Source organism: Nyctibius grandis, chromosome 3 (assembly GCF_013368605.1).
Source record: "Nyctibius grandis isolate bNycGra1 chromosome 3, bNycGra1.pri, whole genome shotgun sequence".
Lineage (NCBI taxonomy): Eukaryota > Metazoa > Chordata > Aves > Nyctibiiformes > Nyctibiidae > Nyctibius > Nyctibius grandis.
Window position 1 is genome coordinate 115,190,657 of NC_090660.1, and position 70,812 is coordinate 115,261,468.

The 70,812-nt window shown below is 45.3% G+C and overlaps 3 protein-coding genes across 8 annotated transcripts; 1 reads left to right on the top strand and 2 right to left on the bottom strand.

Annotated features, from left to right (window-relative positions):
- Positions 1-908: 908 nt before the first annotated feature.
- FAM83H (family with sequence similarity 83 member H) lies at positions 909-25,111 on the top strand. The gene is made up of 5 exons (XM_068396683.1): positions 909-1,120; positions 18,673-19,133; positions 20,157-20,321; positions 20,667-20,791; positions 22,465-25,111. The coding sequence occupies exons 2-5, from the start codon at positions 18,687-18,689 to the stop codon at positions 25,109-25,111; spliced, it is 3,384 nt and encodes a 1,127-aa protein (XP_068252784.1). The 5' UTR covers positions 909-1,120; positions 18,673-18,686.
- MAPK15 (mitogen-activated protein kinase 15) lies at positions 9,095-51,155 on the bottom strand. Of its 6 annotated transcripts, none has more exons than XM_068396687.1 (16): positions 51,087-51,155; positions 48,220-48,318; positions 47,745-47,774; positions 45,012-45,102; positions 44,335-44,465; positions 44,017-44,180; positions 42,946-43,085; positions 40,650-40,707; positions 39,049-39,186; positions 38,694-38,799; positions 35,185-35,485; positions 34,577-34,728; positions 29,669-29,896; positions 27,862-28,112; positions 15,897-16,068; positions 9,095-11,294 (listed from the first exon to the last, which is right to left on the bottom strand). In XM_068396687.1, the coding sequence occupies exons 1-13, from the start codon at positions 51,153-51,155 to the stop codon at positions 29,690-29,692; spliced, it is 1,686 nt and encodes a 561-aa protein (XP_068252788.1). In that variant the 3' UTR covers positions 9,095-11,294; positions 15,897-16,068; positions 27,862-28,112; positions 29,669-29,689. The 6 variants fall into 6 exon arrangements, with proteins under 6 accessions (XP_068252788.1, XP_068252787.1, XP_068252786.1 ...); XM_068396686.1 differs by lacking the exon at positions 9,095-11,294 and adding an exon at positions 11,965-12,086; XM_068396685.1 differs by lacking the exons at positions 9,095-11,294; positions 15,897-16,068 and adding exons at positions 17,282-17,344; positions 26,402-26,698.
- A 3,761-nt stretch (positions 51,156-54,916) lies between these two features.
- Positions 54,917-55,849, bottom strand: CCDC166 (coiled-coil domain containing 166). The gene has a single exon (XM_068397230.1). It carries the CDS (start codon positions 55,847-55,849, stop codon positions 54,917-54,919), a length of 933 nt encoding a protein of 310 aa, XP_068253331.1.
- Positions 55,850-70,812: the final 14,963 nt, after the last annotated feature.

Below are 70,812 nucleotides of genomic sequence, written 5' to 3' on the forward strand. Positions count from 1 at the left end.
GTCTGGGATTCTATGATCCACCGCACGTTAATGGTACCTGCGCGTGTCGGGCCTTGCTGTGGCGCTGACCCTCGGCCACCGAGCGCCCTCGCCCTCCCGCTGCAGGCCCCCGTCGCAGGAGCTCTTCGAGCGCCCACGGAGGCGGCCCGCTGCGCCGCACCGCTGCCCTCCCCGCCTCCAGGACACGGTGCCCGTGTCGTGCCGCCCCCGCCCCGCCCGCCGCGGTGCCCGGGCCCGCCAGAACCGGGCCGCCGGGCCTGAGTCACCGCCGCCTCCCGCGGAGCCGCCTCCCGCCGCGCCCTCCCCGCCGCCGGGGCACCGCCCGGCACACGGCAGCCGCGGCGGTTGCCAGGCTGAATAAGATAGAACATGAAAGGCGAAACAGCAGGAGCTGCCACGCCCGGGGCTGCGGGGAATCTCGCTTAACCCTTCTCCGCCTGCGCCCGCACGGGCCCAGGGGAGGCCGCGGTGCCGGCCGGGCTGCCAGTGACAGTTACCGAGGGCAGGGCACCGGTGCGGCCTCAGACACCCCCTGCCCGGCCCCGCAGGAGGCGCGGGGGCACAGGCGCCCGTGGCAGGCTCGCCAGCACGCTGCTGTGGAAGAGGAGGGCACAGGGCCCTGACCCCTCCCGCCGCAGGGGTGCCATTGCCCGGGAGCTGCTGCTGCAGCCCACCGCTGTCCCCCCGAAACGGACCCCAGAGCGCGAGAAGTCCCCGATGAGCCCAAACCACCCACCCCGGCGCGGCTGCTGGACTAAGGTGTGCCAGGCCAAGGCTGGGGCCGGCGGCCGGGGTCCGTGCCCGCTGCCAGCGCTGGGCCTGCTCCCAGGCCTGCTCCGCAGCCAGGCCCGAGCTGGTCTGACAGGCTCAGGGCAGACGGGAAGGGAGAGGCCGCCTGCGGCTCAGGAATGTGCAGCCCTTATCTCTGGCTCCCCTGCAATCCTGGGGAGGGAATAACTCTCCGGAGTTTGCCTTTCTCTCGCTCTTACTCACCCTCTGCCCTGGGTGGAGCTTGATTCTCTCTGGCTCGGAGGTGCCCGTGAATCAGGCTGCAGGCTCGTCCAGGGGAGCGGAGAGCCGGAGAGCGCGACCCACCACCTGCCCTGGCTCACCTGGGAAGGTAGGAGAAGCGCAGGCACCTCCTGGGGTACCTGAATGGCTGCGTGAGGTGGCGGGCAAGGCCTGGGGAGATCCTGTCCTGCTCCTCTGCGCAGGGCTGGGCGCTCGGGATCTGGGGCAGGGACTTCTGCAGGCAGGAGATGGCTGCTTCAATGCAGAAAGGCTCAGTAGCAGGAGCTCCCGGCCACGCCATGACTGCCTCTGTGGGAGAGAGGAGAGTTCCAGGAGGAGACGGGAGAGGCAAGGGGGAAACGAGAAGGTCCCAGCACAGGCAGGTGTTGTGGCTGGTGAGGGAAGAGACCTGTAAGTCCTCGCGTAGCCTGGTCAAAACTGCTTAGTGAATGCTTCACCGAACTTGTGTCCCATCTCCTTTGAGCAAGCCCCAAGGAGTGGGTATTTCTGAACTTACCCCTGTCTTTGGGAAGAGATCTTGCAGCCTGACTCAGCTTCCCACGGTAGAGCCCGAGCGGGCCTTCTCCTTGGGTAGGAAACGCTGTAGGGATGCGTGGTCAAGAGATTGGGACAAAGAGGACTTCACTGGTGGTAGCGCTGGAAAGGCCGAGGTCTGCAGCAGGCTGAGAGCCAAGAAACAGCTCCTGAGGCCCGCTGCGCCTTTACTTGCTCTGACCTCGCTCCACACACATGGGTGTGTAGCTGTCTGCCGACATGGCCTGCAAGCAGCGACACAGACCTTCATGCGCGTACATGCAAAAGCACAGGCAGATGCGTGTGGGCACATGCGTGCACAGGCAGACGTGCAGATACTCACTGATTTTTTTCCACAGATGTGAGCCTGTCTGACATACCTCAGGCTTTGTGTGTGAGCAGAGAGGAAGGGGAAGGTCTTGTGTTCCCGTCACTCTAAATTGACTAAGGCCAATAGAGGTCAATTATGGCTTTTGTCTGGCCTGAGGTTCTCTATCTTCTAAAACAGTTAGAGGGGAAGGAGGCACTTGTAAAGGGACAGAAGTGCCTATAGCATCCTTCTGCTGCTGAAAACATCTAATTCATGAAAGCTGCAATAAACTCAGCTGTGGCAGAGGCCAGACATAGATGAGTAACAACTCTAGACAGCAAAGTAGCCCCAAAACAGAGCAGTCACAATTACAGCAGTGCAGAACACTGGCAGCCTGGGATCCCTTTGCACAGCCTACAATAGCACGTGTTTTCATTGGATGAAGAGGCAAGCAGACAGGAAAAACACAGCATGCCTTCACCCCATTACAGGGCCACAGAAGGGCTGCAGTTTGGGGAGAGAAAGTTTTTCATTTTAGCCTACCTACCATTTATCTGACAGGCTTTAGAGTTCTATTTGAGGGACTGTCTTCACTTAGCCCACACCTGGGGCTAAACAATAGCAGTTTTTCTCTCACCCAATGTCCCTTCCCCAGCCAAGGAAGAAAATTGTAAAAAAGAGGGAGACTCATGGGTTAAAATTAAACAGATTTAATAAAATAAAGAAACCAATATAAATGCTAACACAAAACACACAAAAGTACCTTTAGCTACAGGACTGCAGCAGGTTGTCCAGGAATACCAATTGTCAGCAATGGAGAAAATGTGAAGAGAAGAGAGCAAAACCAGTCCCACCTCTCCTCAGCCAGCCCTCCCTTTTATAGTGAACTTGATGTTAATGCTATAGAACACACCTGTGGGCCAGCCTGGGTCAGCTGCTCTGGATTTAGCTGCTAATGGCCCTGATCACCATGGCCGGCCACAAACTGAAACAAAATCCCAATGAAACCAGGACAGGGACTTAGAGAGAGCTGTATTTGCTGTCACCTGGCAGTGGAAATAGCAGTATTCTGAGGGAAAAGAATGGAACACTTTTGGACTGCTTATCAGGCCCCATTTGGCTGGATTTTTGCAGCCCTAATGAGGAAGAGGAGTTTCATGAGTGCACTTCTAACATCAGGATGTGAGGGAAAGTAAAAGCCAAGGGCAGCACGCAGTTCTCCTTCTCCAAATTATACCTTACCCTACTGGACCTTTTTGTGTGACTTCCTTATACCTGCTACCTAGTAAATAAAGATCCAAGGAAAGGGATTGATTGAAAAAGAGTAAGGTTGGCGTGAGTGATGCCATCATAGACGTGGTGCTGAGGGACATGGTTTAGTGGTGGCCTTGGCAGTGCTGGGTTAACGGTTGGACTTGATGATCTTAACAGCCCTTTCCAATCTAAGTGATTCTGTGATTCTATCTGTTCAGGTAACCTGCTCTCTGTAAGAGGCCCCTTTTGCACGCAGGATCTCATTTCATTTTTCAGTAGCTGTGAACATCAGGTTTGGCCCTAGTGACTATCTACAGGTTGGATTTACACATGCCACTCCATACCCTTTATTGCACAGGACAGTTAAGATTGACATGCTGTCTCAATAGCCACTTCACAAGGAAAATTACGACATGTAATTTTTCTGCTGCTTTTCCATTCCTCTGGCCTGTAGGAAGATCCCCTGGACATTCTGAATGTCTGCTAATTTCTTGATTCTCCAGGAAAGAATATTTTGTGGGATCCCTTGCACTGGCTAATAAGCAAGTGGAGTCCAGGAGGTGTTCTGAGGTGCTGACCAGGCTCGCAGGTCTGCTCTGCCACATGCCTGTAGCATTCAGTACATTTACTACCCACTTTAGACTCAGAGTTTATTATGCCAGTTCGTAGGGTCAGATGACAAATGTGTGTAATATGGAAGATAAAGTGTTAATCTTTCGAAGCTCAGCGAACTAATTGATTAAGTTAATTGAAGCAATTTCTCATCTGATGCCCATGACTTCAGATGAAGTGAAGCTCCTAGACTACAGCAGGCAGATGTACCATTTTTTAAAAATGATGACTAAGATCTGCGTAAGACCATCTAGCGTAAAGAATGGGATCACATTCACTCAGATGCTTTGACACAGAGTGATCAGTAGAGGCTGCTCAGATGACCAAAAGAAAAGGCCTGGGGGCTGTATACATGACATTGCAACAGGAATAACAAATTCTGTATTTTCATCTTCCAAACAGAAATCTTAACAGTAACCCAGGCTTTGAGCCTACAGCCTAAAACTGAGAGAACATTGAGAGTGAGAACACAGAGAGACTTCAGCAGAAAATACAGACAGGAAAATCGAAAGAGGAAGAATAATTGCTGTGAGGACTTAGCAGACACAGCCTTAGCTGAGGCTGAGTTGAGGCTGAGAAAGGGTCTAGTTCAGACTATTGCCCACGTTCCACCGTGCTGTTCTGGGGAACATACCTGAGCCTTGCTTGGTGAGGAGAGCAGTTCATAGGAAGGTATACAGCATCCTTTGCCATAGCTCTTGGAAAACTTCCATGGCAACGTGCTATGGCTAAACCAGGAAATGCTGGGGTACACTTGAAAACTAAAAGTGCTACAGGGACATCGCTGTGAGACTGGCAACTGAGAGGCCTTAAACTGAGAGGTCCTTTCCAGTAGAAGTCCAGTCCTTAGTACAGGAGGTTAGCACAGGTAGGAGCAGCTTCCAGAAAGGATGAGCTTATCTGTCACTGTTAGTGTAGGTTATTCAGTCTGCTGCAGCAGGATTAGAAGGCACTAGCTGTCCCTCCATCACACAATGCAGAATTAAAAAACCCCACACCTTAAACCATATTCCAGGAGACCGATCCCTCCCCAATTTACCCCATACAACGTTTTCTTGAGAGCAAACCAACACTTTCTATGTCTTACTGTCACAATGTCTGCTCAAGCAGTTTTACCTTAGGCGTGACTGTCCTCTCCTAAAACGGACCCTTCCAGAATATTAGCAACCTGTTTTCGTATAATCTTTTGTATTTTATCAGACCAAATAACTTTTTAAAATAATTGATTTCTAAATTTTGGCGGTTCTAGACATGTTGGAAACCTGACAATTTTTCACAGCCCAGCATAAGAGATGTAAGTGATGTGACTGAACATGGTGCATGGGCCCGCTGTGGCCCACGCACTCCTGCCTGCTGGACCACCGTTTGGAAATCGCTGCTTTACATTTTAGTCTCGCATGTACCATTTGCTGCTGCTTTGACTCTCAAAATCGCTTCGATTAATTTCTTGACCAGGGTTTGGAAGTCCTTCAGACGTTAATAGCACGGAGGGGTTTTTGCGGCTGGCTGTGGAGTCCAGCAGGCTAAAATAAATTCTTCTGTCTGTGTTGCCTTTGTCTTCTTGCTGGTATCCAGGGCAATGAAAAGACGAGGTGTTGAAGCCCAGCAAATTGTGCCTGTACCTTCACATAAGCGTGGGGTCTCAGGCAGAGATCATCTCTCCAGCCCTCTCCAGCCCGAGTGACACAGCCGCGCTTCCCCCAGGCAGTTCCTGGGCTGGTGCCACAGACCTGGGAAGGCCTCTGCTTTTGGGAGTGTCTTGAAGCAGAGGAGCAGGTCCAGCCAGGGAAGGATCATCCAAGAGAGGCAGTCTGGGAACTTGCTGTGCAGGCAAAACGCGTAACAACAAGCACTGGAGTCAGCATTGGGAAGGAAGATAGAGCCAGCCTGAGGTGCTGAGACATCAGCAGGGGCTGACATCAGGAGCAGCAGGTGAGACAGAAAGGAAACACTGAGCCAGTTTCCTTTTGCTTAGACTGAGTAAATACAGTCCATTGCTCTTGATTCACACCTTTTATTTTTTTTTTTTAATCTGTAGGGCTTTGTGGTGGTGGCTCACCCAGCATAGCTGAAACTAGAATTTCTGCTACTCTTTTAGAAAAAAAAGACAGTTAAAGTCCATTGAAATGGAACATAATATGGACAGGCAGCAAATGATGCACAAGTCAACAGGTCTAGACTTTTTCCAGTTTCTGCTCTTAGTGTTAATCCAGAGGTGAAGGGAGAATTTTTACATCTAGCTTCATCTGTCAGTTACTTTTCCCTGCTCTGCCTACATTAAACGTTTCCTTCTGGTTGAAGATCGTTCTGTGCAGAGATAGTTGCAGACTGTGACCACATCACTGCTTACTCTTTCCAGTATTAAGAAGGTCTGACAGCTTTTGCGGATCACAAAAGCCAAATGCTTGTGATAAGTATCAAAGCCAGTGAAGTCACTCCCTGTTACACCAGTGTGAACAGAAGCAGGCCTCAGGCCAAGCCAAAGGGACGTTGCCATTGGAGACTCCCTCCTCAACAACAGCTCTTGGTAATTGCACCCGGATAGCTGCATGCTCCTTTCTCTCCTCCTGTTTCTCCCCTGCTAATGTTTTTTTGGCTGAGGAGGGGAGTGGTTGCATTAGTTCTCCCTATGCAGAGGTGCACTGGCACAGGAGCAACCAACCCAGTGTCTTTGGGAAAGCCCAAGCAGACGGGTGGAGGAGACCTTTGCTGCTGAGAGATTGAATCCTGCCTCTCATCAGCCCATGATATCAGCCTTCATCTCCCACTTGTTTTCAACAAGCTCCTTCCTGCTCTCCTTTATCCACTGCCCCTAAGCATGGGAGGAGTTACTCATAAACAGCTACAAAGCCTACCTTCTTTTTCTCCTTCAGCTTCCTCCTGAAAAAAACCCAACTGTCCCATATTAGCATGCTAAAAAGTAAGTTCTAAAGAGCTACTGTGCTGAATACTTGTTTCTTTCTGTAGCCTTCTTTGTACCTGTCTTGTGTTCATCATTGTCCTGTCTCCTATGCTGAGAGGAAGGATTTCTTGGGAAGGAACTAAAATTCACTCATTATCTAATATGATAAGGTTCTGATGATGACTGGTGTTCTTGATACTTCTAAATTTATGAACATGATGTTATGAAGTGATTGCTTAGGAGAGCAGAGAACTGCATGAAATGCCAAATAATGGTAACAGCCTTCTAGAATGCCTGGAGAGAAGACACTGTGGAACAAGGCTTTTCTTCCTGACTCCATGAAATACCAATTCTGAGGGACTGCAAAATCAGAGGAACAGTAAATGCAAAGTACTGCAGGGCTTGTATGGAGAAGATGGGAGCCAGTGTGGTGACTTGTTAAATGATAAATGAAAGCTAGTCTGGAATCCCTGTAAAAATAAATTTGCAACTGTTTCATCTTGGTCCATGTGCTCCTCATGGTGGAGCACATGGACCAAGCACATGGTTCCTTAGCAGGCTTTTTCTCTCTCTCTGATGCCAGTTACTTTGCCTGTCTTCTCAGCACGGTGATGGTACTCCCATGCTTCTCCTTATGTTAAGAAACTCCATCAAAAATTTGTTTTTCAAATGTCCCTATGAAGCTATCTGTAGTACAGTGCCTACAGACCACTTAATTCCACAACTGACTGTAAGTACAATGCTAAATTTGCACATCTCCCAGTTGTTCCTTTGTACCTCTTGGCTCGTTTTTCTCTTTCATCTGTTTATCATCTCTAATGGGGCCACAATTATGAGACCATCTTAAGTAAGAACCAATTGAATAATTGCTGGTACTTCACCTAGTACAATGGGATTCTGACTCTCCATCAGAGTCTCTGAGTGTAACTGTATATTCAGCCAAACCAGCGGGGCTGTTTGCCTGTAGCCTCTTGAGATTCAGGAAAATCAGTGGGTTGTCACTGGGGCAGTTCAGCAACAGCACGACTGAAAGAAAAAACCACAAAACATAATAATGCTATTCTGTAAATCAGCAGGACGTCCATTGCTCCTTGGGGGTCAAAAAGCAAATGGCATCTTAGGAAAGGAACGGAATGTAAACACTGTATATAAAGCCCTATTTCACTTTGATCTTGCAGCTCCAGTCCCACCATCTCAAAGAAGAATACAGTAGAGTGAAACAAATTCAGGGAAGAGAATAGGCTAGAGGATCATCAGAGGCACAGAACGGTTTCTGTATAAGAAATAGTTGAATAATGGGCTCTCTGTCTAGAAAGGTGATGAGTGACGGGAGAGTTGACAGATGTATAAAGTCAGAGTGGCACGACAAGGGTCAATAGATGTTGATTTTCCTATCCACAGCAAAAAAACAAAGTACAAGCAGCCCATTCCAAACAGGAGGAGGCAATCCCAAGCACAAATAGAGGCTGGGTGGAGAATGGATTGAGAGCAGCCCTGAGGAAAAGGACTTGGGGGTGATGGGTGACGAGAAGCCCAACATGAGCCGGCAGCGTGCGCTGGCAGCCCAGAAAGCCACCCGTGTCCTGGGCTGCATCCCCAGCAGCGTGGCCAGCAGGGCGAGGGAGGGGATTCTGCCCCTCTCTCACAAGGTATCACAGTTCACTTCTGCTGAAGAAGTAATTGCCTTTCGTTGATGACAAGGAACACGTACGGCGGGTGCTGTGGGTCATTCTGTTTGTGCAAACTGAGTTTACTTTGCAGTAATTTGATCACCAGTCCATACCCTAATGGCCAGTCGTTAGCTGGATAAATATGGTAAAATCATTTCAAGGAGTGAAAGTGCATAGACCATTCATAAGATCTCTCACAAAGTTTACTGAAAGTGGCAATAAACACTGAAATTATTAAATATAGAGATAATTGCAGGGAAGTTTGGAAAAAAACTAACCAAGTGAGCTGAAAGGCCAGGATAATGCAAATGAAACCATGTGCTGCCAGTGCAAGGTAATTTATACAAAGGAAAAAACCTGATCTAATTGTGTGCCCTCTGGGATTCAGGTAAATACACAGTTTTGGTTGGTGAAGGTGCAAGTATACTTATTATAATAATCCTCGACTTCTCCAACTCATCTAAATAAATGCTTTCTGAAATGTGGTTAAAATCCTACATTATGCTAAATTAACAGGTCTTGCATTAGGTAGTTAATGGAATAGTAATTTATTAGTATCAATCATTAAAGAGAAGGGATTAGTAACGTTCATTTTTATCAGGCTTACCAGCAATTGAGTCTTTCTCCAGGGCTGCTCAGGAGTTCAAGAAAATGCTTACGTAAGCAGTAAATAGTCTAGTAAAGTTCAAGGATAACGTAAAGTTTGCGGAAACAGTAAATATCATATTTACTAAATAACAGCAAATAACACTAAAAATCACACCACTACGATGTGATGAAATGTATTTTAATACAGTCAGATATAAAACAATATACAGAAATCCAGAACGAAGGTTGCAACTACAGAACTGGAGATTCAGTGATGTGAAGATGAATTAAATTACCAGAGAAAGTTCAGAGAATTCTTAAGGAGAAGCCACAAACATTGTCCAGGGACAGGGGACAAGCCCTACCAACAGAAAGTCTGTTCCAGTTATGGTGGAGAAAGATGAGAAGTGATTTACACTGCACTTGAACAGACAAAAGATCTGGTATAAGGTGATTTTTCATTGTGCAAATAGAGGAATAGAGGCATTATAATAAAGTTAAAATCTGAAGTTAAAGATTACTTTGGGAAATAAGATGCATATTCACTGCAGTAAAGGCAAATGAACACTGAAGTACCTTGCTAAGGACACGTTGACTCACAGCTATTTGGTATTTTTTAAAAAATAATCTTTCTAATATATATATTTAAATATAGTTGCTGGGAGGAATGCTATGGCCTGTGTGTACAAGTGACTACAGTGTTCAGGCTGAAAGATTGGCTCTTTTTTGCCCTTTGTATCTGCACTTTTCTACTCTCCTCCGCTCTGCTTCTCCCTACTCATACCAGCCAGGCCTTTTGTAGAGCAGGACTGTGTGCTGCGTGCTCCTCGTGGCTACTGCGCCTCCGTCTGTACGTTACAATAGCAATGATGATCAAGTCTTACGTTGTAGGACTCCTCCGAAGGAGTCAGGGAGTAGTGTTCCTCATTGCACAACCGGATAAATGTATTTGGGGCTTTCCATCGTCCTTGGACCCAGCTGACCACAGGCACAGGCAGAGCGGGACAGGGACATGCTGAGTTGCAACACGCAAGCCAGATATTCACTGACTTGCAATATTCAATGCTAAGCTAATGGCTTGCAGTATTACATCAGGTGGTTTAGTAGTCCCCCTTCATATACTCTTTTAAAAAGCAGCTGAGATACACACTAGACAACAGACAGTTCAAAATTAAAACAGGCACTTTAAATTATTAAAAAGTTTTGTTTCAAAAAATAGTCATCATTGGATAGGCTCGTTTTTAACATATTTGCACAAGTTCAGTGTTACATTTTCTCTTTAATATTTTGATCAATGAATTAAAAACACTTGTGATAAAGCTTTTAGGTACTTGGTCATTGGGAAAGTCAATAAAAATGAAGATAGGGTGGGTGTACAGAGCACCGTGGATCCCTTGATAAACTGATGCATCACAATGAGTTACTACACGTGCTAACTAAGGATCCATTTCATGCTTACAAAAAGGAGACTGTATCCCAACAACCACTGCAAAAACGAATGAAGATGAATCTCATCCCATAGTCCTTTGATTTTATTCACTTATTCTCCATCAACTACAAACGGGAACACAAGATAATTGGCTTGCATGTAGGCATGTTATACACCTGCATTTGGTTAATGAATCTGACCCTTGAGGAGCAATCCTGGTTCCTAAACTTAGGTGTTTAGTGTCATTTTAGGTGTCTTAGGGTATCTAAAACAGCAGATGTGGCACAAGCCCTGGAGAGACTCACACCCTTCTTGCCCAGCAGCCGCAGGCCAGGCAAGATACCTTAGGGCATCCCAAGTGCCATTAAACACCTGTGTGTAGACACCTGAATTGCTCCCCTGGGTATAGTTTGTTTGCACTTTATTTATATTTGATTTGCCCAAGGCTTAAGGGCTAGGTGCTGGGAAGAAGATAGACTTTTCCCCCTTGCTACCTAACTTGGCTTCTGGAATTTTTCTTTCATCTTCCCCTGAAACAACAGGGACTGGACAGCAGGACAAGTAGTGGCATATGCCAGTACGCTTAGTGGTCTTAAAGAACTTCTCAGGTCCCGTATTGGTGTGTTCTGCTCATAAAATCAAGTTTAAAACAATTGCTGGATTTTTTTTCCCAGGTCATATTGGCAGGATATAATAGGAGTCCTTTACTTTCTTGGACAGTGTAGGGGCAGTACTCTTCCTGGGATGCTTTTCCTGATGAAGCTGCAGCTGCTGAAGGCGTGAAGGACATTGGTGGTGTGCTTGAGCTTTCCTGTTCCCTTCTGGTAGTACATTGTAGGTTTTATCGTCTTTGGGGTCTTACTTTTTTCAGTACTTGTCATGTAAATGGAAGGAGGGATGTTCAGTGGTTCCTTTTTGGACTGATCATATGTCACGTAGCTGTTCACAATTGCTGATGCTGGATTTATGTCATCTTTTATCCTCCTGTAACCATAGACAATTCAGTTCCTGAACTACATCTGGACTACAGAATATCTTAATACCCTTTATAAAGACCCTCAAGGGCAATGTGGAGGTTCCACACATTATTCTTTTTAGCATCTTCATTTTTCAAGAGATTCCCCATAGCTTGTGTCATAAAAAATTGTAAACTGTGACTAGCAATTAAAATAAAATTAAATTCCTAATTAAAGAAAATAAGCATATAAATAAGCAAAATTCTCTATTAACCAGTAGTTACAAGCTTCCATATACATTTGGTTTGTGGCTTAGTTTCTTTGACAGTCATAGTGGTTCAGATTTCCAAAAACACGACATCTGTTTCTGAGGTGAATGAAGCTGCAGGAAGTAGATCTGCAAGTGAAGTTCAAGCAAAGAGGCAGCCTCTTCTTGGAGTTCCTCCTTTGTTTTAGATGCCACCATAATCTAGGAAAACACACCCATCATGCAAGAATGCAGATAAACAATGTGTGCCCTCATCTTCTGTCACCCTGGACTGAGGAAATCTGACAAGGTGGTCAGTGAATTCCTGTTAGAGGAACCATGGCATAAAAGCAAAGAATTGCTGTCTAATGAGAGCCTTTGACAGTCAGAGCTAAGGGCCTACACGGGCTGTGCATTTCACAGAGCTCTCACCCAAATTTTGCTGCTTCTGCCAAATATTTCCTTCATTTTGCTCTTCCAGGGCTCCTGCGTGACAACTGCCAAAGGTTTAAGAGAGAATGAGAAAGGACTTGGACTCAGCTGCCCTTCCTGGCATTACACACCCTGAATGCCCTACAAAATAAACAGAACACACAGCTGTAGAGCCAAACAATAACACGGCGACACTGCACACTTAGTAATATATCTCATCTTCTCTAAGGCTGTGAATTGGTGCTCCACAACATCCATCACTGCATTGTCGTAACTGACACGTTTTGGATGGATCAAAACTAGTTAACATAGACGTAAAGACACAATAGTTTAAAAACCCAATTATATCTTAGAAACCTCACTATGGCAAACAAATATTAGCCGTAAATGGTGTGTTACAATTTTCCGCTGATTTATAGGGGAATTACTTATCAAATAGTGGATTATTTGGCCTAGAACTAGAGACACAGCCTTGCAGTTGGCAGCTTAACGACATCAAATTGGAACCGGCATCTCGGAGTTCTGCCAGTTGCAGATAGCTATTCCCAGGAATTGTAACTTAGCAAAAAATCCAAAAAGCTCAGGTGACTCTGCTTCCTCATCGTGAACGAGCATTCCTAGCAGAGTTTCTGCCCAGGAGCTACCTAGATCACTTTTTAAAAGTTTTACTTATTCATTGACCTGTATCGATCATTTTGTGCATCTCTTGTCATGCAAAGCATGGAATATAGTCATGGTAGATAGCAGGAAATGAGAAGCTAGAGGGAGATTATTGGGATGATGCCAATGCTAAGTGTTGCTGAGTTACTTCTTCACAGAAATTCTCCATACTTTTTAGGGCTTACAAATGGTGTAATGCAAATACACCATATCAATGAGAGAGAGATAAAAACCAGCCTTCTTCATGCAAGCTAATTCATCAACCTGGTATAGTTCTTGTTGCAGATCAGGGAATTAAAGCATGCCAACCAATTATAGCATCACAGAATGGTTTGTGTTGGAAGGGACCTTCAAAGATCATCTAGTTCCAACCCCCCTGCCATGGGCAGGGACATCTTCCACTAGACCAGGTTGCTCAAAGCCCCATCCAACCTGGCCTTGAACCCTTCCAAGGATGGGGCATCCACAGCTTCTCTGGGCAGCCTGTTCCAGTGTCTCACTACCCTTATCGTAAAGAATTTCTTCCTTATGTCCAATCTAAACCCACCTTCTTTCAGTTTAAAACTGTTGCCCCCTGTCCTGTCACTACAGGCCTTGGTAAAAAGTCTCCGTCTTTCTTACAGGCCCCCTTTGAATAGAATAGAATAGAATAGAATAGAATAGAATAGAATAGAATAGAATAGAATAGAATAGAATAGAATAGAATAGTTCAGTTGGAAGGGACCTGTAATGATCATCTAGTCCAACTGCCTGACCACTTCAGGGATGACTGAAAGTTAAAGCATGTTCTTAAGGGTGTTGTCCAAATGCCTCTGAAACACTGACAGCCATGGGGCATCGATCACCTCGCCAGGAAGCCTGTTCCAGTGTTTGACCACACTCTCTGTAAAGAAATGCTTCCTACTATCAAGTCTGAACCTCCCCTCACACAGCTTTAAACCATTCTGACATGTCCTATCACCGGATACCAGGGAGAAGAGCTCAGCATCTCCCTCTCCACGTCCCCTCCTCAGGAAGCTGCAGAGAGACACGAGGTCACCCCTCAGCCGCCTCTTCTCTGAACTAGACCAACCCAGGGTCCTCAGCCGCTCCTCAGAGGACATGCCTTCCAGCCCTGTCACCAGCTTTGTTGCCCTTCTCTGGACACATTCAAGTACTTTAACATCCCTGTTAAATGGTGGGGCCCAGAAGGCACACAGTGTTCAAGGTGAGGCCGCACCAACGCTGAATACAGCGGGATCATCACCGCTTTTGACCGGCTGGTCACTCTGTGTTTGATGCCCCCCAGGATGCGGTTTGCCCTCGGGGCTGCCAGGGCCCACGGCGGGCTCCTCTTGAGCCTGCTGCCAGCCAGCACCCCAGATCCCTTTGTGCAGGGCTGCTCTCCAGCCACTGCTCTCCCAGTTTATACTTGTGCCCAGCATTACTGTCGCAGGTGGAGAACCTGGCATTTGTTCTTGTTAAATGTCATGCCGTTGATGATTGCCCAATGCTCCAGTCTATCCAGATCCCTCTGCAAGGCCTCATGTCCCTTGAGAGAGTCAACAGCACCTCCCAGTTTAGTACCACCAGCAAACTGGCTAATGGTACATTCAACTCCTGCATCCAAATTGTTGAACAGAACTGGCCCTAGAATTGAACCCTGAGGAACAGCACGGGTGACTGGTTGCCAGCCAGATGTAACCCCATTCACTACAACCCTTTGAGCCCTGCTGTCCAGCCAGTTCTTCACCCAGATCACCACGTGCCTGCTTATCTCACAGTTGGACAACTTGTCCAGAGGATGCTGTGAGGGACAGTATCAAAAGCCTTACTAAAATCCAGAAAAACTACATCCACCACCTTCCCTTCATCCACTAGGTGGGTGACCTTATTGTGGAAGGATGTCAAATTAATTAAAATATTAAGTGTTGAAAGGCCTCCCTGAGCCTTCTCTTCTCCAGGCTGAACACCCCCAACTCTCTCAGCCTTTATTCAGAGCAGAGGTGCTCCAGCCCTCAGACCACTTTCATGTCCCTCCTCTGGACCTGCCCTAACAGCTCCATGTCTGTCTTGCACTGGGGGCCCCAGAGCTGGACGCAGCACTGCAGGGGGGGTCTCCCGAGAGCGGAGCAGAGGGGCAGAATCCCCTCCCTCGCCCTGCTGGCCACGCTGCTGGGGATGCAGCCCAGGACACGGGTGGCTTTCTGGCTGCCAGCGCACGTTGCCGGCTCATGGTGAGCTTCTCGTCACCCATCACCCCCAAGTCCTTCTCCTCAGGGCTGCTCTCAACCCATTCTCCACCCAGCCTGTGTTTGTGCTTGGGATTGCCCCGACCCAGGTGCAGGACCTTGCACTTGGCCTTGTTGTACTTCATGGGGTTCACACTGGCTCACTCCTGAAGCTGGTCAGGGTCCCTCTGGATATCACCCCTTCCCTCAAGCAAATCAACTGCATCTCTCAGGGCGGTGTGATCTGCAAACTTGCTGCTGGTGCACTCAATCCCACTCTCCATGTCAGTGATGAAGATACTAGATTCTGCAGCATGAAGTAAAGTAAACACACAAAGCACATCACCTCACCTCACCCATTATTTAATTTATTTCTAGCTGTATAAATGCTAATAGCTACTAACCAGAAAGCGCTCTAGATGAGTAGCTTTAAGGAAAACTGCCATGTGGAATAAAACTGAACATAGTAGCACACCTCTCTGCTTCCATAAACAAACCCCTGCCCATATCGTGTCCTTCTGGACTAGGAAATCAGCTGCCTCTGTGTTTGAAGTCACGGAGATGTTGATCTGCTCAAGCTTTTTCTACTTACATGCAGAAACTTCAACCTCTTCAACTCTCACTTGGGTCCAGAGGCTGTGGTAATTTTTCCTTGCAGATGCAGACACAACCAGTCACTCTCAAAACTGTTTTTATTACCCAGACTCTAAATCTCTATCAGTGGACCGTCAGCTTCCCATCTTGCACAACCATAAGGTGCAGACCCTTGTTCCACTTCTGACATACCAGCAGATGCATCACAAGCGCAAACAGGACCGTACCTTTTTGAATACATCCCAGATAATTCCCAAGAACTGTCAAGCGCTTTCACTGTCTGGAATCCTATTCAGTAAGTTAGTTTTCTTGTAAGAGTTACAGAATATTTAAGATATTTTTAAAATTAAAGTCCCGCTTAGTTATCATGTAAGCTGTTTCAAACCAGAATTGATCTACTTCTGTCAAGGATTCTACAAAGATACGTACTCGCGTGCATACACAGCAGTGCAGAGTGCGTTGGTGGTTCAGATTGCTGCTCGTTTACCTGTACCATCCATGAGGAGTGTCCCGAGGGAATTCGCCTCGTTGCGTGCACACACTTTCTGTGTAGCGCCGGTGCTGTTCCTGTGGCGCTGCCTGGGGACGCCGAGATTCTGGGCCCACGCTGTGGGGTTCACCTCTGCGCGCAGAGCAGGCTGCCCGCTCAGTTACAACTCCTGAAAAACAGGGTGTCACACAGTCAGGCAAAAGTGTGAGATCTTCAGATTCTTCCCGAACTTCATTTCTAAAATGAAAATGATGATCTGTTCAGGGGAATCAAAGTACCTGACAGCTGTACTTTAAAAGTGAGTAAACTCTAGAATTTCCTCACTCTTAGGCTCAGGGTAATCTAGTGTCTTGGGGGAAAAGGATACTTTTTCGAGAGTTTTCCTGCGTTTCACTGGGAACAGTGTAATGGTCAAACACACTTATTGTAGCTACTCTTAAATTTATTGTGCCCACCTGTTGGGGACTTGCCCTTGTATCCTTGCAGGTCATGAGTTACTTTGGCCTGCGGTGGCAGAAACAGAATTTCTGGTTTTTATTTCACAGTTCTCAGATTTGTGCATCTATCTGGGAAGGAATTAAACCCACCTGAAGGAAGCGAGGAGGGTTTAATGGCTAGAACCTTGCCTGGGCACACGCAGGGGCGGCACACTCAGCAGGCTGCGGGTTCTGTCCAGGCGGGATCTGATGGTGCTTCCTCAGCATTAACTGCTGAGAAGGAGCTGGCTGAAGTAAGACGTAGCATCTCCCTCCTTGGTTCTCTCCTTGTGAGCCAAAGAGGGTGACGGTGCAGATTTTCCAGCCGCATTAGTCAGCCAGAGGCCTGCGCACGCCCCGGTGCTCGGTGCAGTCCAGTTCAGGTGTTTGCTGCGGCCCCGGGGAGCGGCGTTCGCAGGTGAAGGTGACGTGGGAGCCCGGGCCCGGCCCTGGTTCCCTGTGGCCAGCACTGGCCTGTGATCCTCCGGAGGGTGGAGGCCCCGCAGCACGGCCTCAGGGGGAGAGAGTCTGCGCTGGGCTGCTGCCCGCCTGCCACCCTGCCCGCCCCGGGCGTGGGGAGCTGCCACCACTGCTGACTCCGCTGCTGGCACAGCCAGGCCCAGGGGAGCTGCCACCGCCGCTGTCACCGCTGCTGGCACAGCCAGGCCCAGGGGAGCTGACACCGCCGCTGTCACCGCTGCTGGCACAGCCAGGCCCAGGGGAGCTGCCACCGCCGCTGTCACCGCTGTGTGTCCCCGCCGGGGGGGCCGCGTGTGTCCCCGCCTGAGGGCCCGTGTGTGTGCCCGCGGCCCGGACAAGCGCAGATCTCTCCGTGTCACAGGGAGAGCGCGGGTCCCCTTCCCAACAGCCCCGAGGGAGCAGTGACCCTCCGGGACCATCTGTCCCCCTCACCTCTGATCGCTCTATGGCGTCCCTCCGGCTCCGGGTTTTTCTCCCTGTGGCCAGTGGCTTAGAGAAAACCACGAGGATCATTTTGCTTTTGCACCAGATTTATTTCTTCGCTGGTACCATCTTTCCTGCTTATCCATGAATATATTGACTACCACAAATCCTTAGGGAACTGAAGTGACTCCTCGTACTGTAAAAACTACCCCGCTCAGCCTTCCCCCCCGTTTCCTGACCTGCCTTTCCAGCCACAAACTGTGGGATGGTGGAAGAGTGTTCTGACCAAGTATTGCTGCCTGCCCGCTTGTACGTGCTTCCCCTAACCATCCTGAAACGTCCCGTGGGAAGGAGTTCTGCAGAGTCAGTACAGCTGAGAAAAAGTGTTTCATAGAATCACAGAATCCCAGACTGGTTTGGGTTGGAAGGGACCTTAAAGCCCATCTAGTTCCAACCCCGCTACCACGGGCAGGGACACCTTCCACCAGACCAGGTTGCTCCCAGCCCCATCCAACCTGCCCTTGAACCCTGCCAGGGAGGGGGCAGCCACAGCTGCTCTGGGCAACCTGGGCCAGGCTCTCACCACCCTCACACCAAAGAATTGCTTCCTCAGATCTCATCTCAATCTCCCCTCTTTCAGTTTAAAACCATTCCTCCTCGTCCTGTCACTACAGGCCCTTGTAAAAACCTTTCAATATGAGCCCCTTCAGCTCAGATTTTTCCCAACATCAAGAGATTGAAGAAGCAATCATGTCCCTTGTTTTTTATTTCTTCAGGGATCTCATGAAGACTTGTCTGACTTCTGACCATGTTACAACCCTTATACTTGCCTGCATTCCACTCAGACCCTGCTTCTATTCATATGCTGAAGTGATCATATTCAATTTATAAGGATTCGGAGGGTGCATTTGTATACATGCATATGCTTTTAGGTTTAGTGCCATATTACACACAGTAAATAATTTTAGTAGCATTTGGAAATTAGTTTTAATGGAGTCCAGATAATAACCAGCAGCATTGTTCTGGGGGTGGGGGGGGGGTAGCTTTAAAACAAAAGACAAATTTAAGCTTAGCAATCGGCAGCCTAAAAAGAAGGTTGGGCATTCTGTTAGAGGCATCATCCTTGTTCATCACAGTGCTGCCCAGTTTGATTTGTTCCTTATTTTGCCCAAAAACATTCAACTGTGTTAAAGTAATGCTGAAGTGATTACCACCTTTGCCCAATTTAAGGCTCCCCATCCATTTGGAATGAACTTTCCCCAACATTACTCTGTGTGCTTTGAATCTCTTCCCTTTTGATTTTGCCATCAGGAACCCCCAGCTCTCACCGTTTATGAGGATGGATGTGTCACTGGAGTTAACTGCTCTCACTGTTGGTTGTTCTTTTCTTACAGCTCTCCCTCCCCTCATGGCTCGTCGATCTCAAAGCTCCTCACAGGGGGACAATCCCCTTGACCCTAACTATCTTCCCCCCCATTACAAGGAGTATTACCGCTTAGCGCTGGATGTGCTTACTGAAGAGGGCAAAGAAAGTTACCAACGCTTCCTGGCAGAGGAAGCAGCCCCCGATTTTCTTTGCAACTCGGAGGTGGATCACATCATACAGAATCTCCAGAAACCCCAGTACGCCAATCAAGAAGGTAGCACAGACACCGCAGGTGACAATGACATGGACGGATCCTCTGGGACTTACTGGCCCATGAACTCAGACCTTGCTGTTCCTGAGCTTGACCTGGGCTGGCCAATGGTCTTTGGGTTCAGGGGAACAGAGGTGACAACCCTCGTGCAACCACCACCCCCGGACAATCCCAGCATTAAGGAGGAGGCTCGCAGAATGATTCGAGCAGCTCAACAGGTGAGACAGTGAAGAGCCCAGCTAGAGCAGAGATGAAGTTATATGTGTGCGAAAGATGAATCAGAATGCATCAGGTCCTCTGCTAATTCCCTTAACTTTGCTCCCAGGACCTGACAGAGGGGAAGGATGATTCTAAAACTACCATTTACTGCATCAAAGCTAGCCCCTGCTCTCTGGTCTCCTGGAAAAGGAAGGCCATGCTGAAATATACCCAGAGTTCACAGAATCACAGAATGGCTGAGGTTGAAAGGAACCTCTGGAGATGGTCTAGTCCAGCCCCCCTGCTCAAAGCAGGGTCGATTCGAGAGTGTTACTTAGGACACGTCCTTGAGTATCTCCAAGGATGGAGACCTGGGCAACCTGTTCCAGTGTTCAGTCACCCTTACAGTAAAAGAGGTTTTTCTTACGTTTAACTGTAATTTCCTATATTTCAATTTGTGTCTTGTGTCTTGTCCTTTCACTGGGTACCACTGAGAAGAGTTTGGCTCCACCTTCCTTACACCCTTCCATCAGGTATTTATATTCACTGATAAAATAAGAGTTGGGAAGGACAGGGAGACAGAGCTTTGAAGCTGCTTCACATATTATCAGCATATAGATGCAGCTATCTATCTGACTGAACATTGGCCAGGAAGTTACCTAAAAATGGCAGGGGTGTGTTGGAGGGGGTGAGCAGGTAGTGGCCAAGCAGCTCAATACAACCTTCCAGTGTGGTCACATCACCAAAAAAATACCTGCTATCACTGGATTAATGAGTGCGGAATGCTCAGTGGCAGTGAGGTTTTTCCCTCACCTCTCACCCTCCTGTACAGAATATGCCCCTTAGACAGCAATTCTGTTTCCAGTTCTGGGGCCCACAATGTTTAAAGGAACCTTTAAATGGGAAAGTTCCTGTTCAAAAAGGAAGTTGAAATGGAGACAGTGCAGCAGTGCAGTTCTGGAGTGTGAGGTGCTGGGGAACGTGATCAGTCAGGGCACAAACAGGCACAGGCTGCTGATGGCTTTCCTCCATTCTCTTCCTAGGTGGTAGCCATAGTGATGGACATTTTCACTGATGTGGACCTGCTGTTTGAGGTGCTGGATGCTGCTGCTCGCAGAGTGCCTGTGTACATCTTGCTGGATGAAATGAACGCCCAACTTTTCCTCGACACAGCTGCTAAATGCAGAGTCAATCTTAACTATGTGGAGGTGAGCAAGCCAAACACCTGCCCTGCCCCTAATTCGTATCCTGAAGGGGATAAGTCCTGGGACACAGAGGGCTGTTACAGCAGTAAAAAACCTGAGGAAAGGGGAAAATGGGCCAGAGCCTAGAGAAAGATGAGTATGAAGAAAGCTAGGAGAGCTGGCACGACACCACAGGGCGGAAGGCTGAGGAGACACTAATAAATGGGTCTGTCCATTGTGTATGCAGACAGCATCGCTAGAGCTGAAGTATAAACATGGTGGCGGGATGGAAGTTAAAAGAGCAAGAGGAGGGGCAGGGGGAGGGAAGTAACAGCTTCCAACTGAGTCAGTGCCTTGTCTGATCTGCAGTTCCTAAGGGTGAGGACGGTTTCTGGCCCAACCTACTACTGCCGCACAGGGATGTCCTTCAAAGGCCACGTGAAAGAGAAATTCCTCCTGGTGGACTGCATGGTGGTGCTGAGCGGCAACTACAGGTGAGCAGCTCTGCAGTGTTACACATCCCGGTTTCAGTGAGGAGGAGGCTGGTTAATTGGTAAAGCCGTGCTTCAGCACTCCCCAGTGAACATCAGTGGTAAAAGCTTTTCTCACTGAAGGATACTGAGCAGCAATTTTCAGGAAAAATACACCATTTTGCAGCTGAGGTAGATACAACGATTAAACAAGCCCTCAGGCCTGCACAGAATCACAGAATGGTTGAGGTTGGAAGGGATCTCTGGTGGTCATCTGGTCCAGCCCCCCCTGCTCGAGCAGGGCCACCTAAAGCCAGTTGCCCAGGGCCGTGTCCAGGGGGTTTTTGAATACCTCTAAGGGGGGAGACTCCACACAGTCCCTGGGCAACCTATTCCAGTGCTCAGTCATCTGCACAGTGACAAAGTGTTTCCTTATGTTCAAACGGAACCTCCGGTGTTTCAGTTTGTGCCCATTGCCTCTGGTCCTGCCGCTGGGCAACGCTGACCAACCCTAGCCCTCTCCTAAACTTCCTCCACTTGGTCAACAGCTTGCTTCTACTGGGAAGCCTAAAACTGGGAAACCATGAACCAGTATATGCTAGGGGCCGCCCAGCTGGAAAGCAGCTTGGCAGAAAAGGATCTGGGGGTCCTGGTGGACACCAAGCTCAACAAAAGCCAGCAATGTGCCCTTGCAGCAAAGGCGGCAAGTGGTCTCCTGGCTTGCATTAGGCAAAGCGTTGCCAGCAGGCTGAGGAAGGTGATCCTTCCCCTTTATTCAGCAGCAGTAAGGCCACAGCTGGAGCACTGCGTTCAGTACAAGACATGGACATATTGGAGAGAGTCCAATGAAGGGCCACAAGGACGATGAAGGGACCAGAGCACCTCATATGTGAGGAAAAGGGCTCAGGGGAGACCTTATTCCTCTCTACAACTACCTGAAAGGAGGTTGCAGTGAGGTGGGGGATCAGTCTCTTCTCCCAGGTAACAAGTGATAGGACCATCAGGCTTAACAGGTGGTGGTCAGTGACGGGTGTCACCAGTCTGACTGGTGGACAGACACCACCACCATGTAAAGGCCATGTGGAAACCCTTGCTAACCTCAAGGAAAAAAACCTCATTTTCTGCTGTCTCCTTGTCCATGCAGCCAGCCTTCTCGTTGTAGAAGGCAATCAGACTGGGTCAGGCATGGTTTGTCCTTGGTAAACCCCTGCTGTCTGATCCCAGTTGACTTTCTGTTAATCCCATGCCTGGAAATGGCTTCCAGGAAGATTTGCTCCACAGTTTTCCCTCAGACTGAGGTAAGGCTGACTTGCTGTAGTTCCCTAGTTGATCCTTTTGCTCTTTTTAAAGATGGGCACAACATTTTAGTCATAAAAACCAATTACAACCCAAAGTAATTGCAGGAACATCTATCTCATATAAAGATTATCATCAGCTCGCTCTCTTGCTGTTGTTACTACTGACTGGCTTTTTTTAGAACAGAAGTCATTCATTGCCTTGCAAAATCCTCTGCAAATGTGTGGTGCCAAATCAATTCATAACTATGAGGCTTGTGAACAATAGTGTGTGATGAATGGCTGCCTGAGCAGTAAATAATATCAGAATTTTCTTCAGGCAAGCACATGTTTTAGTGTAAAGTGGTACAACTGAGTCACTCGATGCTAATACACTGTCATTACTTCTGTTTCTCTTTGTAGTTTCATGTGGTCTTTTGAGAAGATTCACAGAAGCATTGCACACATCTTCCAGGGGGAGCTGGTGGCCAGCTTCGACGAAGAATTCCGAATTTTGTTTGCACAGTCAGAGCCTCTTGTTCCTCCAGCCAATGTCTTGGCAAAGGCAGAGAACACATTTGCCATGACTCCCTTTGGCAACACCATGCCTTTCTTTCAAAAAAAAGCGCCCCTCATGTTCCAGAGGGATGACACCCTTTTTCCCTCCTTTATGGACAGAGTTGACCCCGACAGGTACTTCCTGTCAAACTTCAGGCGGGACGACATGTTGCGCCATACTGTGGAGGGGTCGGCTATGAGAATGTATAAAAAGGTGGAAATGGAGAATTCTCAGATGGATCCTGTCAGGGGTTTTCTCCGTTCTAAGCAGCTGGAGTTGGATGCTTTTAAGAGACACAGTTTTGCAGAAGGAACATTTGAAAATTTTGCTGCTTCTAAACAGTATGCCAGGCAGATGTTCATGAACAATATGGATGAATTTAAAATCCAGTCTAGTCATTTTCAGAAGGATCAGTTCTACCAGTACCAGTTTGAACATCCCCATCTTTCTGGCAGACCTCAGGGACTCTTTGAGAGAATCAGAGGTGGCAGACCAGGATTCAATGAACTGGAAGACTATGGAGAGGGACCCAGATACCCTGAACTTGAATCCAGTTTTCCACAGGAGGGTTTCCCCTTGAGGCTGGATTACGTACCTTCAAATTCTTCCAGGGAAGTGAGACATGGCTCCGATCAGCTGAATCCTGCAGGCAATGGCCCAGTGGGAATGATGTTAAGAAGGCAGAATATAGGACAGAAATTTATTTGCCAGACTTCTCCTACACAGAAACAAAGCCTGGAACAACGCCTGTTCTTACAAGACAAAGATGAGGACCAAGATGAAGACAAGAACACACAGGAAAATAGAACAGGTTTACGTAACTGGAGGATTTCTTCATACCTTAGTGCATACCAGTCTGAACCAGAAGAAGGTCTTCCAATGCCTATGGAATCAGAGGCATATAATGATGTTCTCGGGGATACCCTCACAAAGCACCCCACTGACCTCATCCCAGCGTTCAAATCCCCTCTGTCTTTTAATAGCAAGTCACTGGGAATTGAAAGTGCCAAAGAATTTGCAGATTCTGACAGAGTAGGTGAAGAAACCCCTCTAATGAAACAAGATGCCTTTAGGTCCAGGATAAATCCCTTGATCCAGAGGAGCTCAAGACTCAGGTCCTCTCTGATTTTCAGTGCTGCCAAGTTAGATCAGCCTAACACCACAATAGAAAAGGTTCAGATGATCCAAAAAGAACAGGTGTCCAGTGAGTTGACAAAAGACAATGAAACTATAAAGACGGCCACCTCCTCTAAAGTGGCAGAACTTTTAGAGAAGTACAAAGCTGTGGGCAAAGACACAGAGCGAGCTACAGTCACTCATACCAAAGCTGTTTCCAGTTATCTACAGGAAGAATCACAGAACACAGAGAAGAAATGTACCAAATCAGTGCAATATAAGATTCTGGAGAGTAGGGTACTAGACTCCAAAGACTCCTGCAGTACTTACAAAGTGCATGGAGAGGTTGACAGAGCATTTGGAATGGCCTCATCAACCCCCCAGCTTGCTGACACATTGAGTAAAGATCCCCTAGCACATATTAGCACTAAGGTGGACAAATTATCATCTCGGTTTTACCCTATAGAGAATAAACCTGCTCTTCCAGAGAAGGAGAGTCTTATATTTGTAGGAGACACTCAGAAATTGACTCTTCCAGAGAAGAAGGACAGAGTGTCCTTCAAAGAAGACACTCAAAAATTAGTCAATACAGAACTGAAGAAACCACAGATTAGGACAAGTACCACATCAGTTCTTGAAAACTTACCTAGAAGTCAAGGATCTGACAGCTCTCTCAATAAATCTGAGGAAGACTGTTCAAAACAAGAACAAAATCCGATGGAATTTTTAAGAAAAGGGTCACTACGGCTGAAGCAGCTTTTGAACCCAAAAAGTGAAAAGAAATTGGAGGAGGAACCCACTTCTGAGAGTGGAAAATCTGACAAGCAGGCTGTGGTTCTCAAACGATCGTCCATAGGGGACTCTCAGGAAATGACGGAGGAAGAAAAAACTCATAAATTTGCAACACCACTTCCTCCCAAAAGCAGCCAGCCAACACAGGGGAGATTCCCTTCATCCACAGCTAACATCCTGTACAGCAGCAACCTCCGTGATGATACCAAGGTGATTTTGGAGCAAATCTCTGCAAACAGTCAGAAGAACAGAGCTGAACTTGCCAGGCAACTACCATCCACTAGTAATCCTGATCTTTCCAAGTCAACTACAAGCTTGGAAAGGAAAGGTGAGAAGGAGAAAAGCTCTAGCATCCACAGGTCAGAGAGTTTTGGGAGCCAGAAACGGAATCTGCAGCGGCAACCATCAGAGGATAGAGATACCCTTCTGAAAAAAATGGAGAACATGCGGAAGGAGAAGCGAGTCTACAGCAGATTTGAGGTCTTCTGCAAAAAGGATGAACATACAAGTCAAAGTGAAGAGGAATACGACACAGACGCCAAAGACAAGAAGATGGGAAAATTCATGCCCAAAATCCTGGGGACCTTCAAGACCAAAAAATGATCATAGAAATACTATTTAATTCCATATAATCACTGACTGTCAAAGGGGAATGAGGAAGTAACTTGTTTATGACGGCTATAAGCACCATAGGCAATACTCTTCGTGGTTAGTGAGTGGAAATGTGTTCAGCATTAGACTCCTATGCACAATTTGCCCAATAAAATCATATGGTATCAGGCAACCTTATTTCAAATAAAATTATTAAATTGCCAAGATGCTTAAACCAAAGAAACAAAGTAAGAGCCTCTTTCTGTTATGCTCAGGGAATATTTTCAGCAGACAAAACAATTCCACTTTCAAAAGGAAAGAATAAAAAATAGAAAATTCAATACTGGAGCTCAGTCCAGGGAAGAAAAATACAGACACACACACACCCATGTGCATTAACTGGAAAAAGTGTTTAAAAACCAATTGTTTCTCAGGTACAGTTATATTTTCTTAGTATCTAATAACAAATCAAATACGGGAGGCACCTTTTTGAAGGTTTACAGGAGAAAAAATATTGTAAACAACTTTTTGCCCTTATCTATGGTTATGGTCTTGCCTAGCAGTCCATGCTCAGCTTTCCTATTTGCCATTCTCTAAGCCTATTGGTTCTGTTTTGTTATTGGTTTGTTTCCTTATGTATAATGGAAGTATTGCTTTAGGGGGTGAGCTGAAAGAAGCAGCTGAAAGGCCATAAAAAAAGGCAACTGACATACTATTAAGAGGGAAAGATCTGTTTCTAGGACTCCTTTTCAGCAGAGTCAGGAGTTTAAGCATCTAAAATGCTGTCTTGGCCAAGCAGTAACTTCCCTGACAATGTAACTCCAATTCATTAAGTGACTGTGGGGAGGAGGGGACGTTCATTTGTTAGCACGCCTTCCATGTGAAGACGAGGAAAGAAGGGCCTCACAACAACAGAAGGAATAAGGCTGCTGGAATTTTCAAGCTCAGAAGTGTTTTATCTCATGTAACTTTCTTGTAGTAGTTTGGTACCAAGCTTAACCACGCAGCTTTAGAACAGTCCAGATTAGCCCGTAGGTTCATGCTGTTGTGTTACAGTGTCTTGCACAACGGAAGGTAGAGACAGAGGCTATCAAGAAAACGCTGTACGCAATGATTAGTTTCTTAGCTGTTTGTTTTTTTCCAGCTTAGACTGTCTCTGCTTGGCATCCAGCAGGATTGTCAAATCGGGTGGGATTTTTTCCCGATCTTTGTGCCAGAGTCTAAAGAGATGACAGGGAAGAATGCTCTCACATGGCTTCTGAATTTCCCATTCCCATTAGCCTGGGTTTCATGATTACCCACCTGTGACACAAGCTGCAAGCTCCGCAAACCAGTTCAGGTACGTGGCTGACAGACGGAGACAAGAGGCTGCATCAGTTCCTGAAGGTAACTTTAGCAGGGTCTTTAAAGCTTTAGCTTGTTTTTAGGATGCCAGCTCCCATGGTAGCAGGCTTTATATAATTTACATATCTGTAACAATCAATGATTATTTTACTGATTGTTGAAAACCTTGGGAAATGAATGCACAGAAAGGTAGATTGTCTGATCTGAAAAAAAAATTAAGCTGATTTCCATATTACTGCAGATGGTGGTAAAAATCTGCAAGAATCAAGAGGAATTATCATTTCAACAGGAGGAAGTAAACCTATAAATAAAGTTGAGAGGAAAAAAGAAAAAAAAAAGGAGGGAAGAAGCAGCCAAAATTGGGAAAGAAGCTGAAATGGATTTCTTACACTTACTCTGTGTTGTATAAATGTGTACCATTTCAGATACAACCCATGATCTGTTACATACGTACAAATTCATAAATGAACGCTGTGTGTATACTTATTTTGTCTGCTCTTAGTAATGAATCAGATCCAGTTATTGGTGGGTCCCAGAATGAACTGTAATGATCAATAAAGTTGTTCTCTGCCAGATGATACAGATATTTTACTCTAGAGAGGGAGACAGGCTATACAGATATATCCTAATATATACATGCTAGCCCTGTTTTGTGTAATTCTTACATCACACCTCTCCAGTCTTTCCAAAACCTACCTGCTCCAGCATCGTTCTGTAACAGACCAGTTAGAAATTTAATTATTTCTGTAGTCACAGATTACATTAACATTTTAGAATTTTGCTGTATTTGTTTAGATTTTTAGAATTTTATCCTGCTCAGCACGATGCATTCAGTGTAGAACTATGTTCCTGACCAGAACTAGAATGACTTACCTCTTTTAGGGATATGTTGATGACCTCGTGTTGTAGGTGTATACAAATATTGCACAATAACTAATTCACTTCGTAATAACAAAAGCCATTTTAAGAATAAAAAGTTAGTGTTACAGCCCCTGACCTCTCAGTCTGAGATGGGTTCACAGGGGACCTTAGCCATTGTGTGCTGTCAGATTGGTAGGTGCCAGGCTTCCAGTGGAAGTCACAACCCTGAACTAAGCAGCAGGCTCCCTTTTCCCTGTGTGAGAACTGGCATCTTGGACTCACAAGAGCCGACACGCTGCACAGAGCACTGCCTGCACAGCATGCTCACCCCGTCACTGCCTTTTCCTGTACCTACCTGTACCTGAGATACACAGGAAATGCCTGTTTTATGAATATACCAGAATAAACCGGGACTTCCCTGAGAGCTGCATTCCCAGCTCCCTACTATTACCAGACTTAAGTGACCACACCTGGCACCAGAAGTGAATGTAAGTAGCGCTTGGTGTTTAGGTACTAAAACACAAAATGGATATTCAGTCAACAGCAGTGATACTCACATGTTGGACTTTAGTGCCTGAATCCCCTCTGTAACTGTAGTCCCAACGTTCTGGAACAACAATCATTTATCATAGGTGAAGTAAAATTTCGGGGACAGAGACTTCTTATAAGAGCTTCAAGTTAATAAGAAGAATTTATCAAAAATCAGCATTAAAACAGGAATATAGTTTTAAAGTTTGCTGTGGTCCCACTGTCTCCTGATAACCACTTCCTGATGTTTCAGCAGTAGTATCTCTTGGAACATTGCTTTCTGAAAGCAAGAAAAAAAAATTACCATATTATTCATTGAACAACATACCCCTGTATCTTCCCCTTGCACACACAGCAAACATTGATTGAAAGACAAAGATTTTCTGTAGTGCAATATAAAGTATTTATTATTACGACATTTACAATATTACATGGTAGGTAAGCTATTAAATAGCATATTAAGTAGCAGAACCCACCTATATTTAAAATGCTTTTCTACTTGATTTTAATGAAAATAAGCCACCATTGATTATGTTCATTTACCCCAGAAGAGTCATAGAAATTAGTGGAAAACAAAATGAAGGGCTTTAACATTATCTGTGAAGAGTTAAGTCATCTTGGTCTTCAGAGGACAGTTAGTTACCTGTTCTGCTCAAAAACAATCCACACTGAGCCAGTGCACCTGAAACTGCTAAAGAATCATAGAACGGGTTGGAAGGGACCTTCAAAGATCACAGCTAGTGCAACCCCCTGGCCTTGGGCAAGGACATCTTCCACTAGACCAGGTTGCTCCAAGCCCCATCCAGCCTGGCCTTGAACCCTGCCAGGGAGGGGGCAGCCACAGCTGCTCTGGGCAACCTGGGCCAGGCTCTCACCACCCTCACAGCAAAGAATTTCTTCTGTATGTCCAATCTAAACCCCCCCTCTTTCAGTTTAAAATCATTGCCCTTTGTCCTGTCACTACAGGCCTTTATAAAAAGTCTTTCTCCATCTTTCTTATAGGCCCCCTTTAAGTACTGAAAGGCCCTGCAATAAGGTCTCCCTGGAGCCTTCTCTTCTCCAGGCTGAACACCCCCAGCTCTCTCAGCCTTTATTCAGAGCAGAGGGGCTCCAGCCCTCAGACCACTTTCATGTCCCTCCTCTGGACCTGCCCTAAACAGCTCCATGTCTTTCTTGCACTGGGGACCCCAGAGCTGGACGCAGCACTGCGGGGGGGGTCTCCCGAGAGCGGAGCAGAGGGGCAGAATCCCCTCCCTCGCCCTGCTGGCCACGCTGCTGGGGATGCAGCCCAGGACACGGGTGGCTTTCTGGGCTGCCAGCGCACGTTGCCGGCTCATGGTGAGCTTCTCGTCACCCATCACCCCCAAGTCCTTCTCCTCAGGGCTGCTCTCCATCCATTCCTCCCTGACTCTGTACTGATACTGGGGGTTGCCCCAACCCACGGGCAGGACCTTGCACTTGGCCTTGTTGAACTTCATGGGGTTTGCATACGCCCTGAATATGTCTGAATATGTCTAAATATATTCGAGTATCAGAATATTGCAGTTTTCTGTAATTTTTTGCAATAATTCAAAGGAGGAATATGGCCTGACAGTATTCATTGTTCTCACGGTATGGGAGCAAATAGTGCTGTGCCCTTGTCTGGTAAGACTGGAAAGCAAAGGGATTAGATTCTCTTCCCTGTTGGGTTTGTCCAGAGGGAAGTAGTACATTGTTCCATGCAACGAATAAAGCGTTTCCCTTCAGCTGGGGTAACTGTCAAATGCCTGTTACATTTTGCTCTCACTTGCTGTTACTGCCTCAGTTAGGGGCCTGGTGAGACGAACTGTACTTCACCTGGTTAGAACACTTCCATATTCACTGCCCATGTCGTTGGGAGGACTTTGATATTGGAAGACTCTTCAGTGCAGATTTACATATGGTTCCATAGGCCTGGGAGTAACTGCCCATGGATGCTTTTGGGTCACCAGCAGCTCCCATATTTGCAGTAATCTGGAACATCTTTTTACTGGACTTCGGAAGCGGACGAACATCTTTGCTGTGAAACTGAGTATTTCTTGGATTCTGTGTGAGAAAGAAAAGACAAGACAGTAACCTGCAATCAGCTTTCTAAAATACAAATAAGGAATGCAGGTTTTGCTTCAGCTGAGGAGTAGAACAGATCATGAATGTTATAAGAATAATAAACAAAACAGACTGTTCTGTAAGATCACGAATAGGATGGTGAGAATGATGTGAGGGAGAAGGGCTTAAGAATGGGTGTATCAAGAATGAGCTAGCAGCACTGGAGCGAGACACGACAAACTAATCCTGCACTGGAGCAGAAGTCCAAAGGCCTGTTTGGCTAGAATCTTGTTTTCAACAGTAGTGAATGCTTTAAATATTACAAAAGACAGATCATTCCCCAGTATATTCTCCTATCTTCTGCCACCCAAATGGCTTGGTGACTTTCTGAGTTGGAAGCCGCATATGGATATTGTGCTTATCAGCCCCTGTGGGGAAAAGTTAATTGTACATTAATACATTACAATCCATAATACATTGCAATACATTTGAATCTGCAGTTCGAGAGCTGTTTCACTGCCGCTTATGCTCTGTGAACCTCTATAGTTCACTGAAAAGCAAGAGTTTTCACTCGCTATCGTGGCACTGGCTGCTGTTACCTCACCCATTATAGCAGGCTTTTCTGGTAAAATGGCTGAGAACAAGAGTTTCATGAGTCTGACAGGATATTGAAAATGAATGCAGAGCAAACTGGAATGTCAGAACTTTTCAGCTCCTGCTGAGGCTGAATGAGAAAGATGGAAAAGTCAACATTCACTTAACGTAAGATCAGCCACAATGCTGACGACCTACCGCAATATCCTCTGACACTAGTCAGTATTAGCCTCTCAGGGAACAAACATAAAGCACAGGGCATGTGCAGGGTGATCTTCTCCCTGTTATGCTCTTCCAGTAATGGAAAGTTGGTCACAATTACCTAAAGATTCTTCAAAATGCATTGTTCATATGTACATCGGCACATGCAGCCGTCTCCACAATCTCATATTGTGGAATAAATGGTTCCTCTCACTCTCAAGACATTTTGAATGGGATTCCAAAGCAGAGGGGCTGCAAGTGGATGGGCTGCAAGTGTGCATGTGGACATACATGGAAGTTATTAGCAATCATGTGTCCTTTTAGCAGTTATTCATATGTATTTTCATATCAATCACAACAGTAAGAAGAGATCCAGTAGGAACAAGCTTGACTCTTAACAGTGTCGGCAGCTTGTTTCTAGCTTGAAATGGTTCAGATCATTCAGAGCTGCGTTCAAAGAAATAATCTGCTTTAAGCTAGATGTGATATTGCATACTGACACAACGCAGGTGATCCCACCCAACTCATCTTTGATAGTGGTGTCTGTCAGAAGTCCCTTCACACTACAGTCCTCAGCATACGTTTTGAACGGTTTAGAGCTCCAGCACATAGACACTCAAGTATTCTTTTGTGGGCATGTGAGAAAGTCCCATGACAAACAAGGGTCATTAGCCATTGGAAGGGGCTGCCCAGGGAGGTGGTGGAGTCACCATCTCTGGATGTGTTTAAGACAAGACTGGACATGGCACTTAGTGCCCTGGTCTAGTTGACAGGGTGGTGTCAGGGCAACGGTTGGACTCGGATGATCCCTGAGGTCTCTTCCAACCTGGTTGATTCTGTGATTCTGTGAAGTCAATCTTTAGTGTCACAAAAAAGGTAATCTGTGGTGCCTCTCTCCATATTCCTCCTCTGCCATAAGCTTTCTCTGATCACCTTGTGTTGGCTAGACCTTCCTTGAGCTAGTCAGCAGACAACTAGCTCAGGAAAAAAAAAAAGCAGGGGCAAGGAGGTCATTTAAGAACCCAATGAGGATAAGAACTTTTACAAGGAAGCCTGGCCAAGAACTGGGAAGAGAGAGGAGCAGAGAGGACAGGACTGAAACCTTCCCTGTTCAGCAATGGCAATCCATTAGGTGGATTCCAGAGGTAGCACGAATTCTACAGCTAAGTTTGGACTATCCAACAGTCTCAATTTGGTTAAAAAAAGAATTTGCTACCTACACACTTTGGACAGGACAAGCCATCACTGAAGATAATGTAGAAGCAACTGATCTGTGATTCTCAAAGGGAGGTTTTGGTGCTGCTGACGATCTGAACAATGCGATAATCTGAAATGGTGTTCAAATCCTCACTTGTCTGAAGTGATAAAATTGAAAGTAGAATGGAGTCCAAAATTAGCCTGTTCTCTAGAAAAAGGGCAGTGCAAAAAAAGTCATATCTCTCAGCACATCTCAAAAGATGTTGCATTAAAAACTCAAGATGGGAAAAAGAAGTAGAGGCAGAGAATCTGCAGAGATATTTTTACTTTTCTTTTTTATTACAGTTAGCTGATATATATGATCCATTACAATTAATCTTTGTGAAAAAAAATCTGCTAATGAGGCAGAGACCTAGATTTACAAAGGGCTGTGTTACTTCGTGTTCTCTGGAGTACCTACTTCCCGTAGTTAAAGTCAGGAATTTATAAATAATTTACAAATAAATTCAACAGTCATTCACAGAACTCCTGCATGAACCTATAGGCACCAAAACACTCTTGCTTCTCAAGTCACAGGTGATACGGTTTTTTGAAGGACTGGGGTTAGACTTAAAACTCCAGGAGAAACTTAGTGTTTATACACCCAGACTAGCTGAAGATGAGCACTACATATTCCGGAGATGTAAGGTTTAAGACACATCTGTGCCCTTGACATTTCCTGGTGATTACTATAGATGGTCTTTCTCTCAACACTCTGCCTCATGCACAGAACTTAACTCAGGGCTGTAAACTTCATCAGTAGAAAAACACCTGAAATGTAGGTGAACACCTGAAATTTGGAGAGCATGCCACAACTTGTCAAGAGCACTGACAACTATCTACTGCTACTTTCATGTGGGCACGAATGACACTGCAAGGCAAAACCTGGGCAGAATCAAGGAAGACTATAAAGCCCTGGGGGTGCAAGTGATGTCATCTCTAAGAATGTGGAGAAAAAGATTATCAGGAGTAGTCAACATGGATTCACCAAGGGTAAATCATGCTTGACCAATCTGATGGCCTTCTATGATGGCATGACTGACTGGGTAGATGAGGGGAGAGCAGTGGACGTTGTCTACCTTGACTTCAGCAAAGCTTTTGACACTGTCTCCCATAACATCCTCATAGGGAAGCTCAGGCAGCGTGGGTTAGATGAGTGGACAGTGAGGTGGATTGAGAACTGGCTGAATGGCAGAGCTCAGAGGGGTGTGATCAGTGGCACAGAGTCTAGTTGGAGGCCTGTAGCCAGGTGTTCCCCAGGGGTCAGTACTGGGTCCAGTCTTGTTTAACTTATTCATCAATGGCCTGGATGAAGGGACAGAGTGTACACTCAGCAAGTTTGCTGATGACAACAAACTGGGAGGGGTGGCCAATACACCAGAAGGCCGTGCTGCCATTCAGTGAGATCTCGACAGGCTGGAGAGTTGGGCAGAGAGGAACCTCATGAAGTTCAACAAAGACAAGTGTAGGGTCCTGCACCTAGGGAGGAATGACCCCCTGCACCAGTACAGGCTGGGGGCTGACCTGCTGGAAAGCAGCTCTGCAGAGAAGGACCTGAGAGTTCTGGTGGACAAGAAGTTCCCCATGAGCCAACAATGTGCCCTTGTGGCCAAGAAGGCCAATGGTGTCCTGGGGTGCATTAGGAAGAGTGTGGCTAACAGGTCAAGGGAGGTTCTTCTCCCTCTCTACACTGCCCTGGTGAGGCCACATCTGGAGTAACTGTGAGCAGTTCTGGGCCCCCCAGTTCAAGAAAGACAAGGAGCTACTGGAGAGAGTCCAGCGGAGGGCTACAAAGGTGATCAGAGGGCTGGAGCATCTCTCTTACGAGGAGAGGCTGAGGGGGCTGGGGCTGTTCAGCTGGAGAAGAGCAGACTGAGGGGGGATCTTATCAATGCTCACAGATACCTCAGGGGTGGGTGTCAAGGGCATGGGGCCAGACTCTTCTCAGTGGTGCCCAGCGACAGGACAAAGGGCAACGGGCACAAACTGAAACACCTGAATATGTGTTTCATATTTAGTACCATCTGAATATGAGGAAAAACTTGTTTACTGTGAGGGTGCCAGAGCCCTGGCACAGGCTGCCCAGGGAGGGGGGAGTCTCCTTCTCTGGAGATATTCAAAACCCACCTGGACGTGACCCTGTGCAACGTGCTCTGGGTGAACCTGCTTTAGCAGGGGGTTGGACTGGATGATCTCCAGAGGCCCCTTCCAAACCTAACTATTCTGTGATTCTGTAGGTATTGCAACATTGAAGACTGCAATATGCAAGTTCCTCTATGAATCTACTCCATATTAGAGGCAAGTTATGTCTAGTTATTTCCCCTACTAGCAGAAACTCTTCAGTTAGCACACTCTTTAGCTCTCTAGTAAAGGGAACATACTCTATACAAGCCCAACTGCCTTATCAGACTAGGTTACTGGTACCATTTGATGGACACTACATACAAGCAATGAAATTGCAGTGTATATCTTTGTCGTAAGTAATTTTAACTGACAAAAATTTATTAATTCAGTCACTCGCAGAGCAATATGTCTTGCCTCTCTTTTAAGTGTCTTTACAAAGTTTCAAATTAAGATATTTTGTGTCTGTATCATTTTGGTCCATGAAAAATTAAGGGGATTTTTTTTTTTGGTAGGACTGCTACTCACATTATAAAGGTTCTGTACACTTGTAGGAGGTAGCCGAGCATTTACATTTGCCCATGTGATTTGTCTCCCCAGCTTCCTGTTGTTGGAGATTCTAGCCTGTTGAGAAGGTGGTGCAGAACAGTTCCTGATCACAGCACCAGAATTTGCATTACCTGCAGAAGAAAAAACATGAGAGAAAGTAGGAGAATCATGAGGACACAGAACACACTGACTGAGGCAGGGTCAGAACATAAAAACTGAGTCATCCCCTGCCACCTCGCTTCATCTCACACACAGAACAAAACCATTCAGAATAAAATTAGAACATAGTAGCAAACAAAACCAGTTCAAAAGGGCATGGGAAAAGATAACAGCAGTAGAAAAGCAAAGAGAAAACAGAAAGGACCATAGAGTCAAGACTGAGGCAGGACAGACTCAAAAAGAATGTCATACACTCAAAACTCATCCAACCATGTTTTGCTTTTATATCATTTTCTTCCCACACTTTCACCCTCTCATTTTGCCATGTAAATTCCCCTTATTTCTTTTTCCCCACTCAATCTCTTCTTTCTTCCCCATAATAATACCTCATGGCAGACTACATCCCACCGTAGGAGGGTAGTACCTACTTTGAACAGCAGTGTGTGTTATGGGATTGTATATCACTTTGATCTTTGGTCTCTGACATAAAGTTCTTGCTAAGTCTTCACTCTGGCTGGATACTTGTGGCTGGGCACTAGCCGTAGTTCCAGCACGCACGTGTGAAGTTTTTTGAAGAGGTGGCGCTGGTTCTCTCTGGCCTTTCCTGGTAGGTAAAGACACAGAACTGGAATTTGGAAGAAGTGGCCTGGATTCAAACCGACTTAGTTGAATGTTTTCTCTCTGCACTTGCTCCTTTGGATGGCTATTGAATTTCTTTTCAAGTATTACCTACAGAAAGGAGAAGTTGGTTAGACTTAACACGGCTACACAGCAGAGCAGAGGAACAAAGCATAAAAACAAGGAGAAAGACTCACAAATAACTGCAATTTATTTCACAGAATAGGTAACAAGTATAATTTTAAAATTAATTTAGGGTTGGAAAGAAGATAGAAATAATATTCTCAGTGGAAAGAAAGAATAGGCTGAAGCATTAAGAAAAAGGACTGAGTGAACAGGCAATTTCAACATATCCTGAGGGAGAACACCACTAAATAAAATCAGCATTAACCTTGGAAAAGGCAGAATCTATATCCCCGAAAGGTTAACACCATGTTGTTGCTGACCATCCCCTTCTAGAACTTTGCACAGCTGATATTTTAACGGTCCAAGCAACATTCATTCTGGTTAGGTCATAATTATTTCACACCTACCTCTACACGCTATTATCTAGCAACAGAATCCTTGCCAAGGTTTTGGGTCTTGGGGCAGACAATCTGCTCTCAATTTCCTGTAATAACAGTCGACCCAAATTTGACATCCTATCAGCAAGATTATTCAAAACTATTCACTTGTTTCTTAGTCTTATACCTAGACTATCTGTGACCAATCTATTGACATTTAGAATATCTTTTCTACCTGTGCTAATTCGTCTGCTCATTACTCCTAACACTCTGTCACAGCAGAGTTTATTAGTTTCCTTCTATTAAAGACCCTAAAAGAAATTTTAAGTCGGTTCAACTTTTTAAATTAAATTTTATTTCTTCTTTCTTAAATTTTAATTGCTGTTAATAGAAGCAATAACACTTTTCCTCCTTCTCTGGGAAGGCGGACACCCTTATCAGGCCTTCTCGGTCTTGGATTTTCTGATCTCTAAGCTTCCTTTTCAATCTTCTCTTCCCACTATCATACTTTCCAGTGCCTGTTTTACTACATTTACATTCCAGCTCCTGCTTTTCTCACCCTCTTCCAGTTCCTTAGCCTCGTAACATGGCATTTACATAATTTCTTTCACCGTAAAAAGGGAAAAAAAACCAACCCCAAACTAAGACAAAACCAATTTCTCCTCCTGAAGGCTTCATTTACTTCCACTTTTGCTGCTCCTCCTATTTAATTGTTAGAGCATTCACTCTGGCTATCCTACCCCTCAACACCACCATCCAGATCAGTTCAGTCTCTCCTATAATTAGCTCTGATTTGTGTTTATCTTTGTTCTTCTTTCACTTATTTAGATATTACTCAGATGTTCATAGAATCCCAGACTGGTTTGGGTGGGAAGGGACCTTAAAGCCCATCCAGCCCCAACCCCCTGCCACAGGCAGGGACACCTTTCACCAGACCAGGTTGCTCCCAGCCCCATCCAACCTGGCCTTGAACACTGCCAGGGAGGGGGCAGCCACAGCTTCTCTGGGCAACCTGGGCCAGGCTCTCACCACCCTCGTGGTAAAAAATTTCTTCCTGATGTCCAGTCTAACCCCACCCTCTTTTGGTTTAAAACTATTGTCCCTTGTCCTGTCACTACAGGCACTGCTAAAAAGTCTCTCTCCACTTTCCTTATAGGCCCCCTTTAAGTACTGAAACGCCCCGCAATAAGGTCTCCCTGGAGCCTTCTCTTCTCCAGGCTGAACACCCCCAACTCTCTCAGCCTTTATTCATAACAGAGGTGCTCCAGCCCTCAGACCACTTTCATGTCCCTCCTCTGGACCTGCCCTAACAGCTCCATGTCTGTCTTGCACTGGGGACCCCAGAGCTGAATGCAGTACTCCAGGTGGGGTCACAGGAGAGCTGAGCAGAGGGGCAGAATCCCCTCCTCGCCCTGCTGGCCACGCTGCTTTTGATGAAGCCCAGGACACAGTTGGCTTTCTGGGCTGCCAGCGCACATTGCTGGCTCATACCCAATTTTTCATCGACCAGTACCCCCAAGTGCTTCTCCTCAGGGCTGCTCTCTATCCATTCCTCCCTGACTCTGTACTGATACTGGGGGTTGCCCTGACCCAGGTGCAGGACCCTGCACATGGCCTTGTTGAGCCTCATGAGGCCCACTTCTTGAGCTTGTCCAGGACGAGTGTGGGAAATAGGGGGTAAGAGGTATAAAACCAGCCAGTTGTGCATACATAGCTGGCTGGTCAATGAGCTTGTCTGGCCATGCCCTGCACCTGATCAATGCAGTTTGCTCTATCTTCTTATTAAATTCCTTTCTCTTTCCTGGAAGAAAGGCTGTTGATTCTGTCTGTGTGTGTATGTATGCAGGTGTGAGTGCCAGCCACTGGAGTCAGATCACAGGTCAGAGGGCCCATGTGTCCCTGGTGCCAGCAACTGAAGAGAGCGTAGTTGTGTGAGCGAGCATGTGATCCTAGCAAAGACCAAGTCAGACTAGTCAGTGAATAGATCAAGTGGCCTGGGAGCAAGGGGGTGAGTGGGTCTCCAAGGGCCAGCTCTGGGCGTGAGAGCACCTGTGTATCTCTAGGGGTGAGAACACTGGAGGCCAGGGGGCAGGGGTGGGCTAAGGGACCTGGAAAGTCCTGGCCAGCTGTTTGTCTGCATGGTCTGTACCAGCAACTGGAGTAGGGCTGCAGCCTTGGGGGCTTGTATATCCAAATGCCAGCAACTGAGGAGACTGGGATCCAGGGGCCAGCTGCTGCGCAGGCTGGGTCCGAAACCAGCTGCTGCAGGGATCCACCTTGTACATATATATATACATATATATATAGTCTCACAAGTGGACTTCCACCTTGCTCAGCCAGAGAAGGGAGCAGGATGAGGCTGTTGGTGCTGTTTATGTTTGTGTGAGTGCTCCGAGTGCCCGTTTGTGATCCATGTGGCGAGCCATGTGTATGTATGTATATACCTAGTGTGTATGTGTTCTCTGTGTGTGTGCTTACTGAGAATACATCTTCAGCCTTGCTACTGGCTGGACCTGGGGGACATGGAGTGGCAACAGCTGGATCCAGCAAACCCATATTTTCCTCTAACATAGTCTTTCTCAGACATCATGCTTTACAGACTTTTCTTTCCCAGTGGGAATCTAGATTTAAAGACCTCTCAAAAAATATGACAGTATGGAGTGCCTGATAAGAAACACCAAGGTGTAACTGTAAGCATGTATGGAAAGCCGAGGGGAACACAAATAGAAGAAAATCAGAGAATTCATTAAGTGTGTGCAAGAATGGCAGGTGACCCGGAGGATTAGGATTTTGGAAAATAGTATAAGAGGAAGTACCTCATATAATTTATTTCGATATTCTGCCACAGACAGCTGGATATCATCATCTAAAGGAAGGATCACATCATAATCCAGAGAGGGCTCTGTGCCAGGGCAGTGAAACCTAAGAAGATGATAACACAGAATGTAATTCACCAAGACTAAAATCAGCACCACAGATTAATATAATGTTAAAAAGGATTGTTAAATCATCCAGTGTGACCTCTAGTGTAAATAGGGTTAGAGAAAATTAAGAATTAGCTTTGTCTTTTTTTTTTTTTCTATCGTGCATATAAAGAAAACTTGTGCCAAGAGAAGGTCTATAACATCTCAGAAGGCATCAGGGGAAACTGCACGTTGGTATTACTCTCACCTTTTCACGTAAGGATGCTGCAGAGCCTCCTCTGCTGTGAGTCGTTTATCAGGGTTAAATACTAAAAGTTTCTTCAGAAGATCCAAGGCAGGCAGTGGAGTAGAGGATGGTAAAATCTCCTCAAATGTTACTCGCTGCCTAGAAGTCAGAAAACAATGATATAAGCTCCCAGTGTCTAATTCACAGTGAAGGCATGAATTACAGTTCTGGGAATCACATCAAGGCGACACCTGACTCCAGGGTTCACTCACAAATATTGTGTCTTTTACCCCTTTGATTAGATTTTAATGCCTCCCTCCTAGCTAGGAACCTACATGAAGTGCCTCACTTGCACGTCTAGACTTTTTCTTGTTTCCGTGGAAAGAGTGAGAGGTATCAGACAGTATCAAACACACAGGAGTAACGAGTCCTCTGGACAAGTCGTTCTTTGGACAATGCAGGAAGCCTAAACTCCCACCTTGAATGTTTCAGTTGAACTGTTAAAGATCCCATGAATCCAGCCCTTAGACCACCGAAACATATTTCTGTATAATTTGCAATGAGAAGATGAAGTTTAAAAATCTGTTTTTGCATTTTGATAAATTACCTAAAGATAATTATTAATGTAATGCATGTGAGAATATCTAATACATTTGAAACATCAGTTTTAAAACATGATTCTTACGTGTATTTGAAATAATTTTCTTACTCCATGATAACATTCTTTTAGTTTAGAAAAAATGATCCATCACTGAACATATAGTATTTGGACTGAGTGGCTCAGAAAAAAATCTTTTCAATTTTGAAGGCTAAGATTTCACTTGCTCTTTTACCTAGCTGGAGCCGTCAGGATGATGTATCATCTGTAAGTCATTGCTTTTGCACAACGTGTTGTTGTTTGTTTTTTTTCCATTTTTCCCTTTTTTTCCCCTCCACTTATTGAACAGTCTTTATCTTGACCCATGACATTTTCATGCTGACTTTTGCTGACTTCTTCAGCTGGCATCCTGGAGCATTATTCCCTTTCATTCAGGGATGCCAGGATTCCTGTATCAATCTACGCCAGGTAGTTGAGGAACTGAGACACTTTTGTCCCTGCTAATTCAGCTGTCAGTATGGCATGTGTGTTTGACCTGGTCAGGTGGAAGTGGATGGCCACAGTATCCCATAGGAATTTCCTTTGATGCAACTTGTGAACGTTGCTTCTTGTCCTTTTCAGACACTGCTGCTCAGACACTGGCTGAGTATTGTTCTGTTGTCACAGTGAGAGTCGTTAAGCAGCTGAAATGAGGCTGTCAGCCTGAACAGATTCAGGCTTTCCATGTGTGAACCACTGACATCAGATACCCAAATGATCCAGGATAGGAAACTATTCTAATTTTGACAAGGTACACATAACAATAGCTTAGAATGTAGGCCCAGCCTCATTTTGTTTTGTTATTCCCAGATTGTATCATTGGCTGTCTTTTTTTAAACTTTACATCCCTTCCCTAGAGGAAGATGCAGAGAACAGAAATAATTCCCGCTGGTGAACACTGGAAGGTGAACTTCAGGGGAACTTTTTGTCAACATCATACAGTAGATTGTTGACTTCTGAGACACACCGAACACACAAGGCTTACCGGGAACTCATGTGGTTAATAACTGAGGCCCTGTAATCTGATTGCATAGTCAAAATATCTGCAATAATGAAAATATACTGTTAATGCCAAGATTAGGATTACCATAGATACAGTTTATAAAGGAAAGCAAATATTTGATATTAACATGGGAAATTATCCTAATAAAACTCAACGGAAGAGCTTACGGAAGGGGGATGGAATATTTACTTACAAGTTTTCTAAGCTGATTTTCTCAGTTCCTATTCATTCTATCACTGATTTCACAAACTTGCACTCTTATACCCACATACACAGAAGCACCAAGATATCTGAGGCCAAATGATCTGGCCAGGATCACTTGTGTGGGGCACAGAGAACAAGGGATACCAGCCATTGATTTCCTCATCACATCTGCTGGGGTTCTGTTTGACTGGTGATGATGAACTGTTTTCTGTACATCTCTGTCACACTCTCAAAGAGTCAACAGTTGCTACAGAATGTTTTTTTGCTTCAGAATCTTAGAATCGTTTTGGTTGGAAAAGACTTTTAAGATCATCAAGTCCAACCATTAATCAAGCCCAACCCTAATCTTGCTCCTTTGGTCCCCATAAATCCTAGGCAAAGTTGCTGCTCACAGGTTGGTTTTCCTTGTGTGCAATAATGTTTTGAGCAAGTGTCTGTGGTCACTTGTTTGGCTAAAAGAAAAAGAAATTGTGCCTGTCATATGCTGCAACCTTTCAGCCCTTGTGCTGTGGTAAGGATACAGGACCTTCTGCTAACAAGTCATTTGTCCTGTGGTCTTGTCTGAGAGCGCAGACCTTCTGGTTATGACATTATCAACATGTTCCTCAATTGTATTGCTGAGAGTGGAATAGCAGTTTTTGTTATTAGTGCTGGGAATGGAATAGCATTTTTTGTTATTAGTGCTGGCTATTCTTCTAACTCCTGCTTTGGTGTTTTCACACACCCATTTCCATTCATATTTCATTCGCAGCAACTAAACCTCTAATAAAAACTATAAATAAGTTTAAGCTTGAACAGAATGCTCCAAAACTGTGATGTCCTTAAACTGAAGGTAGTTATTTTTCTATGAACTATTTGCTAACTCAGCTAGAACATATCAACATGTTGTAAAAGTTTATATAGTGTATGGGTTTTTAGACTGGAACTCAGAACACAATCACCGTCATAATCCCTTTTGGATTTAACATATATTTACTTGAACTTTCACTTCTGTGTTTAGATTTCCAGATCAAAAAGTCCAATTTACCTTTACTATGCAAGTCTCACTGAAGTATGATACTGTGTTTTAAACTGTTATCCCCTTATAAATCTCAAAAATGTTTTGAAGGCTTGGTTCTTGTTTCTCATCTAATCAAGTATGGTCTTATTTTCCTCTAACACTAACATTTCACAATTAAGATGTTAATTTCCTTGGAAAGATGTTAGAATGACTCACAAGAGATCACAGCATCACAGAATGGCTGGGGTTGGAAGGGAGCTCTGGAGATCATCCAGCCCAAAACCCTGCCAGAGCAGGTTCACCCAGAGCACGTTGCACAGGGTCGTGTCCAGGCAGGTTTGAATATCTCCAGAGAAGGAGACTCCCCCCCTCCCTGGGCAGCCTGTGCCAGGGCTCTGGCACCCTCAAAGGAAAGAAATTTTTCCTCATATTGAGATGGAACTTCCCATGTTTCAGTTTGTGCCCATTGCCCCTTGTCCTGTCACTGGGTACCACTGAGAAGAGTCTGGCCTCATCCCCTTGACACCCACCCCTATTTGATAAGATCCCCCCTCAGTCTTCTCTTCTCCAGCTGAACAGCCCCAGCCCCCTCAGCCTCTCCTCACAGCAGAGATGCTCCAGCCCTCGGACCATCTCCGTACCCTCCGCTGGACTCCCTCCAGTAGTTCCTTGTCTTTCTTGAACTGGGGGGCCCAGCACTGCACACAGTTCTGGGCACTCCAGGTGTGGCCTCACCAGGGCAGTGTAGAGGGGGAGAAGAACCTCCCTCGACCTGCTGGCCACACTCCTCCTAATGCACCCCACGATACTGTTGGCCTTCTTGGCCACAAGGGCACATTGTTGGGTCATGGGGAACTTCTTGTCCACCAGAACTCCCAGGTCCTTCTCCACAGAGCTGCCTTCCAGCAGGTCAGCCCCCAACCTGTACTGGTGCAGGGGGTCATTCCTCCCTAGGTGCAGGACCCTACACTTGCCTTTGATGAATTTCACTAGGTTAAAAAGATACCTTCTTCCCTGATCCAGTTGGGATGCTTGCTTTCACTCTTTTAACTTTTCCCCATAGAAGAGTCCTACCTTCTGGGGATGGGGCAGGAATGACCCTCAAGATCTGCTCTATTTGATTCACTGTTGATGTTCCAGGAAAAAGAGGTTTTCCAAGTAGCATCTCTCCCAGAATACAGCCAATGCTCCACATGTCTACACCTTTAGTGTAACTAAAATAAGAATAGAACAGAGTTAGGACTAAATTAAGCAAATATTTTTCTGTACCTGATATTCACATCATCTACATTAGCTTATTTTACTAGAAAAAACAAGCTTGATGACTCCTTGAATACGAATGCTCACAAGTTTCAACTATAAAGTGAATGAGATTCAGGAATCATGAAACTGGCAAGCATAAAACAGAAAGGAGATTTACGCTACTAAAAGTCTATTCTAGGAAACCATAAAAGGAAATATATAAAAGATAAATGCCAGGACAAGATAATATATACTTTTCATATGACCAACAGTGAGGATACAAGTTGCTGTTTGGAAACAACTGACTTTTCAGGGCATTATGTATCTAGAAAGTAGTTACAATTACTTAAGCAAAGTAAATGCCAAACAATGGGTAAATGACAATTGGCAAAACATCCACATTTCAAATCTGGGATACTAACCCAACCTATATTTATATTCTTTCCTGATCAATAAGATTTTGTATATTTAACTCAAAAAAAGGACTAAGCCTGACTAACATGCAGCTTATTTAGCATTTGATCACAGAAAATTTTCTGAAGGTCTATCAAAAAACTCTCCTTAAATTTGGAAAAGAGGAATAAGGTACTCAACCAAATTTTGTAAAGATCCAGATTTAAGGGGAGAAAGAATGAGCTTAGTGGGAGAAAGGATGACAAACAGATGAGCTGGTGATGTATGGAAATGGACAATCTAAGAAGTCAGGAAGGAAATGTACATATAATGAGAGATTTTTACGTTGCAGAACTGAAGTTTAAATGCATATTGAGAAAAGGGACTGCTGACACGACATCGCATCTGGTGACATCTAAAATTAAAGGATTTAAGACTTTTACACAATAAGTTTTCCCAGTGGTGAAGAAATTATAGAATCCCATCCCTTCACTCCTATTAAGCAGTTACCTCCGAGAGGAAAGTAAGATCTCAGGGGCTCGGTACCAGCGTGTTGCCACGTATTCCGTTAGAGCAGGGTTGTCCTGATCCTCATTCATCTGACATAAAGAACGGGCCAGCCCAAAATCACAAAGTTTAACAAAGCAGTCTGCATCCAGCAAGATATTTGAAGGCTGAATTGAACAAAGGAAAATTAATAAGCTTGTTACTCTCTGAATGGTAGTAGATTATTAAAGTTCTTTTACTAGTCTCATTCTTTTCATACTTTTCCATTTAGTGTTTAACAGAAAACTTGAGTGAAGAATAAAGACTATGACTGAAATATACCTTCTGATCTCTGTGAATAACATTTCCTGAGTGGATGAATTTAGTTGCCTTCAGGAGCTGGTAGAGAATGTAACACTTGTGGATATCTTTCAGCATATTCCTCTTCTTAATCACAGCATGTAAATCTGTCTCTGCAATATATTACATCAGTAATATATTTACATCATTAAGGGATTACCAAGTGGTGGATATAAGTTCCTCAGAGCAAGGCCAGAATAGAGCATTGTCCAAACTGTAATCTTTCAAGTGCATCCTCAACAGAAGTTAACAGTGTAATTACTAATGGTACTGCAATCCCTCTGTATCATCAGTTTGACTTGCAGCTCACGCTACAGTAACTGTTCTACTATTGGATGCTTTTGTTACAATAAAATTGCACATAGTCTGTTCCACATGCAACTCTTCCGTCTCTACAAGCCTAATTTGTTGCTGACTGCCGTCTTTCCTTCATCTCAGCCAGCCAGTTCCCATATAACTATTACACCCTTTAAAGTTTCACTGCTCTTCCCATGTAATCACAACTGATATACACAAATAAAACCTGTACTGCTCCTACTTATACGTCTACTGACATGACTATTCATGTAAATCATCAACACACTACTATCAAAGTAGGGAACAGAGATCACTCCTAAGAGAGGCTGTACTTCAATGGCTGATGTAATGCTAAGTCTCACCCATGGACTCAAAGATGAGGTAGATGTCCTTGTCATTTTGAGCTCGGATAACATCAAGCAGCTTGATGATATTTGGATGTTCTCCAAATTCCTGCAGAGGGAAGAGACCCAAGGGTCAAAATCACGTGTCTTGCTCGTGAATCATGAAAAAAGGACAATAACCTATTTCATTTTGTATTATTGTCTAGAACAAACACTAACATGCTATTCCCTTCATTATGCTTCTACTGAAAAAAAATTTTAAAAAAGGATTTAAGCTTGCTCCACAGTATGAAACCAGTCAGTTAACCTAAAAAACCCAAAAACCTCCGTCGTCTGAGACATTAGTTCTAAAAATCCCTCTATACCATTTGTGAATAAAATTCAGTCAACTTTATGCACCTCATATTTCCTACTGAAGGCGAAGAATTATTGTGGCAGTGAAAACAGAACAAAGTTGCCATCAACATTCATAATTAAAAAACCCAACCAACCCAAAAGCGTCTGTTCGAGGGTAGGCTGAAACACTCGACAGGCTGCACTGACTGAACTGACTGGAATGGGAAATCAGCAGCCAGCAGGTACCTAAATACAGGTGTCTTAAACGGGAGGTGAATTCTATCCTCATGTTTGCAGACTGACAATACTGTCAAGATCATTTACTTCAGCCTCAGTCTTAACAACTTTTATTTCCTATAGCTCACACTTCTGCACAGCTAGAGACACCGTGAACACTTCACAATATGCCAACATTTTCACAAATGACCCTGAGTATAAAATTATAAATAGCTGCACCATCTGCTTGTATCTAAAATACATATTTTTTTTGTTATTTGAACCAGTAATATAGACTCTTTATCTACTTCCACCACAAATTCAGTTACAAACAGTATTAAGAATCATAATACTAAGCTATCTCCAGCACAGTCTTACAACAGCAGCGTCTTCCTAGACTCTGAGGCCAAGACAAAAATTGGTTCTAATGTACAACATGCAGAAAAATGCACAAACCAACACAGTCACCTGCACCAAGCCATTAAAATACACTTACAAAGCAGTAACATACAGCCAGGCCATCAAATACCCTTGCATTTATTCTGAGGACAATATTCAGAATACCTATCCAAATAACCTAGTTTTTACCCAAAGGGATATTTTTCTAGAGATGCAGATCAGTCTTGACAGTGTTACTTGCGTACTGTTTAAGAACTTACTTCACACTGAAGGAAAACCCCATTGTCTCACACTGTCTTGCCCTGGAACTGGTAATGGAAAGTTATGAAAAAGTTTCAATCTATACTAAAAATATCCTACCTTGAAGAAAATCTTGTCAGAGCCAGTCCTACTTATCTTTGCTTAACGAACAATGCTCTTGCTCAAGTAATTACCAAAAGTGACATTCTAAAATGTGGCCCAAAACGCACCAAATACATCTACAACTACACTGAACAATAAACATAAGACCTGCAAGCAGCATAAAGACTAACGTACTATGTATCACCCAGAAGAGAATCATCAAAATGCCTAGATTCTACATCAACACTTCTCAGTTACAATAAACTTAATCCAGTCCATCAAATGCCCTTATGACATACACACAGATTAAACTAAGCAAACACTGTGCACAGGAAGGAATTTGCAGAGACAAGCAAATTAAGACAAACATCCAGTTACCAAAGAACGAATACTCCTTACGTCTTTCCCTTTCTGATCTCTCAGCCCTGAGCCTCAAGAGCTATAAAATACCTTCAAAAATAGGAGGGGGAAACTAAAATTATTAAGTCTATTGAGCACCAAAAGTCACGAAAGCAAGGGCTTGATGGCACTTTAAGCTCCCTCCCCCAAAATGACTGGTTTTTTCCTTCAGGAGAAATATCCTTCTTTTTCTTCCCCCAACTCCTCCTCCACCCATCTACTCCAGAAGTGCTATACTTTCAGAAATGATCTAACTTACAGGGAATTAACTTCTAAGGAATTGTTCTCATATGGTTTTAGCTCTTAAGTTTGTGGCTTCTAGTTCAGGCTTAAAGAATGATTAAAAAGTAAAAAAAACCTTATCTCTTTCCTACTTCAACTTGACAGTCTTAGGAAACAGCTCTTCCCAGGAGCCCTGCCTTGCTTGTGGCCTTAGAAAATCATAGTTATAACAACATTATCAACTATCCAAAAATATTAGTATTTCTACATGGTGAGTCTGTGGAGGAATGGACAGATAATTTTAATGCCACTGCCACTGATAAGGTAATTAGACATAGTGTGTGGTCAATTATATCAAAAGAAGAGCAGCCTTAAGTAATTCCATACAGAACTTCCCTTTTAGTTTTGCTTTGATTATTTCAAGTGGTCAAGTTGCTTCCCACATGAGAGAGGACAAAAATTTTGGCATGTAAATCTCTTCCACACCCCAGCCCCACCTCTGAAACACGGCATTTAAAATTCAAGAAAAACAGTTTCTGTCGACAAAGAAAGAAGTATATGAAAGTGCAAGTCAATATGGTGACCCTAGAGCAGATATACTGCTAAAAATGGTGAAAGAACAGGGCATGTCTCAAAGGAAAAAAAAGACCAATTCTCCATTTCATTCAGGTGTTTTTGCCCAGTCATGGCAAGACTGTTTGCCAAGATGGTACAGAAAATAAATGAATAGAGTTGTCAACACTGATCATTGCATTTTGAAAAAGAATGAGAAGAAAATACGTGAACAACATCAGAGATAATTAAAAATCAAAGAGGAGGGGGAAAAACGGACATTACCTGCAGGAACATAATCTCTCGAAATGTTCTCTAGAAATAAACAAAAAAAAGTTTATTATCACCTCAACAGAATGACAGAACAGAGTATTGACTTCCAGTGAGAGGGTCAAAGCCATTCTACTCTCTAAAGCACAGGAAACCCTTCTATGGTAGACAGGCTAGGAAAAAGCCAGTTGCTCACTAGAGTCACAAGCGTGCTCTCTGTGCTGAGACACTACAGCATAACAACATACGGGAGAATCAAACTGTGCATGCCTATGAAGATGCTTTTTCCTCAGAGACATCAGTATTTTGTAGATGCCATGATATACAAAGCTTGACATCTACTGCTCCTTTTTATCCTAATATTGCTCCAGACTGTATTATTACATGCATAATTGTCAAATAACTAACATCTTTCAGAGACATAAATCCTGAAAATACCTATGAACTCCCACCACATCTTTCAGGACATGTTAGAACAGTGATTTCTCACCTGAGCATCTGTTCTGTTCCTAAAAGCATCAAAAATCTTTTTAACAGCAACTATTTCTCCTGTCCTGCGATTGATTGCTTTCCATACAATGCCATAAGCCTAGGGAGAAAAAAGGACAGATGAGCAGTGTACTATGACATCCTAAGCACAGTTCAGACCTTCAGTGTGGGAGTAGAACATACTCAACAGAGGGACTGAAAGAAATGGTAATCACCAGCTACCCAGAAGAAAGAGAGATTAGGCCAATGAGCATACTTTGTTGAGTCAAGGACTAAGAACATCTCTACTGAGGTCAACCAAGGGTCCACAAGGTCAAGCATCCTGGCCCCCAAAGCAGCCAATAGCAGATGTACATGCTTATGAAGTTCAGCGAGGTCAAGTGCAAGGTCCTGCACCTGGGTCGGGGCAATCCCAGTATCAGTACAGACTGGGGGAAGAATGTATGGAGAGCAGCCCTGAGGAGAAGGACTTGGGGATACTGGTGGATGAAAAACCGGACATGAGCCGGCAACGTGCACCTGCAGCCCAGATTCTGGGCTGCATTGAAAGAAGTGTGGCCAGCAGGGCGAGGGAGGGGATTCTGCCCCTCTACTCTGCTCTTGTGAGACCCCCCCTGCAGTGCTGCGTCCAGCTCTGGGGCTCCCAGTGCAAGAAAGACATGGACCTGTTAGGGCAGGTCCAGAGGAGGGCCATGAAAACCTCCGTTATGAATAAAGGCTGAGAGAGTTGGGGGTGTTCAGCCTGGAGAAGAGAAGGCTCTGGGGAGACCTTATTGCGACCTTTCAATAGTTAAAGGGGGCTTAGAAGAAAGATGGAGAAAGACTTTTTATCAAGGCCTGTAGTGACAGTATCACAGAATCATTTAGGTTGGAAAAGACCACTAAGATCATCGAGTCCGATCGTTACCCCAGCACTGCCAAGGCCACCACTAACCCATGTCCCTCAGCACCACATCTACACGGCTTTTAAATCCCTCCAGGGATGGGGACTCCACCACTGCCCTGGGCAGCCTGTGCCAGCGCTTGACAACCCTTTCCAGGAAGAAATTGTCCCTATCTCCAATCTAATCCTCCTCTGGTACAACCTGAGGCTGGTTCCTCTCGGTCTGTCACTTGTGACTTGGGAAAAAAGAAAAGAGACATCCCAATTGCCACCAGTGTAGTATTATAGCACTTATCTGAGATACTTACACTCCAACTGTTTGTACTTCCTGACGCACGGCAAAGGACCTGAACCCATCCTCCAGGACTACACATATTCTTGTGAAGCCTACCTCAATGTTGCTATCTGAGTATTTAAGCATGAAAATCACTCAATATCACATATTGTACGAGTATTTAAGCATTAACTGGCCATTTCTGAGTGAGAAATGACCCCATTTTGCAGATGTAAGGCATCTCCTAGAATGTGGAAAGTTAAGATTCAAATCTAGGACCTAAAAATAAGAAAACTGTATCTGTACCACCAGAGAGACTAAGTAATCACCATTTGCAATTATCACACAGTCCTCCAGAACAGGGAAAACTGGCGGAAGTTCCCATTCCCTTAGGAGACAACATAGCTTTTAATGAAAAAAAAAACAAAACCAAACCAAAAAGAGCTATTTGAATTCCCTCACTGTAAAGGAATAGCTTATCTCCCTTGCTGCTGCACTTCTCTGCTCTGTTTTTTGGTCAGTCCTTACCTGTTTCAGGGACTCTAACAGCCTTTTAAGTGCTCAGGTAAGTACATCAGCTGTGTACATATGCAATACATACAAAACTTTCTGCTTACAACAGGCAGAAAACACAAGGATTTAGGAGACTGGAACCACTTAAGAGCTTGACTAGTAGTTTTGATAATGTCAGTGATGCCTAGATGATGGGTCCTTTAGAGACCTGAATGTATGTAGTACAGTTTGCGAAACAGTCTCCAAACAGAACTCTCAAATAACTTGATATTTCAGATGAAAGAATAATGTCATTGTGCTCGAAGAACCTAGCATGTTAAAAGATGTATCACATTCAGTCAAAGGGAGAAAGCTGGTAACTAGTAACAAGATGGCAGCAAACCTCAATCAGAGGCAAACTTAGAATGAAACACTAACTACTACGTAAGAAAGATCAGTGTGAATGCAAAAGGAGAAAAACCCAAGCATCTTAGAGGATAATGAAGAAAATGAGCCTCTCTCAAGTGCACCCTGGTAATTCAACATGAAATACTTAACTACTAGTATCAACACAACTAAACAATGACAAAGAGCTACCAGAATAGAAAAGCAGATAATCAGGAAGGGTTTAGAGACTGCCTGAGGAGAAAGATCTTTGAAATTAACTTTTGCTCACATACATGTAACTTTATGGGGAAAAAAATACTTGATACAGCATAATACTTGAAGCAATGGGGTTACAGTAAATGTGAAAGAATTTGGCAGGCACAAACAGAATGTACTTTAAGACAGATTCATTTTACTACAAACCAGGTGTACACGCAAGGTCGGTGCTCTGTGTGGCGGTTGTCCAGTAAATAACACGAAAAAAAACCTGACGAGGAATTTAAAGGTATTTTCAGTTTCACATGCTACAACATAACTCTTACCTTCCTCTGGAATTTAGCTGGGAAACAACCATAAGAAGCCACAGAAATTTATCAGGCTATGATTTATGATTTTTTTTTTTCCTCTATTAGACATAATAAGTATTTCAAAGTCCCGTTTTTCTTCAACTATATGAACTCTCAGAGCTCCAGCACTAGATGTAGCTCCGGCCAGCGGCCTGCGGCAGGGACCGGGAGGCCGCAGACACAGGCGCCGCTGGGGCGGCCCTCAGCGCAGCGCCGGACCCCGCCGGGGCGGCTCCCCGAGCGCCCACCGCCCCCAGGACACTCACCCCCTTGCCCAGGCGCCGCTTGATCTCGTACTTCTGGGAGACGAGCGCCTCCACCTCCGGCGCGCTCATGGCGGCAGGCCGGGGCGGGGGGGCAGGCCGAGGGGGGGGGCGGCAGGCCGAGGCGGCGGGCAGGCCGAGGAGGGGGGCAGGCCGAGGGGGGGCGGCAGGCCGAGGGGGGGCGGCAGGCCGAGGGGGGGCGGCAGGCCGAGGCGGCGGGCAGGCCGAGGCGGCGGGCAGGCCGAGGGGGGCGGCAGGCCGAGGGGGCGGGCAGGCCGAGGGGGGCGGCAGGCCGAGGCGGCGGGCAGGCCGAGGGGGCGGGCAGGCCGAGGGGGGCGGCAGGCCGAGGCGGCGGGCAGGCCGAGGGGGGCGGCAGGCCGAGGGGGGCGGCAGGCCGAGGGGGGGCGGCAGGCCGAGGCGGCGGGCAGGCCGAGGAGGGGGGCAGGCCGAGGGGGGCGGCAGGCCGAGGCGGCGGGCAGGCCGAGGGGGGGCGGCAGGCCGAGGCAGCGGCAGGCCGAGGAAGGGACACCCCGAGGCGGCGCGCGGACAGGCCCTGCTCCGCACGGCACGCCAGGCCGCGCGCGGCGCCCTCCCGGTTGAGTGCTGCTGCTATGGAAACAGCCCCGCCGCAGCGCGCATGCGCCAACGGCCCAGGGTCGCGCAGGCGCGCAGCGTGACGCGGGGCGGACCGCGCGGGGCGGCGCTGAGGGAGAGGCGCGTCCGCTGCCGCCGCCGGGGGTGCTGCCGCGGGCCCGGGGGTGCTGCCGCGGGCCCGGCCGTGCTCGCAGGAGCGCGGTGGGGGAAACTGCTCCCGCGCAGCGCATCCTGTGCCTTCGTCTGATGAACTTTAAAGTGCGCCCGTGTCAGCCGGGGTGTCAGACGCTGCTCTCAGCACCTGGTATCATTCGAATGCACCGTAAAAAACTTTCCTACTTTTTTTTTCTTTTAGTCTAGCAACCGTGACAGCTAATGCCTGCAATGCAGATCGTCCCTTGCCAGCAGCGTGCTCTGGCATACACTGATTGCCGTAACATCCTTGTTGGCAAAGTAAGTAGAGAGTAGTTAAGTGCACGGTTAGACTGAAAACTTGCTGAAGTGCTGGAACCAACGGTTTGTCACCAGTGACATGAAGCCCAGCTGGAGGTCAGTTGCTGTGGTCAGTACAGGTGCCAGTACTTCTTAGCTTCTTCGTTACTCAGGTGGGTGGTGGGCTGGAGTGCAGCCTTGTTACGGGAAAATAGTAACCAAGAAAACTCTCTAAACCAAATGATAGTTTAGAAAGCCGACACTGGTTTATTGCAGCGCTGGGTGCGTGGGGGATCTCTCCTCCTAGCGTGCACACCTAGGAACAAAAGCACACTCGTTATATACATTATAGAAAAATTAATATTCATACAATTCCAAGAAAAGCCCACCTGTTCCAAGAAACATGCATATGCTAATAAATTATGTAATTGTCTTTGCGCATGCGTACTGAATTGGGGAAGGGGTCCTGGGTGGGCTCTGGGGGTCTCTAGTGGCCGTAACCCCCCCATAGTGATGCTGTCTGCTGTATAACCCCGCTTCTGCACAAGCGTGGTGGAGGCCTTTCTGTTGACACATGCAGGTGGCTCCAAGGAGAAGATACTGTTCTGTTTCTTACAGGATTTATCTCTACTCCTGGTGCCAGAGCTGTGAATCAAGTCAGTTAAGACACTACAAAGATGTTGTTCACAGTCTTGCTTATCTCTGGCCCTTCTTTGTAATTAGCGAGGAATTTAACAGAGACCTTGGATTCTCAAAGACTAAGCGCAAGCAAGAATCAGTGATGACTATAACTCTGTTATCAGTCCCATAAGCAGACCCTATCTACAAAACATGCCGTTAGCTTCAGAACGTACTGTTATTTTAGCTGAAAGGAAAATTGCTGAAAGAAAAGTTGATTCTGTCTAAAGGTTACACAGAGTAGGCCTTTTAGGGCCTACTTTGAGGCTTACTTTTACTAAACCATCTGGCATCAGCCTCAGCAAGCTTGCAGATGATACAAAACAGGGAGGAGTGGTTGACAGAGCAGGTGGTTGTGCTGATAGTCAGAGGGGCCCTGTCAGGCTGGAGAAATGGGCCAACAGGAACCCTGTGAACTTCATCACTGGAAAATGCCAGGTTCTGTATGTGGGGAGGGCTGATCTCACACAGCAGTACAGGCTGGCAGCTGTCAGGCTAGAAGACAGCTTGGCAGGAAGGGACCTAGAGGTCCTGGTGGACACCAGGTTGGCCATGAGCCAGCCAATGTGCTCTTGAAGCAAAGGCAGCGAACATCGCCCTGGGCTGCACTAGCAAGAGCCTTGCTGGCTGTTTGAGGGAGGCGATCCTTCCCTTTTACTCAGCACTGAGAGACCGCACGTAGAGTATCTTGTGTGGTTCTGGGCTGCCCAGACAGACACAGACATGCAGGGTTGTGTCCAGGAAAGGGCCAGGAACATGATTAAGGCTTGGAGCATCTGTGATACAGGAAGAGGCTGAGAGCTGGGATTGTTTAGCCTGGAGAAGGCTCAGATCTTACTAATGTGTTTAAATATCAGGCGGAGCAGGGGGGAAGACAGAGCCAGGCTATTCTGTAGTTGAAATTTGTGATGGAATTGAAATTCCATTTAAATGTAAGAAAAAAGCTTTTTTTTTTTTAACTGTGAGTATGCTCAAACACTGGAACAGGCTTCACAGAGAGTGTGTGGAGTCTCAGTCCTTGGAGATACTCAAAAGCCACTGAAAGTGGCCCTGCTCTGGTTGACCTTCCTTTGAGGTCTCTTCCAATCTCAACTAAGATCTGCTTGTGTATAAAATATCCCTGTGTGAATGTTAAAACTTAGAGTAAGGGTGACCCCTGGTGTCATTGTTGATGAGGGAAACGAAATCCAGAAGTGTTCAACTTGGAAAGTGAATGTAGCTGCAGTCTGTTAGAAACAGAACTCTTCACCTCTTGCTTCTCAAGTGAAACACCAAAGCAAGAAAAGAATCGGAAGAAAGTAAAAATTGATATGAATATATTCAGTGAATATCTTGTATTGATAGTTATGACCAAGGGTTAAATACCTCAACTGCTTATGTTGTTTAAAAGATTTGGTTGCTTGCATATTTATTTTCTCTCATTTGGAGACTAGCAGAAGGTAAAATAAAGTCTTTGCCACATAGAAGATTTGGGAAAATGAATGTTGCTGGAAGTAAGAGCTGGCCTACGTTGGTTCATACTATAGTATCAGTATCACAGAATCACAGACTGGTTGGGGTTGGAAGGGACCTCTGGAGATCGTCTAGTCCAACCCCCTGCCAAAGCAGGTTCACCCGGAGCACACTGCACAGGGTCACATCCAGGCGGGTTTTGAATATCTCCAGAGAAGGAGACTCCACACCCTCCCTGGTCAGCCGTGCCAGTGCTCTGGCACCCTCAAAGTAAAGAAGTTCCTCCTAGCAGTAGATGTAGTTTGCAGTGAAAAGTAACATAGAGATTGCCTCACTATATCAAAGAATGTAATTTGCCTATGGAAAATTACTAATTAATGAAACATCAAAGTCTGATGTCAAAGAGATGGTGTCATGGTTTATTTTGGGATGTGAAGGGACTGCAGTTTCAAATGCCTTAATACAGATGTCATGAAAGTTAAAGCTGAGGTTACTTTTAAGATCTGTTGTCTGGATTGCATGCTGAGCATGAGCTATGTAAATCAGTCCTTTCATCCACCCACAGAACATTTACTGATGTGTACTCTGTTACCTAGCTAAAAGTGGCAACAGCTGACAGTCCAGTTATGTCTACTGATACATTGGCAGGAGTGAGGAACAGAGAAGTGTTTTTTAGGTTAATGGACACACCTGAACGGGCTGTGAGAGCTGCTGGTTTCGCCGTTTGCATTGTGTGCCTCCTGCTGGTGTGACCAGTGGCGCGTGTGTGCCATGTCCTGAATGTACTGGTTCTCCCGAAGAAGCTGCTCCTGCTGCTCTCTCAGCTGAACTTTGGTTTCTTTAAGGATTTTTGAGTATTGGATGAGTCTGAGCAATTCCTGGCGCAGATGCAAATTCTCTGCTTTTACTTGTTTGACATGCTGAATTAGAGATAGAATCGCTGCTTCTTCTGCTCTCTTGGTGAGAACCTGGATCTTCTGATGAAAGTCCGTCTCACAGTCAGCCTTGGCCTGCAGAAATCTGCTCTTGATTTTGTGCATTTCAGCTGCATGCTGTATCTTTGTGATCAACAATTCCTTCTCCAGCTCTTTAATCTTTTTCGTCTGTTCCAGCTGAACGGATTGATATTTGAAAAGCTGCAGGTCTTCAATCTCCTTGTTCAAAAGAGAGTACTTTGTCTCCACATTCATCAGAGCGCTCCTTACCTCCTTCTCTCTTTCTGTGTACTGTGAGATTAGGTTCTCTTTCTGTGTCCAGGCTTGAGACAGATCAGCGTGGTTCTGGTCATTTAATGTTATTATCAGATTCTGGCACTTCTGGCTGTGTTTTTTTATGTAAGAGAGGTAAGCGTTGCTCTCTTCCTTAATCCGTTGGGCTTCCTTTTCTAGGAATTTATTTTCCTGCAGGAAATGCTCCAGTCTTCCCATGTATGTGTTCATATGTTCTGTGAGAACTTTGTATTCCTTCTGCAAGTATGGTTTCCTCTCTTTGACAAGTGTTTCCGTGTCACTTTTTCCTTCAGATGTATCTCCATTCTTGGTTCTTACTCCTTGCTTATTTTTCCCGCTACGCATGGCGTCTTGTTTCACCTGCATTGTCTTGGATGCCATATTCCACACTGGGGTATCAAACTCTGGCAAACTGTAACAGAGTGAGAAGATATACAAATTCTAAGCAAGCATTTATGCCACATGTATCATCGTTGCTTTTTTCCCCAGTCATGCCATCTTCATCATTCATAAAGCAAATTCTAAAATGTAACTGTTAAATCATCATGCTGGACTGGAAGCTACCTGTAGAAAACGTTATGGACAGTAGTACAGATTAAGCCCCATTCCTCCATCAAAGTTAGATTCCTGTGCTTGTATTTGAAGATACAGCTGCATCCTTCTCCTGGATTTAGAAAGTTAAGTCAATATTGTCTTATGAAATGAGAGCAGAAAAGGAAATGTTGCAACCAGCTTTAACCTAGGGCTTCAATGATCAGTCAAGGCATTTACTCACTTTGGAGAGTGACCACGTTCTTATCCTTCCACTGCCTAAGGGAACATAAACTGATATCTTCTTGGGCATCATCCTAACTATAATGTCATTTGAGATATGACACAGATAACTAAATATTTATGAATACAGAGAGAGTGAAAGAATGACCATGAAGGGGATAACGGCTAAAGAAACATCCTCCCAGATCCGGCCATGGAATGAGTGCCGTGGATTTTGATGGGATGTTGAATGTGCCATGCAGATGTGATCTTCCCAGTTGCCTAGGACTGCATTCTTCCCTCAGGGATGGTGGGTGGGAGGTAGGTACAGACCATTATGGGCTGAACATCAATTCAGCATCTGTTGAGACCATGCTGGATTATTCATTTGGAGATTATTCATCTGGGCTGCTTTACCTGTGTTCTATTTTGATTTTGTTATAGGTGAATAACCTGAAATTCACTTTGGTGTTTTTGTTTTACTCTATCATGAGAAAGATGTTACAGCTCTATCAGAGTACATCGGTATCAAACCTGATGCCCTGGTTTTCTGTGCTGTTAGGAGTTATTCTGTCTGGGTCCTCTCTCGCTGAGAAAATAACAGTCCTTTAATAAAGACAGTTTAATTAAGGCAGAATGAGAGGCTTCTCCTTCTGCCTGCGTCACTTCCTGGTTTTACTGGTCAAATGATCACAAAGCACAATATTATCATAGATAATCTATTTGTGTTTCTGCAATAGACTAGCTATTTATTGCCTGTGGTAGGTATGTGAAAAAGCACTTCATAGCAGGTCAAATACAATGACCTGGTTTTATTTTTAAACTCTCAAGGCTTCAGGGACTTTTTGGTTGGGCAGTTTACATCCATCCTGGAGACTAGCAGGAGTAGTTTGCAGTGGAAGCACTATGCCACATTCTTTTGTCCTTGACTGGAAATGCCTTTCTAGCATGCATCCTGCTTCAGCTCTTCTGCATTGTGTACAAAGAGACACCACTTCACACTATGCACATAAGAATTCTGGTCTGATACATCCCACTCAGTCGGTGTTATTCATTTACCACTGATAGGACAGATTCACAGAACCACCAAATAGTTGAGGCTGGAAGGGACCTCAGGAGATTGTCTAGTCCAGCCCCTTGCTCAAAGCAGGGTTAACCAGAGCAGGTCGCTTAAGGCCAGTCAGGTTTTGAATTTCTCCAAGAATGGAGACTCTGCAACCCCTCGGGCAACCTGTTCCTTCTGAGTGTTTCACCACCCTCACAGTAAAAATGTTTTCTCTTTCATCCTGTCAGGGCCAATAGAATTGTGTGTGTCCGTTTTGTTTAAATGTTCCCTAACCTGATCTTCCTCCATTGAGGGCAAGTCTTCCTTGCTCCAGACTTTCTCCCTGGCCTCAGGGACCTGAGATTCTGGAAGGTCAGTTTTACCAGTAAAGACCAATGCAAAGAATGCACAGAGTAGCTCAGCCTTTTTGGCATCCTTTGTCACTAGGTCCCCTGCCCCTTTCAGCTATGCCTGCCCCATGTTTCCCTACTCGTCTTTTTGCTGCTCATATACCTGTAGAAGCCCTTCTTGTTGCCACTCACATCCCATGCCAACTACAGCCCAACTACAGGCCTGTCAGTCTGACCTCGGTGCCAGGGAAGATTATGGAGCAGATCATCTTGAGTGCCATCATGGGGCACGCAGAGGACAACCAAGCGATCAGGCCCAGCCAGCGTGGGTTTATGAGAGGCAGGTCCTGCTTGACTAACCTGATCTCCTTCTGGGACAAGGTGACCCTCTTACTGGGTGAGGGAAAGGCTGTGCATGCTGTCTACCTGGACTTCAGTAAAGCCATTGGCACTGTCTCCCACAGCATTCTCCTGGAGAAACTGGCTGCTCATGGCTTGGACGGGTTTACTCTTTGCTGGGTAAAAAACTGGCTGGATGGCCGGGCCCGAAGAGTTGTGGTGGATGGAGTTAAATCCGGTCAGCGGCCGGTCCCAAGTGGTGTCCCCAGGGCTCAGTACTGGGACCAGTTCTGTTCAATATCTTCATCAACGATCTGGGCGAGGGGATCGAGGGCACCCTCAGTGAGTTCGCAGATAACACCAAGTTGGGCAGGAGTGTTGATGTGCTGGAGGGCAGGAAGGCTCTGCAGAGGCTGGATCGATGGGCCGAGGCCACTGTGTGAGGGGCAACAAGGGCAAGTGCCAGGTCCTGCACTTGGGGCACAACAACCCCGTGCACCGCTACAGGCTGGGGGAGAGTGGCTGGAAAGTGCCTGGCAGAAAAGGACCTGGGGGTGTTGGTCGGTGGCGGCTGGATATGAGCCAGCAGTGTGCCCAGGTGGCCAAGAAGGCCACCAGCATCCTGGCTTGTACGAGCACTAGTGTGGCCAGCAGGACCAGGGCAGGGATCGTCCCCCTGTGCTTGGCACTGGTGAGGCCGCACCTCGAATCCTGGGTGCAGTTTTGGGCCCCTCACGACAAGCAAGACCTTGAGGTGCTGCAGCGAGTCCAGAGAAGGGCAACGGGGCTGGGGAAGGGTCTGGAGCACAAGTGTGATGGGAGCGGCTGAGGGACCTGGGGGGGTTTAGCCTTGAGAAAAGGAGGCTGAGGGGAAACCTTCTCGCTCCCTACAACTGCCTGAAAGGAGGGTGTAGCGAGGGGGGGTCGGTCTCTTCTCCCAGGTAACAAGTGATGGGATGAGAGGAACCGGCCTCAAGTTGCCCCAGGGGAGGGTTAGGTTGGAGATCAGGGACAATTTCTTCATGGAAAGGATTGTCAAGCGCTGGCACAGGCTGCCCAGGGCAGTGGTGGAGTCCCCATTGCTGGGGGGATTTAAAAGCCGTGTAGATGTGGTGCTGAGGGACATGGGTCAGTGGTGGCCTTGGCAGTGCTGGGGTAACGGTTGGACTCTGTGATCTTAACGGTCTTTTCCAGCCTATACGATTCTCTGATTCCATGAAAAGAGCCTGACTGTCCTCTTTGCACCCTCCCTTCAGGTATCGATATACAGTAATAAGATCCCCCGTTGCCTTCTCTTCTCCAGGCTGAATAGTCCCAGCTCTCTCAGCCTTTCCATAGATGAGAGATGCTCCAGTCCCTTGGTCATCTTCATGGCCCTTTGTTGGACTTTCTCCAGTACCCACATGTCTCTCTTGTACTGAGGAGCCCAGAACTCAACACGGTCCAGGTGTGGTCTCACCAGCGCTGAGTGGGTGCTGGTGTTAGTGCACACAGGCAGTTACCCTTTCCCAGTCACCCTGTCTCCCCCCGCCCCGGCATTATGCATCCACTTAGGAGCTGCCTGATCTGATGAACAGCTGTAAACTGGGAGAGGAGGGAGGGAAGTGAACTCGGTAGCAAAGACAACATGTTTTGTAACATTTGTGAGATACCAAGTGAAGGTGATGGAATAATGGTCGATGCCCTATGTATCGCTTTTAAAAATCTGTCTTCTGTATATATCAAGTTATTAAAAGATAATATATCGTGAGAAAGAGATGTCTAATAATTAGACATAATTTTTGTGATTTGAATGAGGCAGGGAATTGTAGAAATAACAGTAGGTGGTAATAGAGTTATTTGAATATATATTCAGACGGTGTGAGCGCTATGCCTACAATCCTACAGTAAGAATTTGCTAATTTTTTTTAAGCTTTCATTTCAGGAGGGGATTCAGGTTTTTTAACATGCAACACTATATTTTAAAACTGCTGCGATACCTGCAATATAAGAGGCACAGTTAAGTCCACAACAGATACTAAAGGAAGGAAAATGCATCGGTGTTAATGATTCTTGCAGACATAATTGGAAAATAAAGGAGTGAATAGTACTTCGTGTGCTGAATCTCTAAACTACCTATTCAAAAGAGGAATAATGCAATCAAAGACTTAGAACTGGACATAAGTCTGATTAGTCTAATGGTTTTAATGAACATTTGCAACTAAAAGTTACTGTATCCTCACACAACTGGTGGCCCTTTTTAAAGAAAATATGCAGAAGTCAAGTACATAAGTGAACAAAATAGAATAAATATACTAAAATCACCTGTCACAGTAATAGCAGAACAGGTTCCAAGCTGGGAATGTGGCAGCTGTATGAGGAGGAGAGTGAGTGCAGGGAGACATAAGAGTCTGTGTAGGAGTCAGTGCAGTTGTGTTTTGGGAAACGGACTTGAAGAGCTGGAAGGGTGTCCCAGTGGACAGGACTGAGTTAATACTGTGTGAGTTTGGGGAAGGGGAATCGTAGAGCTGTGTGCATGGTAGAGAAATGACTAAATCTGCATGGAAAAAAACAGGCCTTGCTGAAGTTAGTATTACACAAAATGTGTTTTTTTAAAAAAACACTGACCTTTCCTGCCCCTGTGGTCTTCACAGACTTTCCAAATAGCTGCCTCTGGCTCGCTGTTCCTGGTTCACTGGGCAGCATTTGCTGGCAGCCACGCGGGGATCTCTGACGCGTGGTGGTGTTTGTAAGCTGTGCGTGTCCATGGTGACGAAAGACTCCGAGTCACAAAAGCCGCTCTGCTGTGAGCTTCCCAGAGTCGTTTCAGTTCCCAGGCTGGTTGTGGGGCCTGACTGTGACGTGCCGTGTTATCTGTTGGCATCAGTTAAGCAGAAACACAAAGGCAGATTGGCTAATAAGAATATGATTTATAGTGGCCACTAGATTAACAGGGAAACAGCCTCAGCTAGCTGTTAGGCTGTGCTGAAGTAAAAGGCGTGTATGACTTAATCCCAGAATCAATGAGGTTGGAAGAGCCCTCTGGGCTCATCCAATCATTGCCCTGACACCACCATGGCAACTAGACCAGGGCACTATGTTAAAGAAAATTGGCAGAGTCCGGGTCTCTGGGTTTGCTGGTTTTATTAAACAACTCAGAGTTGGACCCACCACCACAGTGAATGGTACCTGACTCAAATTCACTATCGGTTTATATAGAAACTAATAAGCAATTACATCATAAACATTTCATAAGCTTCTGTTAAAGTTCTACTAGCTATTTCAATTCTTCTTTTCTTCAGTTGTTAGATGTCCACAAAAGTCCATTATTCTTCATCAGTCAGCCGATTCCCCCATCTGGTTCCACTTAGGTCCAGGTCGACACCCCATCCTCGATGTTCTTGCTGCGATCAGCGTCCCGTCCTGATCCCGGCTGACCAGAGTCCAGTTCCCGCTGCCAGTGTCTCCTAAACATTCAACCTTAAAACAACTAAAGTTGTATTTAAAACCTTATCTATACTAATTTTTATTTCTAAGTGTTTTATATTATTTCAGAGTAAAAAAAGGTTGATCATACATCCCCTTAATTAAATCATCAGTAATTTAATTTTTCAGGGTCTACTCCTGTTAGCTACTCATTAACCTGTGACTGATGATTGTCCAGTCATGGGTCAGGGTTACACAAAGGGGCTCTGAGAACATTATTCATGGGGAATGAAATCCACCTGTGTTTATTCAGATAGACTTCTATTAATTATTCTATTCTCCATTCTATTTCACCCCTATTGATCCTTGTCTCCCTAACTCACAAGAACTTTTACATTAATCATGTGAAAATTTCTATAACAATTCCCTCCTTTTGTTTTTTATTGCATCCCTGCAATTATTTGTATCTCCTTGATGATCGTATTCTTGAAGCAAAGGAAGAAAAACATCTCACACAGCACTGTCCCAACACTAGTACAATCACAAGGATAATAATTATAAGCAAGGCAATTACAATCAGCTTCTTTATCCATAAGGCCAAGTGTGGGAACAAAGATGTGAGCCAAGAGAGTGTTTCAGTAAATCCCCATGAGGTGTCGTCCCTTTCCACCTTTTGCATCACAGAACTCACTTCCCAAATTTTGTGCACATCTGTGAGCAGTTCTCCGCATCGGTCTGTGTACATACAGCAACTGATACTTAAAACTGTACACACTCCTCCTTGTGAGGCTAATATATCTAGAGCCGTTCTGGTTTAAATTGTGATTTCAGAGAGCTCTGTAATTTCCTTTTGCAATGTCAGAAATCCGTGCATTGAGGCATTGGCTAATTTTTCTATTTCCCCAGATATATTTACTATTGCTTTTTCCAATTCACTTACTCCAAAAGCCGGTATAACCCATCGAAGAAAAGAGAAAATTCCTTGTGGTCTCTCTATGAGTGGGTTGGAAGTTCGCTTTAAACGATTTAAAAATGTTCTATGCCAAGTATTAAGTGGAACTTCCCCAGGATGTATCTCAATGTCTGCGGTTATCACTCCTAAAGTACAAATTCCTCCCCATGTTCGAGGCAGAGCTTTGTAAGCTTTTTTCCCACATAACCAAAAGATCCTGTACCTTCTGGTTCCCACCAAGCCAATCGCAATCCTGTATTTATCACGGTTGTGGCATTACAGCGAGTCCAATTTCCCACAAAAGTGTGATTGTTACATAACTCCTGATTCATGTTTCCTCGTGGGTAACACCTAGCAACACAATGGACATGTGAAAAATCTCCTTTCCTTGGTGTTTCAATTTCCCATATTTGAAAGTCCTCTGCCTCTGATAGGGTAGTATTATACCAGTATTTTGTCCAATTTGTCTCAGAATAGGAATGCCAATCAATCTAAATCCCTGTTCGACCGATCTGGGAAGTGCTACACGTAGCCAACAATCAGATAAATTTAGATTTTCAGTAAAAGTTTTCATCAACGAAACATGGATGTTTGTACGCCATCAATCAAATCAAAATTCTCTATTGATCACTTTTGAACCCGTCTGATGTGGGCTACTATAGTACCATGATGAGTTTGTGGAACCCCGAGTTGGTGGTATCGCCGTTTAATGTCCAGGGGGTTTCCCTTCCCTGAATTTAACAGCCGAAATGAATAAAATATTCTAGGGTTTGGTAGATTGTGCTTGTGACAGCACCAATCTCCACGGCCATAAATTCCCCACAACAAATGGTTATAGCACGATGTTCCCTCGCCATAGGTATTATCATATAATCGAAGGTGATATCGAGGTACAGTGTTCTGAAAATGGGGGGGTTCACCTGAAAATTGTGTCCAAGGATTGAACCATTCGGACTGGCAATAATCAGAGGTCCAAGTGTTCCAGTTATTGTTATACTGAAATCGTGTGTTAACATGGAATTGCAAAGTAATTCCAGATGGATAAATAGTTCCTCTGGGCTCAATCTTTGGATCACAGAATCACAGAATGTCAGGGATTGGAAGGGACCTCGAAAGATCATCTAGTCCAATCCCCCTGCCGGGGCAGGATTGCCTAGACCATATCACACAGGAACACGTCCAGGCGGGTTTTGAATGTCTCCAGAGAAGGAGACTCCACCCCCTCTCTGGGCAGCCTGTGCCAGTGTTCAGTCACCCTTACAGTAAAGAAGTTTTTCCTCAAATTTAAGTGGAACCTCCTGTGCTCCAGCTTGCACCCATTGCCCCTTGTCCTGTCAAGGGATGTCACTGAGAAGAGCCTGGCTCCATCCTCTTGACACTTGCCCTTTCCATATTTATAAACATTAATGAGGTCACCCCTCAGTCTCCTCTTCTCCAAGCTAAAGAGACCCAGCTCCCTCAGCCTCTCCTCATAAGGGAGATGTTCCACTCCCTTAATCATCTTCGTGGCTCTGCGCTGGACTCTCTCTAGCAGTTCCCTGTCCTTCTTGAACTGAGGGGCCCAGAACTGGACACAATACTCCAGATGCGGCCTCACCAGGGCAGAGTAGAGGGGGAGGAGAACCTCTCTTGACCTGCTGACCACACCCCTTCTAATACACCCCAGGATGCCATTGGCCTTCTTGGCCACAAGGGCACACTGCTGGCTCATGGTCATCCTGTTGTCCACTAGGACCCCCAGGTCCCTTTCCCCTACGCTGGTCTCCAACAGGTCTGTCCCCAACTTGTACTGGTACATGGGGTTGTTCTTGCCCAGATGCAGGACTCTACACTTGCCCTTGTTATATTTCATTAAATTTCTCCCCGCCCAACTCTCCAGCCTGTCCAGGTCTCTCTGAATGGCTGCGCAGCCTTCCGGCATCTCAGCCACTCCTCCCAGTTTTGTGTCATCAGCGAACTTGCTGACAGCGCACTCTAATCCCTCATCCAAGTCATTAATGAATATATTGAATAGAACTGGTCCCAGAACCGACCCTTGCGGAACTCCGCTAGACACAGACCTCCAACTGGACTCTGTCCCGCTGACCACTACTCTCTGGCTTCTTTCCTTCAGCCAGTTTACAATCCACCTCACTACCCGATCATCCAGACCACACTTCCCCAGTTTAGCTGCGAGGATGCTGTGGGAGACCGTGTCAAACGCTTTACTGAAATCGAGATAGACCACATCCACAGCTTTACCATCATCTATCCACCGGGTAACATCTTCATAAAAGGCTATCAAGTTGGTTGAGCAAGACTTCCCTGCAACTTCTTCCTTTTCCTGCAACTTCGACAGCACAAAAAGAAGTTACAAGTACAACATAAGGTCCTTCCCATTCTGGTTCAAATCTATTTTTCCTCTTAAAATTTTTTATCAATACTTTGTCTCCTGGTTGAACGTTATGTACTTGTATCTCAGGAGATCCACCTCGATACCAACAGGCATGCTTTCGCATTTCAAAGAACAAATTCTGCAAATGCAGTATATATTGTGTCACTCGTTCATCTCCATCCAATAAACTTGTTTTTGCTGGCAAATAAGTGCCTGGAACAGCCAAAACTCGCCCAAACAATATTTCTGCTGGTGATAACCCAACAGGTTGTCCGGGTGTGTTCCGAATGTCCCATAGAACCAAATTCAAAGCCTCTGGCCATTTCAACCCTGTTGTTTTACACACTTTAACAATCTTTTCCTTTATGGTCCTGTTCATTCTCTCTACCTGTCCAGAGGACTCGGGGTGATAGGGTGTGTGTAACTTCCCCGTGACTCCCAAGGCATTGTACACTTATGACAGAATCGCCGCCGAAAAATGAGCTCCTCTATCTGAGTCAATTACTTCAGGAACTCCGTATCGGGGTGTTAATCCTTTTAGCAAAGCTTTCACTACAGTTTTTGAATCATTCCTTCTGGCTGGGAAGGCTTCTACCCATCCTGACAATTGATCTACAATCACTAACAAGAACGAACACCCCATTGCTTTTGGCATTTCAGCATAATCAATTTGCAGTCTTCAAAAAGGAAACACCGCGGGTGGTCTTTTACCTTGAGGTGCCCGAATCTTAGTTGTGGCACGTTGTCGGCAAAGTTTACAGCTTTCAGTAATCCTTTTCACCGCGGAGGAGGTTCCGGGTGCAGCCCACAGCCGTTGAGTTCTCGGTGCAAGTCCTTCAGGTCCTCCATGGCATTTTTCATGGAACCACCGAACAAGAGGTAGGAAATACCTTTTTGGGAGTAGAGGCTTGTTGTCCAAGGTCCGTCGCCCACCTCGTCGTTCCGCTCCAAGTCGTCTCCAAAATTCCATTGCTTCCTCTGAAAGAGACTCGTACATCTCTTCTGCCTGTAAAGAAGAAGAAGAAAACTTCTTCTGTCAGATTTCTCTGCTACACACAAAGCTGCCATAATAAGGTGAATTTGTTTGGCTGCAGCTTCCGCAGCTTGATCAGCCGAGCGATTTCCTCGCAACGGTGCACCTCGGCGGTTCGTGTGAGCTTTTGTAAGAATTACTGCTATTTGTGCAGGTAACTGTATAGCTTCTAAAAGTTCACCTACCTCCTTCCCGTGTGCAATGTTTTTTCCAGCTGAAGTCAAAAATCCTCTTTCTTTCCACAGGGTACCTGTAGCATGACAAACTCCAAAAGCGTATTTCGAGCCCGTGTAAATATCAGCTCTTTGACCTTTTGCCAACCTTGCAGCCTCAGTAAGCGCTATGATTTCCGCACCTCGTGCCCCCACAGCAATAGGGAGAGGATTAGCTTTTAACACGTTTTTTTTCTGTTGTTACTGCAAAGCCAGTATACCTCTTTCCTTCTTTGTAAAAGGACGAGCCGTCTGTCAAAGGTTGATGTCCGGGTGACTCAGGGGTTGGTCTTAAAGATCATTACGTGGCTTACTGAATACTGCTAATACCTGGGTACAGTCATGTTGATCTTTTTCCCCTTCGGTCGGCAAAGGTATTGAAGCGGCTGGATTCAAAGTATTGCACCTTTGAAGTGTGATGTTGTCAGCCAAAAGTAAAACCAGTTCATATCTATGTGCCCGTTGTGGTGAAAGCCATTTTTCTGCATATTGTTTCAATGATATTTCAACTTCATGGGGTACACATACAGTTAGGGGATGTCCCAGCACTATTGATCTACATTTTTCTACCACTTCTGCTGCCACAGCTACTGATTTTATACAAAATGGTGTTCCTTGTGTAACTGAATCTAATTGAGCAGAAAAATCTGCTACTGGTCTTTCATGTGGCCCTAAAGTTTGGACTGACACTCCTCTAGTGTTTCCCTTTCGCTCATCACAATATAATTTGAAAGGTTTACTATAATCTGGTAAACCTAAAGTCGGTGCTTGCATTAAGGCACCTTTCAGAGTTGTAAAAGCTTTTTGTCTCTCCGGACCTCATTTGTTGGTTCAATTTCCTCTCATTTCGTGTGGCAGCATGCAAGGGTTTTGCCAATTCACTGAAATTGGGTATCCAAGGGCGACAAAATCCTACATGTCCTAAAAACCCCCAAATTTGTTTCTTTGTTACAGGCCTAGGTAATTCTTGGATTATCTTAATTCGCTCAGGATCTATTTCTCTCGTACCCGGGCTTAATATAAATCCAAGGTACTTCACTTTTTGTTGGTAGAACTGCCATTTTGATGGAGATGCTCGGTGACCTTTTGCAACCAACTTATTACACAGATATCGAGCGTCTGTAACACCATCCTCCCTTGAAGGACATACTAACAATAAATCATCTGCATATTGTATCAATTCAGACTTACACGGAAAAAACAGATCAGCCAAATCCCCTCTCAAAGTTTGGGAGAATATTGTTGGCGAGCTTGTAAATCCCTGGGGTAACCGAGTCCAGGTTAATTGCTTCCCTTGCCAAGTGAAGGCAAATCTGTGCTGGCTTTCCTCAGCCACAGCTATGCTAAAGAAAGCTCCCGTCAAATCCAATACAGTGTAAAATTTTCCCCAAATAGGTATTCGAGTAACAATCAAACATGGATCAGGTACAACTGAGTGGGGAACAATTACAAATTCATTTACTGCTCTTAAATCTTGTAGAAATCTATATTCTGGATCCCCATCTTTGTCAAGTCGGTGTTTACTAACCGGGAGTATAGGTGTATTAAAAGAACTTCGACATTCTTTTAAAATCCCCTTTTCCAAAGATGATTTTGTTTGTTTTCCAATACTTGGGATGGCTTCTGCCACAATTGGGTATTGCCTAACAGAAGGAGGAGTCCCTCCTTTTGTTTTAATCACTACTGGTTCTGCAGATTTTAACCGTCCAATATCATCTCCGGAGAGACTCCCTAATTTTTTAGGTACATTCCTTAACTCTTTTGGGATTTTAAGCTCACCTTCTTGAATTCCTACAGTTTGCATTCCCATTATGATCAATCGAATTCCTTTGGGAGTTAGAGCTAGGCATGTTCCCAATTCTTGCAATAAATCTCTCCCAAACAGTGAAATAGGAGAAGTCGGCGAGATAACAAATCGACCCCATATCAAATGATCATCAAAAACAATAGGAAGAGGAATAGAAAGCGGTGACTTCTCTTCACCCAAAACCCCAGTAACCTTCACAAATTCATCAGATAGCTGTGACACATGAAAATTTAACAATGATAAAGTTGCACCAGTATCTATTAAGAACTTAACAGCAATGCCAATTACTTTAGCTGTGATAAATCCCTCGTTATCTACCTTAATCCCAGAGTCCTGATCCATAAATTTCTCAGTGAGAATGTGGACGCCCCGGTCCTTCCGCTCTGTCTCTTCCACCGTTGTTGGAAGATGGTATCAGAGGACAATACCGAACAATATGCCCTAAATTATGACAGTAAAAGCATTCAAGAGCATTAGTTCGAGAGGGAACAAATCTTTGTCTTCCTCGGTTCCCCCCTTCACGACCTCCACGGCCTTGCGAAAAACCTCTTCCTCTGCCGCGTTGGTAATTCTGAGTAATTGCGGCTGCCAGAAGATTAATATCTCTCTCTCACTCCTTTCTCTCTTTTCTTTGATCTTGTTTCTTTTGCTCTTCACTTCTCCCATCATATACAAAGGTGGCAATACTAAGAATCTTTGTGAGGCTTTCGCCTTGCCACCCTGGCATATGTTTCTTGAAATGTTTATTAATATCAGGTGCAGACTGACCCACAAATACACTGATTGCAAGGGGTTCCTGAAAATTGTCCTTGTCATTCCTCCATATTTCAGGAGAGTAGCTTTTAACCGACTCCAGTAATCACTGGGATGTTCATCAGGTTTTTGCCTACATTCCATTACCTTTGTCCAATTAGTAATTTTTTCACCAGCTTGCCGAACAGCCTCCACCCGTTGCTGTAAGGCTTCTCGTTGGAGTCTGGCGCCATCCTCAGTGGCCAAATTCCAATTGGGTTTTGATCGGGCCAGGGCTGTAGCCCTTGACCTTGACCTCTTTGTGCAATTTCCTGATCCTTTTGGAAGATTTTTCTCTCTCTTCTGCTGTAAAGAGCTCTCTCATGAGGGTCTTTACATCATTCCAATTTGGAGAATAATCAGTAAAAATGCCAGATAGCATCTCAGCACATTTTTCAGCATCCTCTCTGATGCGTGGCATTTTGATTGCCAGTTTACTAAATCTCCTTGTTTCCCAGGTTCATGTCTCACAACAGCTTGGACTGGTGGAACCTCTGGTGGAGATCCAGGTCCAGCTCTAGGGTTTGGGATGTATTCCAACCTCATGGGATACATGCCAAATCCCTTGTCAGTGAAAGAATTTGATTCCTCCAGCATGGGCGCTGAAGGAATGGAAGGTTTCACTTGTTTAGGCTCTTTTTGCCTTTCTTTGCATTTGCCCAATAATACCAAATATACCAAAAATCAATATCTTGACTCCCTTCATCCTCGAGGATTACCCTTAAAAATCTCAACTTATGTGCATCAAAGGTCCCTTTAGAGGGCCAGATGTCTCTAGGTCCTCCACCTCAGACCCTAGTTAAAAATGGCCATTCTTCTTGACACAACAAAATCAATCTCCTTTTTCCCGACATCCGGATCGACGGGATTTTATCCCAATTTTCCAACACCTCAGCAAGGGGCGTCCCCCTTTCAATGCTGGGTCCAATTCCCATTTTACCTTTTCCTTAATTCCCCAGGGTACCTCTGTTTCAAAAATTCCTCAGCAATTTTAAACACACAGGCTCCTAATGTCTGAGTATACCCGCTCCCAAGACCACCAGGTGAACTCACCCTTGATGCCGGCAGTTGGACGTTGGAGACGGGAATGCTCAGAGAATCGGAGCAGTGTCCTAGAGTCCCATCTGGGGTGCCAAATTCTGTTAAAGAAAATTGGCAGAGTCCGGGTCTCTGGGTTTGCTGGTTTTATTAACAACTCAGAGTTGGACCACCACCGCAGTGAATGGTACCTGACTCAAATTCACTATCGCTTTATATAGAAACTAATAAGCAATTACATCATAAACATTTCATAAGCTTCTGTTAAAGTTCTACTAGCTATTTCAATTCTTCTTTTCTTCAGTTGTTAGATGTCCACAAAAGTCCATCATTCTTCATCAGTCAGCCAATTCCCCCATCTGGTTCCACCCCATCCTCGATGTTCTTGCTGCGATCAGCGTCCCGTCTCGATCCCGGTTGACCAGAGTCCGGTTCCCACTGCCAGTGTCTCCTAAACATTCAACCTTAAAACAACTAAAGTTGTATTTAAAACCTTATCTATACTAATTTTTATTTCTAAGTGTTTTATATTATTTCAGAGTAAAAAAAGGTTGGTCATACATCCCCTTAATTAAATCATCAGTAATTTAATTTTTCTGGGTCTACTCCTGCTTAGCTACTCATTAACCTATGACTGATGATTTGTCCAGTCATGGGTCAGGGTTACACAAAGGGGCTCTGAGAACATTATTCATGGGGAATGAAATCCACCTGTGCTTATTCAGATAGACTTCTATTAATTATTCTATTCTCCATTCTATTTCACCCCTATTGATCCTTGTCTCTCTAACTCATAAGAACTTTTACATTAATCATGTGAAAATTTCTATAACACATCCAAACTCTTAACGTTCCTTCAGAAAATGCAGCAGTTTGTTCAAAAGAAATTGGTGGTATCTGCGCCGTTGGATAAGGCTTTAGCAAGTTCGCTGATGACACAAAACTGGGAGGAGTGGCTGATGTGCCGGAAGGCTGCGCAGCCATTCAGAGAGACCTGGACAGGCTGGAGAGTTGGGCGGGGAGAAATTTAATGAAATATAACAAGGGCAAGTGTAGGGTCCTGCATCTGGGCAAGAACAACCCCATGTACCAGTACAAGTTGGGGACAGAGCTGTTGGAGACCAGCATAGGGGAGAGGGACCTGGGGGTCCTAGTGGACAACAGGATGACCATGAGCCAGCAGTGTGCCCTTGTGGCCAAGAAGGCCAATGGCATCCTGGGGTGTATTAGAAGGGGTGTGGTTA

What these genes read in the sequence shown, in the direction of transcription:
- FAM83H (XM_068396683.1), top strand. Translation starts at nt 18,687, where the DNA reads ATGGCTCGTCGATCTCAAAGCTCCTCACAGGGGGACAATCCCCTTGAC. An exon ending in TGATTCGAGCAGCTCAACAG is followed by an intron (nt 19,134 to 20,156) that starts GTGAGACAGTGA and finishes TTCTCTTCCTAG; the next exon opens with GTGGTAGCCATAGTGATGGA. An exon ending in TCAATCTTAACTATGTGGAG is followed by an intron (nt 20,322 to 20,666) that starts GTGAGCAAGCCA and finishes TCTGATCTGCAG; the next exon opens with TTCCTAAGGGTGAGGACGGT.
- MAPK15 (XM_068396687.1), bottom strand. Translation starts at nt 51,155, where the DNA reads ATGAGCGCGCCGGAGGTGGAGGCGCTCGTCTCCCAGAAGTACGAGATC. An exon ending in ATCGAAATAAATTATATGAG is followed by an intron (nt 35,486 to 38,693) that starts GTACTTCCTCTT and finishes TCCTTTCTGTAG; the next exon opens with GTAATACTTGAAAAGAAATT. An exon ending in AACACACACTGCTGTTCAAA is followed by an intron (nt 34,729 to 35,184) that starts GTAGGTACTACC and finishes TTTCTTCTGCAG; the next exon opens with GTAATGCAAATTCTGGTGCT.
- CCDC166 (XM_068397230.1), bottom strand. Translation starts at nt 55,849, where the DNA reads ATGGCATCCAAGACAATGCAGGTGAAACAAGACGCCATGCGTAGCGGG.